Raw genomic sequence first — 72,089 nt, forward strand, 5'->3', positions numbered from 1 at the left:
AATTGTACGACATTAACTTTATTTTTCATAATTTTTCAAAATAATTTCTTCATCACATTATACACTACTCCATCCTTTGAAACCAGTCTTCAAAGAAACCATGTCATGTTTCCTTGAAGATCTGGGCACACTTGTTGTCCCAAGCTCTAGGAAGTCATTATCGCTCGTAAAATACCTCCGTTACAGTCTGTTCCTCACCTGGAGGAATAACTCGAACTCACATGAAGCGAAGTCAGAACTGTAGGGAGGGTGATGAGTTTTATTCCAGTGTTGGTCAAATACTCGGAGCAAACTTAGGAGCATTATCTTACTAAAGAAACGTTGTGTCCATCCTTGTGTATGGACGCAGCTTTTTGAGAGATTCGGTTGGTATTCCTCGGTGTACCATTTCCCTATAACTCTATCCTGAGTTTCCAACACAACTTGCTCTAAAACTCCTCTCACACTAAAAAATACGACCACTATTCTCTTTTTCACTGATCTGGATTTTCGTACAGCCACTGGTGGGAGGGTTTCCTCATCTTCGAACACCCACACTTTCCTTTAAGTCTTGATCGGGAAGCCGTAATAGTACAGCCAAGTTTCCAGTCACAATACTAATCACATAAGGAGATTTCCCTTTTTCAGACTTTTTCAGTTTTTCATAACATTATGTAACAGCAAATTCCATCTGATTTTCGATCAAGTTATACGGCACACAAAGCGTACCAAGCTTTCTAACTTCAACGTATCTCAAAGAATAGCACTGCTGTGCATTAGTACCCACGGAATACCTCTATCTGGTGAAAGTAATACGCCTTTCGTCTCAAGTATTTTTCGTACTGTAACAATGTTTCCCACAGACACAGACGAAGACGGTCGACCTGACCTTGGAGTATCCTCAAGGTCAATATTTCCTCTTTCAAACTCTTGATACCACCTAAATATTATTGTACGATGAGAACAATCCTTTCCAAGCACAAGAGTCATTTCTTCTAAACACTTATCAACACTTAAACCACGTTATAGGGAAAAATCGTCTTATATCTAGTTTTCGACCATGACGACATCACTACCTATTTTCATTAACGCAGCTAAAAAGTAAATGACAGTGAGATAGTGACTAGAATGAGTACAGTACAGCTTGAGGGACCTGTCTAAACTTACGCTAACTTGTAAGCATCTGTGTTGATCCGTTCCGTCGACTTGCAAAATATATATATATAAAATATGCCGCCGCCAAACCTCTGCAGTAGTTTTCCTATATTAAAATAAAGAAAAAGCTCCCGTAGATGTGGTACTGGAAATGCTTTGTTTTCCCCGCTATCCGCCATTTTATTTTTTTCACTAAATAATTTTTACTTCCAGCATGGTATGACTAATAACGATGAAATTTGGAATGGTACTTACTAAGATAAAGGTATATTTTTAGAAAACTAAACAACGATATTTAATAAATATTTCAAAATGGCAGCCATTTAACATTTTTTAATCCAAATAACGCAAAAAGATCATTTTTATTAAAAAAACCACAAGAGTAAAAAACGTTTTCTTTTTTAATTTTAAACAAACTAGCACACTTGGTTTTTTTCTTGCTTTATAAAATAACGAAGCTTTCTACTAAAAATGAATACATAATTTGAACAGAAAAGACAATAATAATTATCAATATGAAGTTTTGAAAGAAAAATATTTTGAAATATAAATGTTTTGAAAAATACATGAAACAACAAGCTCACAGTAGGCACCTAAAATGTCCACAATCAGAAATGAAAATGTAGTATTGACCTCCATTTGAGGTAATAAATGATACAACACGCATTTGCATTGACTGGCGTACTCGTTTAAAAATCCCAGATCCATTCCTTATGACCTTACATGATTCCGTAATTCATTAAGAAGAGACTCAACATCATTAATAGGCGCTTTTAAATCAAAGATTTCAAGTGTCCCACACTTAAAAATACACACATAAAAATCGATAGGATTCAAATCAGGCGATCTAGCCAGGATCTTCCGATCCAATTCTGTCCGTACGTAATGTTGAGTAGCTGCCTCACATGCAGTGTGTAGTGGCTGGTGCACACTACACACTGCACGTGAGGCAGTTATTTTTTCTTTCCAAGGACAAATCTTCCAAAAGTAGAGGGAGTTCATAATTATTACCATTTAGTGTTGGTGGCAGAAAGTGAGGACCCAACAAAATTTCCCCGAAGATGCCGATCCACACGTTCACCTTGAAGCGTTCCTGTTGATTTTCTTCAAATACGGCGTGAGGATTTTCATCCACCCACACACAATTGTTATGTTAGTTTGTACTGACACTTTTCATAAAGGTAGCTTCATCAATATATAACACTGAAGCAGTGAACATGGGATCGGCATTCTGCTGTTGATATACCACAGGCAAAAAATCACTTACCTGAAAAATTGCAGTCTGGATGGGTAATCTGCAGATGCAAATGCTTGAACTCGTATGCAGAATGGATACAACAACTGCTCGCACAGCACTCTCCACACTGTTGAATATCCTACTTGTAGCATATCTCCTTGCTGTCGAGTAATTACAAGTGGATCTTCTTCGACGCAACTTAAAATGTTTTTCTCTAGATCAACTGTTCTCGTTTGCCTTGTTCTTCCTCGGTCCTCTGATTTAATGAGCAGAGTTCCAGTATCAGAAAGCTTTCGAAAAATTGAAGCGAATGTGTGATGAATAGATTGTTGTCGGTTAGGAGATGCTTTCAAATACAACCGCGCTGCTTCCTTGCCACTACCATTGGCTCGTCCGTACATAACATAATATCTGTCTGCTCAATATAAGAATATCGAATCATTTTAAATAATATTAAAACGAACAAATTGTGTGAATTTAACAATGCAAATGTAAAAAATAACGACAGCTCTAAATAATCTTTCTTAAATATCAGCTGATTAATAAAACTTTGATTTTAATTCATCTCTTTATTTTTATTTTTATCGACAGATGATTGTAAAGTCATGAATGATGTTTTGTTGTGCGTTAGTTCGAAGATCCTGTTATGCAAATAATTATATACCAGTAACCAGTAAAGTTGGTAACTTTGTAACTTTATGAAGCTCTTGTGGTTTTTTAATAAAATTTATCGTTTTCGCATTATTTGGATTTAAACATTTTAAATGGCCACCATTTTTAAAAATATTATTAGATAAGGTTGTTTATTTTTCTAACAATAAGTTTTTATCTTAGTAAGTATCATGCCAAATTTCAACGTAATTAGTCAAACCATTCTGGAAATAAAAATCATTTAGTGAAAAAAACAAAATGGCTAGCGGGAAAACAAAGCATTTCCAGTGCCTTATTTATAGGAACTTCTTTCTTAGTTTTAATATAAGAAAACCACTGCAGAAGTTTGGTAATCTATATATATATATTGCATATTTTATATATATATATATATATATATATATATATGTTTTGTTACTGTTGATTTTGTAATAATTACATTTCCATTAAATATTAGAATTTTTTAACAAAACAATAAAGGTTACTTATTATCGCATTGATTTATTAGTACTGAATTGTTATATAGCAAAATGATAACCATTTTGCTATTAAGCCATTCTACTACTGGAATTAACTCCACGAAAAATTCAATTAAATTAGTTGGAAAACTTGACATAAAAATAATAACACTTTATTCTGTATTCCATGAATCTTTCCTCACGGTCAGTATCTCTTTGTAATTTCTCTGCATTCCTGATTTTTATTTTCACTAAGACCCACGTTCTCTTTTATTGTGTTTTTTATGTAGGTACATTTTTTAAGGGTAACCTTTTTTATAGATCTGTTCATATTAAAAAGAGAATAAAATTTTAAAATATTGTGACAAGGCCGGCCTGAGTAACGGTCCTACCAATTAAGAAGAAAGTAAGTAGAAAACATAATAATGGGAGAAATTCAGAAAGAGGCTAAAAGAAACCCTTTTAGTAACACATCTAAACAGATGGTGTGTTCAGTAAGAAGAGTTACCAGATCCAGGTTTGGAATCTCATGGAAAAATGTGAGCGCGAACGATCATTCTAACGCTCTGAGTTGGATCTGGTCCTGCTGGTAAAGAGGATAGGAACATAAATACTACGGGGAAGACGAGATAAAGTCAGTCTGCGTGATGTGAATTATCTACGAGGAGAGTCTGCAAGAGAGTACTACGATAGAGTTGTAAGCGAGGCGTTATGCAAGTCTGAACGAGAGCATTCTGCGAGGAGGTCAGTGAAGGAGTGAATTTCTAGGGAATTAAGTTCGATAAGATTAAGGTGACGTCAGAAGTAATTCCAGTACAGGAAAATAAGAAGTGGTTCGGTGAGTTACTGTTAGATTGTAAAGGAAAGAGATAACGTACTAAATTTCATTCATAAATTGTTAGGTAGTTTTATTTGTGAAGAGCAAAGGTATTTGCAGTTAATGAAATTTATACTTGTTTTATCTATTGTACTATTGTTGTTAATACAAGACTAGTTAAAAGTGTTAAGATTAGCGGTCATGCTAATGTCTTTTGTCAATGGGCCTGAATTCTGCGTTTCATTGTTTAATTACCTGTGAATAAATTCTTACGATTACTTTAAATTCTATTTTGTATGTAATCACTGTTGTTATTACCATTATTACTATTTTCATTATTATTGCTATTATTATTATTATTATTGTTGTTGTTGTTGAGGTTATGATTAATATGTTTATTATACACATTTATTGTTAATATTATTATTGTTTGCTGTTGTCATTATTATTCTGATTATTATTGTGAGTTATTTATTATTTTCGTTTATTATTGTTATTGTTATTATTATTATTATCATTATTGATTTGTTTTATTCTATTTATGTTCTTAAATTAATAAATTGTAACTACATAAACATTTTCAGTTGTCAATTGAGCGACAATGTAAAAATAAAAATATAAAAGCTGTTTCAACAAAATTATTCTAAAAAAAAATATATATATCTTTTTTATTGTTTATAAAATTAAAATTTTTTAAAGTCAGCACAAAATTAATGGTTAGTTACCTGTTTTAATTATAATTTGCTGTCGAATTCAAGAAGTTGAAGTTTAACGAAAAATTAGAAAATTATATCTTTTATATTTTATGACGGTTGTTTTTAATTTTATCTTTTGAATAATAATTTTTTGTAATATAAATCTGGCTGATTTTCTTTAATATTTTTTAATTAAAATAAAAATTACACAAAAGTCATATCTGTGTATACTTTTATATTTTTACGAATATTACAGTTTATTTTCTTGGAACAATTACGAAAATCTACTCTTCCAAAGAATGAGATAATTTAAGAATATATTAATCTAAAAGTGAAAGAATCTGAAAAATCTGAAAATTTCAAGAAAGGTAAGAAAAACAATTTAATTTTTTTTTAATATATGCACGAAGATTATCATTAACATGTATGCAGTAGCATGCAATGATAGTTATTTTCATTATATATTTATGCTGTGTGGGTGTGTGCGCGCGCGCGTGTACTATATAACTGTTTTAGTACGAGTAACACGCAATGATGTTATTTATAATTAATCAGTGTCGGAAGTGAAGTTTAAATTGGTTGACGGAATTTTCCCTCCAAATTCATCAAAAATTATGATTAAAAAATAATTTATAGGCTAAAAATACCCTGAACAGTGTAAGTAATTTATTTAAAAGCCTAAACCGTAGTAATTCATTAATTAAATATCAGTAAACGTAAAGGAAAATTTCATGAGATACATATAAAATAAAAATGTAACCTCATCAGTTTTTAATCTCGCTTAGATATCTTTTTAATTTAGTGACATTATCAATCTGTTACTAAAAGGTTTTCATAACGATGTAAATTCTATTTTTATGAAATGAAGGTCTGTAACAGACAGAGTAGTACAGAGGAGTAGTGGTTTTTCAATAAATCTTGTGGTTTACTTTAGAGCAACTAAAAATTTTGATTACCAGCTAACTCTGCAGTCATGGGTACTCAAATTTATTAGAGAAAGGTGGAACGTGAATAGAAAATCGAAAGACTAACTAAACTATTCCTTTACCATTGGCTAAAAATTTTTAAATTCTGACCTTATCAGCACGAAGCTTCTAATCACGGCTTTAAGGATCCTCCTCATGAAGTTTACAACATGCAACATGTGATAAGAGATTGCCTAATATTCATTTTTATTTTAAAAACAAACAGAAAATGTTTAACCTTTCGTTGAGATCTGTACGAGGGTAGATATTATGTCCATTTGTTTATATAAATGGCAACCAAACCATTCGACCTACGAATATTATATTTATTATTGACAGCCTAAACAATTTATTGGGGTTATGATACAAAAAAGAGAGAAATTTCAAAATTTCCTTATTTTCAAAATTGGAGTATGTAATCTGGATTAATTATAAAATTTTCAAAAGTAAAACATTATAAACGTCAGTACGCTGTCAAACGAATAATTTTAATCTCTCTATATAGAATAAGTAAAATATTATGCAGTTATTTCCAATTTTAAGCCTGCCGGAGACATAAATATGTCAACAAGCTTGAATCTCCTTCTATTTCATATACCGTTTGCTCTAAAACTCTGAAAATTCATAAAATAATATTCAAAAGAGAATATTCCTCTCACTATTATACATAACAATAGGAATTATTTGTAGATAACAGCTAAAAGTTTGTTTCTATTAAAGTTTTGTAACCATTTCGCAAGTTTTTTTTTTTTAAAAACAGATCAGCAATAGAATTATCTTAAATGCTTTACTATTTAAAAAAAAACTTGATGAAAAATTTTAGTTTTTATTCTAATCACTACATTAATTTAATTATAATGGATTTAAATCTATTACGATGTAAAAAAAAAATTATTTTGGGATTCATGTCAAGGTATAAATTTAATAATGGAAACGTTTTATACCTAAATTGAAAATGTTAGTTCTTATTTAATTTTAGCAATTCCGTGTTACTGTCTGACATTTTTCATAATTTAAACTTACCATCGATAAATAGTAAACCATGATTCGGTTGACGTTGAAGGAAATAAATTGTTATTATAATGAAATAATTTGACAGTGTAAGCTATCAAATTTTATAAAAATGTTTCCTGGAAACATCGAAACATTTCTAAACTTATTAGGATATCTTACAAAATATACCATTTTCGTGAATGTAATTAGCTAAAAAAAAACACTTCTTAAGTATTCATTCTCTAAAAAAATGTTTGAAATTCTAATAAAATTTACCGCAGAAATATTGATTAATACAAACACTCGACCTGATATTTGCCTTCATTTTTATCATAACTAGTTTTTCAAAACTCGCAAATATAAAACTCTTTGTTCTTTTTTTTGTTCCAAAACTAGGACATTTACAATCGGATCCTTAAGTGGAACCATAAATAAATCATTTGATAATAAGTACATGATAGGAAGTTCTTAAAGAACTTCCATAAAACTTCAGCCGTAATAAGTTATCAGTAAGCAATAATCTTAAAGTTCATTAGTAAAAAATACATCTGCCAACATTTCATAATCCATAAAAACAAACAATTAATAAATAAAAACCAATAAACAAATAAATAGTCAGTAAAAAAACAAACAAATAATAAGCTAGAAAAATATCAAATTAGAAAAAATAATATAGTTAATCAATTTTCACTGTGAATTTGCCGGTAACGGAATTTGTTTTGTCACATATTTGCTTGTAATTTAACCATAATTAAACAAATATATAAAAAAAAAACTGTATTTTTTTATAATATTAGAAGTGATATTCATTGTCTGATCACGAAAATATAACTTTATAATCATAGTAATTAGTAGGGTATTGTAATCGATCAGGATAGAGTATATTCTGATTTGTCAGAAATTAGTGAGGGGATTCATGGAAATATTTATACACAGTCAATTATTGGTTTTTAAATCTTTGATTTCATTGTCCATACCTATAAAATCTAATGATTATTGACAAAAATCTAGGACTGTTAACTGATTGAGATACAATATTTTCGATTTGTAAGAATCTTTAAATAGATGGTTGAAATAAATCTACGGTATAAGTTGAATTTTTATGTTTTATATTTGGTCAGATATATATAGTACTGTGATTGATAAAAATAAAACGATATTGTGAATGGTTGGAGTACGGTACAATCAGATTAGTGAAGACCACCTATGATTGATTGAAATTGAAGGAGGTTTAATGCATTAGCAATGGAATTATTTACCATAGTTGCTTGTACTTCATTCTGATTTTTTTAAATCAATCTGGTGCTATAAATGAATGTTATGGCTTATTATTGTAATCTACGAAATGACCCAACATTTGTTTTGGCAATCATTGTTTAAGTTAATAATTAAATATTAATGTGTTTTATGTTGACAGAAGAACAGTTAGTTTCTTCTCTTTCCGAGCGCGCCGTTTCTATATCGTTTCAAGATGGCTGGCAAAGGAAGACTTATTGTTGAACAGCGTGCAAAGTCGTTGTTTTGTAATGAAATTAAAAGCTTGATGCTTACACAAAGACGGTTTCGTGAACATTTTCAAACTTCGTGGTCGCCCTCATTTCGTACGTAGACTTTACGAAAAATTTAATACTGATGGTTTAGTATTTTGAGAGTAAGCCCGAACGGTCTGCCGATGTTCGTTCTCCACAGAATGTCAGAGTAGCGTTGCTGAGGAACCCGAGAAAATTAAAAAAAAAAGCAGCAACACAACTTGGGATTTCTAGGCGATCAATGTAGCAAATTTTAAAAAGTGATTTGCATTTGTATCCGTACAAAATAACAGTGTTGCTTAAATAACGGTTGACAACAAATATCAAAGAATGGCATTCGCTGAACGGGCTGTAAACTGAGACAGATTGTTGAATGATGTTTGGTTTTCAAATGACACATATTTTCACGTTGACGGGGTTGTAAATAAACAAAATAAGCGTTTTTGGGCTTCCAAAAATTTACACACGCTTCATAAAAAGGTGCATCCGCTCAAAAAATTACAGTACGGGCCGCTATCTCAAGTCACGGGGTAATAGGGCCATTCTTTTTTGAACAGACAGTGAACAGTGAACGTTATCTAAACAAGCTGCGTAATAATTTTGTTCTTCAGCTGCTTGCAAAAGGGTTTTGATTAGATAACGAATGGTTCATGCAAGATGGAACCAGACCGCACATGAAGTGTTTTATGCAAATGCCATTTCAAACCGATTTTCTCGTGTGGACAGAACTGGCCGCCGTACAGTCCTAATTTGAATCAGTGTAATTATATTCTTTGGGGATTTCCAAAGGAGAGGATTTTTCCTAAACGTCCTCGATTAGTTATGGAACTGCAAGTGCTGATCATTGAGGCGTGCAACGAGATAACAGAGGATATGTGTCGTCGAGTTATTAATAACATAGAAGTTTGTGTTGAAGAAGTTGCTAGACGTGATGGTGGTCATATTGAACATAAGATAAGAGAACATAATTTCCAGGTACACAGTAAACACGTTGTAGTTTACTTTTCTGTATTGAGATTTAAATAAATATTTTTTAACAAAACCATGGGTCATTTCGTGCGCCACCCTATTCAAATATATTGTGCATCCGGCTAGAGAGATGATGTGTCATCCGGCTAGACACAATGTCTCTGATGTGTTATAAGCATTAAAATTTACAATATTATAATATTGAAATTATATTTATTAATTACTTATACATTAACATTATGTATAATTATATTAATATTACATTAATTATTCAATTATTTTATTTTTAAATAAAAGGAAAATAAAAAACTGAGTAAAATATTAAAAAATGAAAAAAAAACAGGAGACAGTTTTAACTTTTTTCTTTTATTATTAAAAGATAATAAGAAACAAATTATTTTTTATCAAATTTTTGTAAACAGTTTTTTGTACGAAAGATAAAATTTAATACTGCGGTATTTAAATTATAAAATAATTATAAAAAGATGAAAGAGTAAACAAGAAATTCAACACCTCTAAAAAATGTAATACAAAGAATGGTAAGTCAGGAACTTGTTATTATTTATAAGAACAGTATGTGTTACTTTGAGTTGCAAATTTCGCCAAAGGAATTATTATAAAAGTTTTCAAGAGAATATCATTTCCTTCTGTTAGTAAGGGTCAGAAAACTAATAAAATTTTTCAACTGTGATGATGATGATGATGAAGATGGTAATAAATTCAATGATTTTTTTTTAACTTTATACACTTGTTTACTTGTAATATTAGATAATATGATTATAAAAACGATAAAAATTTTAATTAACCGAAAGAATTAGGAAAAAATTATCTTAAAATTATTGTAATTATTAATACATTAAAATTGTGTAATTAAATAAATAATAAATATGTTGCTTACGAAATTTCTGTATTAAAAGCATTAAAGAAAAACAATCTGAAAATGATGAGGCATAATACCGTATTAGTATAAATACAATCATGTTTTTTTTTTTTATCAGTATAATTTACTAGCTTTAATTCGTTCAAAGAATTAATAAACAGTGGCATACGAAAATCTTTAAAAGACTCAATTCCCTGGGTTTCGATTAGTATAAACTATACATTAAAACCTACATATAAATTTAAAAAAATATATAAACCCAACAAAGGGTTTGGTACATAACTGTTTGATTATTTATTCAAATTACATTAGTATACGTTATTATCCTTTTTTTTCAGAAAATTTATAAGATGTTAATTTATTTTAATTAAGGAGTTAATTCCTTAACATATTTGAACGATATTTATCTCTGAACGGACTTGATCTGAACTAACTACGAGTAAAAGTAAGATTGTATAATTAAAAATTAGCCTCATTTTTAGAAAAGTATAATTAATTATTGTTTAAGATTTTCTTTCACAGCACGCATATTAAAATTAATCAAAATAAATTTTTATTAAATGAATGAAGTGTTCCTAGAGGCAAACTTCTATTTACGTTTTGGTGTCTCCTGAACCGATTCTGCAATGTATACATATGTATATATGAATGTATAAGATTTTATCGTCCACTATATCAGAAGCAAATCTTAACTGTTCTGAGGAAATTTGGTGAGGAGATGAAAAACCTATTGGAAATAAAGCCCTATTTACTTTAAATCAGTTTACAGGAACCGAGTTAGAAGCAAAAAGCTGGGTTTTAAGTTTTCAAGGTTAACTAAAATCCGAAATCCGCCTTTCTGATGCACTTACTGCCACAGATTTATGAATCAGTTTTGAAGCCTGTTTGGACTTACGGGCTTGAATTGTAAGGTACAGCATGCAACTCAATTATTGACATGCTTGAACGCTACCAAACAAAAACATTGGAAAAATTCGAAACATACCCTGATGCATAAGCATAAGCCTCATAAATAATGATCTTTAGTTGCGAACCGTTCGGCAGGAATTCTCCTGGTCAACCTACGGTATCAAAATCGTTTGGATCGGAACCCGAATTATTTGGCGGTCAACTTATTGGATAACACGATCAGCGATTTAGAGGTAGACTGCCAAGAAACAATATTCTTGGTTTGCCTCATCGTTTCAATCAGGTGACTTTATGGTCTGGCTGTACGGAGTACTCTTCTATTTTATTTCATTCATTTCGTTGTTATCGTTAAGTCACCAGCCGCTGGGTCTGTAACTACTTAATGTTAGTTCAAATATAGATCTTATTTACTTACTGTTAAATTTTCTTGCTGAACAGATTGTAAAGTTGCTGGGTCGTTAAAATAAAAAAAAACTTAGTGCGACAAAGGTTTTTGGTTTCTGTTATCTATTTTGTTATATGTAATCTGTTAAAATGTGCTACTTTTCATTATAATATATATCTCTAATATTTCACTTTCAGCACGTTTTGAAAAAGTAACCAAAGCAGATGTTTTTAAGTATGTTTTTTAAAAAAAATTAAAAAAGCAGTGAATCATAAACAAACATTTATAATAATTATTGTCCGATTTTAACGATACTAAAACACAAAGCCTTATAATGAAGATATTAAAATAATTTTTTTTGCCACAATTTCATTAATTTTTTTAATATGAAAGATATTCGATAGTTACTGAATGTTCTTAACTGAATAAGCCTTAGGTTAAAATCAAATCGAAAAGAGATATATATTCGGAAAAAATAGGACCTACGTTATAAAACCAAGGTGCGTACAATTTCTAGATATCTCTATAATTCAGAAATTATATTTATTTTTCTTCCAACCAACTTAATGCAAGATATTAATTTAGTTCTTACCTTTGATTTCAAGTGATGTTACATGAAATTGACTAACTAAATGAAATTAACTTTTAATTTCCTGGTATCACAGCTCTATAGCTATGCTTCAAGAAGAAAAGTATGGTAATCAGTTAAAAAGCTGTGTTATTTTTGCGTTTCTCGACGTTTCATGACCCACGGTCCCCCCCCAAAAAAAAAAATTGGAGGTAATATTTTTACGCACATGTGTTGGAATGTCTGAAACTTAATAACTTTCGACTGGATAAACCGATTCTGTTATGATTTTACACAGAAATTTGTGTTTATAGGGTAATTTATTGGTATAAATTAGGGTCAATATTTCCAGGGGGTGAGGTAGATTGTTTACTGGAGTTAATTTTCTCAAAAGTTTGCAAATAAAACAACAGTAGTAGTATATGCATACGTGCTTATTTTACCACTTTTAAAAAATTTTGCCCCAAAATCCCCCATTTAAAAAAAAATCGAAAAAAGCTATCTTTTTTAATTTATATTTTTAAACGCTTTTTAAATAGCTTTTTAAGCATAGTCGTAGCGCAGGTGATCCAAAAAAATGCTTTTGAGGTAATATTGTGGGTGGGGGAGCCGATAAAATTTTAAAAATATCGAATTTTTTAAAACTTTTTTAATTTATATAAACCTTTAATCTTATCGAAAGTTTAAGTAATAAATTTTTGCAATAATAATAATATTAAATAAAATTTCATCATAATTCACCCCCCATCCAAAAACAGATTTTAGGTAACTTTTCATCGGTTATACTTTATCAGTGAAAATGTTTTTAGTTTTTTTCATTTATCATAGTGATCGTAGAAAGATAAAAAAATCTTAGAATGTGATTTTGAAGATGGGAAAGCAGAAAAAGATACCGATTTTTGAACTTTAAAAAAATCTTTTAGTTTACTTAGACATACAATGATAATTTTACTACAAAACTTCATCATAAATTTCCCCTCCTCACGAAATAAAAAGTAATCTAAGGTATTTTTTTCATGTATTATTATTTTTCCACTATTAAGAATAAATAACCACTGCCAAGAAAGTATTACAACTTTGTTGTCAGATTTTTTTCCTAAAATATTTTTGGTTTTCCATACGAAAATATAAGATAATTAAAACTAATACTATTATTCTAAATAGTTACTGCGTAGTTTTCAACTATTGATTTATATTACATTGTATTATTCGTTGATAATATTTGCTAACAATCAGAGCGAGGGTGAGAGAGAGAGATTGAGAGAGATTATACAGCAAATGAAATACATAAACTAATTGGATTTAATAATATTTATTCAAATCTTACTTACCTCTTACGACATAATTGAGTGGATAATTGTGTTCGGTTTCGTTAAGTGGGAGAGAAGATTGTAAAGGCCTTACCCTTGCCATTAGATCGATATAGAATTTAATCAATTAATACGAAGAACACAATCTGTCTGCATAATTTTGCGGCACAGATAGTATAATTTTATTATAACCCCTATATTCTATTAGCAATAAATTTTAATGAATATTTATATTATAGTACAATTTATTACGATACTTGCTAAATATACAAATACTGAGGCTCTATTTCCTACACATGATTCCTAATTAAACTTTCTTGTTGCTTGTTATATTCTATTTCTACTCGTTAAAAACACAACTCGTGTCACATAAACATGAATGCTATGTAACTTAGCAGTTGTAACGAAAAGGTGATTTTAAATTTAAAAGTTATCAATTCTATCTCTAAACTATCTCGGCTTTAAAATTTACCCTTTTCACTAAGGAATGTAAGTTAAAAAATATCTTTCCCACTACGATCTCTTTTTATAAAATAAATACAATTATTTTTTTTTTTAAATCTTCTAGATAAAATGATTAAACTTGAAATAAAACCGAGTTCAAAAAGAAATAAAATAAAATATACTACTTTATCAATTTTAGATTTAAACTATCATTTTATTTATAAAATGTTTTTAATAATAAATTTATTTAACACCGAATTCGGCGTCGATTAAACTACCAACTCACTAACTCTTAATTTGGTGCAATTTTTGAAGTTTATTTTCAATTTTTAAACGTTTATTACACTTTTCATATATTTAAAAAATATTGAATATTATTATAAGCTTTTATTTAACTTGCTTTAGTTATAATCAAATCTTGCAACTGTTATATCTTTTGATCTATCGTATGAAAATCAATGAAATTTGGTACACATATGCAACTTTGATGACAATACAATCCTACGGTGTTAGAATTTGCATACGACCCACCCACACACCCCTCCAACGAGCTACCCCTACGCTAAATTCATGCATGTTGCTTAAAATTTTCATTTCTCATGAACTATCGTATGAAAATGATTGAAATTTGGTACACATATGTAACTTCGATGTGTAAAAATAAATATTTTTTTTTTTTTTTTTTTTTTTTTTTTTTTTTTTTTTTTTTTTTTTAGTCTTTATAAACAAACAATAACATTCAGATATAAATACTATTAAAAATATTATTTGGATGTAAAAAGTTTATTGTTCATTAAGACTAAAAAGTAATTTTTTTATTTTGTTGTATTTTTTTTATATATTAAAAAAAATATAAAAATACGATGTATGAAAGAAACTATTCCCAAGAAACTCTAAGACGAGATGACCATGCACATTTGAAAAAATAAGAAAAATGATTAAGTACAGTAATATGGGTTTTCTGAAATTAAAGAATTCTTTTATTATAATAGATTTTCTAATTTGTTTCTTGGTACTTTACAGAATGACTTCAGACTATATATCATTACAATATATAAAATCTGATGTGGACACCACATGACTTCCTTATACGTCTATAAAATTATATATATATATATATATATACACACACATTTTTTAAAATGAAAAGTACATAAAATTTTATTTCATTAATAATTCCTGATATTTTTTCATATTTATTTTTTTTATTGTTATTATTGAATTATTATTTTATGTAAAACTTTTTTTACAATTAGAGGTTAATAATTATTAATAAATCAATATATTTAAATTAAAAAAACACAGACAAAAAAAAAGGAAATGAAGTCGTTTATGAACCTATGTGCCTTACCCTTCTAAGAACCAAAATTTCATTAATTAAAAGTTTATTTGGCTATAATTCTGGAACCAATGAAAATAAGTGCCACTTATGATATATCGTTGATAAGCTCTCAATAAAGGCTTATTACTTCAGTTAAAAAAAAAAAGTCCAGAATCCAAATTTTTTAATTTTGGGCTTCTTTCGACACTTTTGGTTAAATCGATTGCAATCAAAAGGGGAGGTGCACAACCAGATGTTACAACAGTCCTAAATCTAAAATTTCAACATCCGACGGCTAAACGTTTTTCAGTCATGTGAGATATATACGTACGTACCTACAGACGTCTCGCTGGAACTAGTCAAAATGGATTCAGGTATGGTCGAAATGCATATTTCCGTTGAATTCTGAAACCGAAATTTTTCGCGACTACAGTACTTCCTTGTACAAGGAAGTAAAAATCGAATGCTATTCAATGAACGTCAAAAAAATGAAAAAAAAATGAAAAGAGATTTTGAAATCGTTGATGAAAATAAATATAATTTTCCTTTACAATTGTGTTCCATGTGGGATATCTAAAAAATAAGTAAATGGGACTACCGGAGAAATTTTCCTCAAAAAGATTAAAAAAATAACTATTACGGTATTGTTAAACTTTCTTGGAAAACGGATTCCTAGCCTAAGAAATATAAAAATACTGGATGAATAAATTTAGTTCATTCTAATTATTTATCTTAATGAAAATTAAACTTCAACTTTATACTCAAAACCATTTTACAGATTTGAATATGTGTATAAAATTTAAATAAAAAACTTCAAAAATCCGGAGAAAATAAAAATGTCGATTAAAATTGTTCTTTTAATTTTCGAACCCCTTTAAGAAAATATAAGACAAATCTAAATATTTTTAGGTGCTGGAAAGTTATACTTGTAAAATTTTTATTAAATCTAACACCAGCCAACATATGACAATGATCCTTCCTTCTACACTCCCATCACTTTTGACACTTTTTGTCTTAACTTAATAACATAAATGTTCCATATGCAACAATCATCATAAATTTTAGATTTTTTGTTCCACTTAATTTTAATTATTGATGTAAATAGACATCAACACACAAATATAAAAACGATCTAACAGTTTTGTTTTTTCATTTCTCGACGTTTCGTGACGATCTGAGTCTAAAAAAAAAAAACAAAATGAAACAGCCATTTTTGAGATTTAATACGATTACACTATACTTTCCTATTGTTTCTCCAATATTATTGCCGAGAAAGTAAAAATAATCGAAATAAAGAACTAATTGCGTTTGAATCTACTGAAATAACTTTTCGTTGAATCTGTTGCTTTTTATTTTTGAATTTGTTCAAAAACAAGTTTAAATTGTCAACCCTATCATGATATATTGTAAAAGTTTATCTAAAACACTTCGTGACGGTGCTTTTGAAAATCTGACCTAAACTGAATCATTTAACGTATATTTTACTTGAAAATAAGTTAAGTAACTTCTGTAAAGTTTAAATAAAAAGGTGTTTAGCCTTACTTTGTATTAATGCCTTTGTATTAGCCACCAACCACACTAATACAAATTCTTAATAAAAGAATTGCATAACTGCTTAAAAGTAGTAGTAGATATGTAAAAATCGAAAACTGAAAATTATATAAAATAATAATTTTAAGTTCAGACGTTTTAAAAAATGTTACTTTTTGTGTATGATTTAAAAAAAAAATTAAATAAAAATTCCATTAATTTTAATCCATTTTTAGGTATAATACCCTCTAGGTTATCAATATTTCCCCTCCAAAATTAATATTTAATAGAATCAATGTTTGTAATGCACAAAATGCCACACACATCATTCTATAATTTTAGATCAAATGGTATTGGAGATGGAAAGCAAATAGATGCCGTATATAATAGTATTGCAAATAAAGTTTATCCAATTTTGAACTCATAGGCTCTACATATAGTAAACTGTTCTTTTAATCACAAAATTAAAAAAAAAGATTTTGAAAAATAGAATTAATGCTTTAACAGTTAATTTTATTAATATTTGTTACTTTTTTACAAAATTATCCCTAGGTTAAACGCAAATACCTAACAACTTTTAAATAACCAGTAACTAATTATTAACCTTTAATTTTAATAATATTATTTAAATTATTAACTTAATTTTAAATATGGGTCAATCTACAAGAAATACTATCGGTATAATAATAATCCATTCACAAGAAATATAAAAGGTAAGAACCTGCATCTTTTTAAAATAAGAAAAGAAATATAGATAGGCTAACAACGTAGAGACAACTACCGACCGAGCGTGTAATAAGCTATCTAGAACGTTGAATATGTATTATTTTTTACCTTAAGTTTATAAAACTATATTTCTTTAAAATAATGAATTAATAATTTTTTAAACAGATTTTTAAATCGTTCTAAAATTATAAACCCAGCGAAGTGAGATCCTATTTTAAATTGATTTACACCTCCTCTATTTGTGGCACAGTTACGGTCCAATAGGTTTTTCAATTTTCATGAAATTTGTATAAGGTAACTCGTTATGAAAGTGGATGACGTATGGTAAGGCTTTTTCATTGAATTTTCTGATCCAATATAGCGGCTGGTATCTCTCTTAGATGAAAAAGCATAGTAGAGAAGAAAGTTTTGCTATTAATCCACTGCTGGTAATAGTTCGAACACGTGATTTTCTCTCAACTCCTGACAGCACATACCTATAATATTTATATCTAGTTTGTCTGTTGTCTTAGCGGTTACACATAAGATTACTGACAGGTATATCTGCAAGTACGTGGTTTTTCGAACTATAAAAGGTATTCCAGATCTTGATTATAATTCTAGAATATAAAGTTCTAACATCTAGAATATCATCCTATACGTACTAATATAAGTACTCTCTTACATCATCAACAAATTAAATATATTGCGTTCGATAGAGAAGTATAGATCATGTTTCCCAACCTCCAAAGTAATGTTCAAAAGAACTGGAAAAATAACATCCATATCCTTACTTAAAACAAATTATTTTAAAATATTTAATTATATTATTAATAGTTTAATCAAAGAAAATATTAATTACTTTTAGTCTTATTTACGACAATTTTATTTGCGGCTTTTAAGAAAAGCCGCAAATAATAGCTTGATCTTGAAGTGTTCACATGTCTGCTATCTTGAATAAAATTTTACAATAGATAAAGTATATACATTACCAATCAATTGTTTTATTATTAAGATTAATCGTAAAATAGTTGCAAAAACTGAATTAAAAATGAAAAATTTCTCTTAATCTGATTTTCTTTCTTGGTTTGCTCTTTTTAATCTAACAGATAGTTTTTTTTTTGTTTACTTTATTTTTTTATATAAAAAGTATGTATTTAAAAAAATATATTATACTCATCTGAAATATTAATATAAATAGAAAAAATAATTAAAAAATTAATGTTTTTGATAAAAAAAGTTGTTATATATTCCTGGCATTTTTTTTATTTATTCTTACATAGTGGAAAAATAATGATACATGAAAAAAGTTTAAAAAATCTATATTTTTAAACTTTGATCGGCTCCCCCATTCAAACATTACCTCCAAAGTATTTGTTTTGGGTTTATGTTGACAAAATTTAAGAAAATTGTAAAGAAAATATCTATCTATCCCACCCATAGGAAATATTGACCCCAAATTTCTACCAATAAATTTCTCTACTTACACGAGTCTGTACAAAATTTCATCAAAATAGGTTTATCCAGTCAAAAGTTAATAAACATCAAACATACCAACACACGTATGAACGAATATTCCCAACTTTCCTTTTTGTTTTTTGGAGACCCTATATTATGAAACGTCGAGAAATGCAAAAACCCAAACCCCATTTTTTAACTGATTACCGTGCTTACCTTGTTACAGCATAGCTCTAGAGTTATGATCCCTGGAAAGCAAAAACCAAGAATAAACATTTATGTATTTTAAAATTCCAGGTAATCAAGTACTCAAGATCTGGTTGATGTTCGAATTGATAAGAATTGTTTATAAGTTTCATTTTAAGATGGCGATAAATAATAAAATAATAAAATATTTAAATCATCTATGAGCACGTTGAAATTTTCAATTAATTTTTTTTCTTATATCTTCTACTTAAGTTACCAGGAAGAAATTTATTACGGGAGCTACCCACTGGCAACTTTTTAAAAATTTATGCATTTTAATGAAATTAAGAGTTGATTGAATATGAAACAAACCAAGTAGATTAGAAAAACTATAAATGAGTAATTATTTGATTGATCGTAATACTTCCTCTATCTTTAATAAAGAATTAGTATAAAAGATTAAGTATAATTTTGATATTCGTTTTGAACTGTTAAAAATTTATATCAAGGTATTGTTATGAATATCAAGATATCGCTTCGTATACCAAAGAAAAAAACAAACACACAGTTGAACTGTACATTCTTTGATTGGAATAATTAAAAATGTTTAAATTTTTAACCGATTTCAAATATAAAGAAATCCTTAATTCCAGCCTTTCCCCCTTACCAATGAACGAGATATATTAACAAAATTAAAAAAAAAATTTATTGACTAAAAGGGGAAATTAATTCTTTGCATTTTAGCATCTTTATCAGTCTTTCTTAGAATGCATGTAAAACATCTCTTATGTACGAATATAAGTAGAACTAGTCAGAGTGACTTTCAAAAGATGATAATGTTCACTAAATAGCAAATTTCTGTGAAGAACTGAAAATCTGTATTTTTAGGTTTGGTATAACGATCCTGACCCCCGTAAGGGAAGATATCCTCACTCAACCCCTCTGTTCTTAGTTCTTAGGGCTTTACCGGAGGTCATCTTTGAAACCTCGGCTTTTGACATTTTCCAGTCCACGTCGGCCAGGATGCCACTGATGCGAATGACACGAGTGACATTCCCATAGCTGTATTACTATTTAATGAACTCAAAACAAAACATATCTCACTGAGTCTTAAGTAAGACTGAAAGGACTTAACTAAACAAAGAACTTGAACTACCTACCCGTAGAAGGTAAAAGTAAGTTCAACAAACAACACGAAACATAGAAATAATAATATTTTTATGTTACACAGAGCTATAACAACACAGTAACATTAAAACAAAACAAAAACAACAACAAAAATATAATTTATAATATAAAACGTAAAAAACAAAATACAAGAGAAATCCAAGCAGAGTTCTAGATCCTCTCAGCAATCCTTTACTTTGGCAACTAAATACTCTCCACTATTGGCCATTCGGCCTGGCTTCTCCAGTTCACACGGAGATTCAACGACCCGGTAAAATCAAGCCGACAGATGGTCTCCGTATGCATTAACTCGTATTTCGAGCATTCATAAAGAACGTGGTAGGTGTAGTTCAGTTACTCACACCGAGAACAGATCCCAGAATCTACCAGGCCGATTTTCTGCAGTCTGTCCCTAAAAGTCACATATTTATTAGAGTGCACCCAAGAGGCGTCCCGTAAATCAACAACATTTAGAGAAAGATCATGCGTATAACGCCCACTATCTGTCTCATCCCATCTGGCCTGCTACAAGGCATTGCCATGTTATTCAATTTCTCGAACTTTATCCTAAATCAACTCACCGGACTTAATAGCAACATACCGCAGCTGCTTCACAGACGCAATCAAATCTATCGGTTTCACGCCTGCAATCACCACGACTGCCTCCCGTGAAATAGTACGGTAATCACCCCTAACTTTTATATTTTTGCCTAAACAGGCGCCGCGTATAGCATAGTAGCCTCGCACACGCCTTTATACAGGATGCTTATGGTCTTAAAGTTAAGACCCAATCAGGATTGACCACACGTCAAATACCGAAGAAGGCATTGCAGTCCCTCTCCGCGACGTGTTGAAGGTTCTTAAATTGTAATTTCTCATCAAGAAACACTACGAGGTACTTTTGAACTTGAACATACGTTATACGTTGGCCTGCCATCAATAACGCCCATTGTTAGCATAAGCCACGATGCAACACCCGCTGAGCAACCTCAGCCGCACGAGAGAATCAAACTCCACGACCCACAATAATGGACCCAACACACTGCCCTGGGGACATCCTTTAGACAGCGTCTTGCCAACCTCATGCCTGCCCTTGCGGAGCAGCACATCCCGATGACTGAAGTACAACTCTCACTCTCACCCCAACCGACCGAACAAGAAGCTCCGCTGTTATTCCGCCGGTACCTTACCCCGACCTAAACTAGAGATAGCTTGACGCACCTCAGCCTCGGTCATCTCCAAGCACACTGCACCCCCGCCTAACTGAGCGACCTCTCGCCGCACCCGCAGATGGTATGCGGTCTCTCCAGCTTCCAGCAATTTGTTGCCTTGATAATAGCTATGCCAATTTCAAATATGATTTTATATTTCACTAGGTTATCACAACCTTTTTTTTTTTTTTGGTTATTGTACCTTACACATATACACCGATATGAATTTGAGTAGGTGTATTCAATATCTATTCACGACCAAATTAATCTATTTCAATGATTATTTCTTTTTGTATATTTTAGAGGAAATTCTTCAAGTGATTCTGCAGCAAATTTTTATCGGAAAACAGCTTTTTCAAAAGAAATCTACATGGTCATATAAAAAATTAGAAAATATGTTTTATTTGTTTTTAACGTTGCTGTTATTTGATTGTTGGTGTGCAAATACATCCTAATTTCATTCCAATTATCAAAATATTTTATCAGGGACAAAATAGTTGAAAACTTAGGGTAAATAATGGATAATTATTTCCCCATTTCAAATCGACGTAGTCCATGCACAGTAATACTCTCTTAACATAGTTTTGCTTTCCATTTATTTTCCTTTTTTCATTAAGAAAAGGTTTCTAGCCTTTTTATTTTTTCATATGGGATTTTTTTTTGTAGATTTACAAATACTTTTTAATTAAAAAGAGAATAATCTTTAAAGAATAATAATGTTAATTTAAAAAAAATTAAACTAAATTTTTTAAATAATACTGTTTAAATTATTCTTTGTTAAATTTCAAATTTTTGAAATTTTTAGTAACTTTTGTCTTAAAGTTTTGTCAGTAAGTTTTAGATAGTTTGGTGCTGACTATAGAAATCGTAGTTTACAAAATAATTCAAGAGTGATGTATTTTAATTTTTATAGATTTTATGAAGATGATCTTTTTGTTTATTAATTTTAAAGGTGAAAATAAGTTTCCATAATTTTAATGTTCCTTCATATTTTTGATGTGATGATAGCTACTAAAAACATTCATGATAATAATATTTAGTACTAATATAACGAATTACATTTGTATTTTGTTTAATATATATATATATATATATATATATATATATATATATATATATATATATATATATATGATATATATATATATACATTTAATTGTTGAAATTTTACAGTTTAATAAATTTTTATTTTATTTGTAGTAGATCGATTCCTGTCTGGGCTGTCTTTAAAATTACTTTAATACTTTTTTCTATATTCTTAAAATTCAATCAAAACCATTAACTGCTTTGTGCAGCAATAAAAACTCGTTCAAATTTTTTGCAACATAGAATTCTTTGTTGTTTCTGATAGATTCCATTATGACGTTTTTATATCTAATTGTGCGTTCAGATGGAAATTGTTTTACTGATTGCAGTTCTTTGTGCAAGTAACCAATATGAATTAGACAAAACAATCAATTTGAAATAATAATTTAACCTTTATTTCATTTTTCCTATTTTGTAATTTAAAGTACTCACTTGTAAATGTAATGAAATAGATTATAATTTTAAAAATGTATTTTTAAATGTATAATTTTTTTACAGTGATTGAACAATTCTATTTGCTAATTCATTTTTGTATTAAAGTTTATCATAAATATGGTTACATTAAAGAGTTAAAATGATAAACTTTAAAACATGAATGAATTAGCAAATAGAATTGTTCAATCATTGTAAAAAATTATCTCATTTGCGCTGTTGAACAATCATAATTGTGATTAGACAAAGGTAATTCAATTAAGATTAAAATATAAAAATAAAAAATAGAAAAAAATTGCTCAGTTCTACGTAAGAAAACTGTCTGTTTGTTTCCGACGTCCTGACTATATCGCAGTCAGAAACGCACTGATTTTTGTAGTAAAACCCATATATACGTTCGATTAACCGGTAGACTCTACATACACGCATAAAATTCCAACTCACTCACCATTGTGTCTCACTGCATAGAAGCGTATGAAAAACGATACACACTCAACATAACCTCAAATTGTTTTCGATTTTGAATTTAGCTAACTCAAGAACGACTCAACCAATTTCAACAAGTTTTCACATGCACTGCTTTAGATTCATTACTACAGCATACCTAATTTCCACCGAACTTGATCGGGTAGTTTTGATGATTTTTGAGTCACAAAACTTTACTCATAGGCTTATATATATATATATATATATATATATATATATATATATATATATACATATGCTTATATATGTATAAGGAAACCTCATTTTATATGAATGGTGTTTTCGTGCCAATCTTACCTCCAAATGTAAAGAAAATTCATTTTTACTCCCCACTCGCATCATGCAACCGAAAGTATTTATTCTAAAGTTTTCTTCAAAAAGTCGGTAAAAAGCAAAATAAATTTAAATTAACACATCATCAATCATAAAACCGCACGTATAAAATATAACAATAATGAAAATATAAAAGTATTTTTAAAATTAAAAAATCGATATTTGTATAAAAGAAAAAAATTATGAATTATTGTTTACACTTATACAGAAAACGCACTCTCGCAAGAAAATGAAGCTTATTGCCTTGTAAACAGCAATCTAAAAAAGTAGCTGGTATTCTATGCTATTACATGATCGTTATATGACATTTTCCTTTCCGTAACAGTAGATTTGCCAATTATTAAAATAATTTATCAAAAATAACCATCATCTCCGTATTAATAATAATTCATTTTTATTATTTTACGGATTTTTTTAAAACTGTTATAATATTTTTTTTTCAGTTTTAAAAAATAATCATACTTTATTGAAATGCTTGAAAATGGCTGATACTTGAATATTGTTAACTAATGATCAAATTAGTCTAGGAGAATAAGAAAATTTTAAGTATTTGATAAGTACATAATGTTTTTCTCAGGTTTATGCAGATTAAAAATTAGTTTTAAAAAACAGTCTTTTCTTTCATTTTTCTTTGGTCTTTTTGTAATACAAACTTCTGTAATGAAATGAATGTAATCTTTAATAGATTTATGTAGCATAAACTTATATAGGTTCATACAGAAAGAAAGTGGTAATAAAATGTCATAGTAGATTTATCACAGTCATTACAAAATAACATTCAAAACTAACCAGGAAAGATATAAAGCATCAAGTATAAGCAATGTAGTATAATATAATACCGCACAAGTTAGTATAATAAAGTATATTATAAAGTAGTATAGTAGTGAGTATAACTACTTTATAATATAATGTAGTATAAAGAACAGTGAACATACATACTAGTTCACGCTCTTTGAGAGAGTAAATGCAGAGATTTAATTCGTTCTTTTAATAGAAACTGAATGTATATGCTGATGTCAAGTGATTTTTGTCTAGAGTTAGTCGATAGTTGTCTAGAATCGTATATAGAGTAGAATAGAGAGTTATTCAGGTAGTATAATATCAATTTATGTTCATTGCTCAATACCAAAATTTAATAACGTTCTTTAAATAAAAACTGAATGTATGCGTTGAATAGTTAACTATAATTGAATTTGAAACTGTATATATTTATTTCAATTTTTTTTTTCTTTAGTTATTCGATTTCACATAAAAAAGGTACGGATAAGCAAGGGTAAATGTTGCGATGGAAGGAAATCTCGTATAATAGCAGATAAATGGAATTTTGATTGCAGAAAATAAGTTGATAAATAATCGGTAAAAAAAATTCATTTGGTAATGATTGACAAAATACGATGTCAGCCCTCTAAGCTTTACCTACCCTTTGTAACATGACAATCATTAATAATAGAAAAAAGCAACTCGGATTATTACTTATGGTGACTCAGGTGGTTTAAACGCAGCACAACTACTAGAAGGACTGAGATCGATAATAAAATAAAACAAATTAACGTCCTCCTTTTAAAGGGGAATGTAACATGTGTTTGTTTAAAAATTACATAATATCGAGAAAGTTAATTTGGGAATTAAACTAAGCAAAAATGTTCGTTAATACTGACACTTTTGTAATTTTAACGATAAATTTATATGTTAAGAAAGTATTGAAAATATCTTAATATCTTATATCTCCTTAAATGACGATAAAAGGATCAAATTAATTTTTCAAAATCAGGATATTTTACTTCAATTGATGTGTAAAACTGAACCTTTTCAGGAATGTTTAATACAAGTTTAGTAATTTTCTTTAATACTACTCCTAAGAGTGATTATCAAGATTAAATAAAATTGTATTTTACTTTTCTAGAACATAGCTAGAATACCTAAATTAAAGGGAAAAGTATGGTGAACGAATCAAAAATGGGGTATCGAGTGTTTTGCAAATTTTTACGTTTTAGGTTCCAACTAACTCATCTAATACAAAAAAAAACATATATGTGCGTACGTACGTACGTATGTGTTGCAATGCTTTTGGCCTTATATCTCAGGATTGACCGAACCGATTTTCTTCAAATCTGGCTCAAATATTTCTATATATGGAGCATTGATTACATTAATATTTTTTCAAAATTTAATAAGAGGTGGGGATACACGGAAAATAAAGAATTTAAATTTTCCTCAGAGACATTTAAGAAAAAACTTTGGCAAATTTGTTACCTACATCACATATATAAATAATAAAAAAAAATATTTTTCAAAAATCAACCATCTCTTAAAATTGAAATATGTACTTTACCTCCCTTCGGTTTTAATATTTAATTTTTTTTGTCTTTTATAGTTCATATATTTTGAGGCTATCAAAAAATGTCTACAATTTTTGAAAATTATAAACCGCCGACACAGAAACCTTTATTTTGAAAAAATTTACATTCTTGTTTTAACCTTTATTGTTAGAAACATGAGATTCAGCATACATAATAACTCTTAACATTCTATGAAAACACATCTTGTTTTTCCTTTGAAAAGAAGTGAAACTGGATAATAGATAAATTTCATATTTGCCGTTTTTTTTTTTTTTAAACATGTGTATATTTAAAACACAATACAATATTATAACCATGCTTTCCCTGAAAATTACGTTGAATTTTTAACACGGTGAATAGAAATTCATAATTCAAAACAAATAATAATAACAAAATTCTTGAAAAGGGTTTTCGTAATTCTTTTTAAACCATACTTATAAAAAAAAAAGATCTAGTATTTTGAGTTAACATACTAGTAGTGATGGAAACATTTCAATCAACGTGATTTAAATGATTTTTTAGAATCTCTGATTCTAAAAAGGATGACCAATTATTGCATTATCTTCCCAACTACACCGATATAGATTTTCACAGCTTTTCCAGTAAAAGTTTTATTTTATTTTTATAATAAAGGTTTAATTATAATTAACAAAGGAAATTTTCCCCAAACTTTTTTTAAATCTTGGGGTCCTCGTATAAATGGAACTATTTTATTGATTACCAAAATAAGATTTAACCATAAAAATTTCCAAATATGAAACAAATTTGTAGTTATTTTTGTTGGCTCCCTTACGTTGTGGGGACAATTTAGTAAAATATTTTTTTATAAAGAAATGATCCTTAAGAAAAAAGTTTTTTTTAAAAAACTATTTAACAATATTGAAAATATAATGTATAACTTTTATGATAGTAATGAAAAATATTGCTTCTTTGTTTTGGGTCTGGGGTATACTAAAGAGGACAAAGCTACTTAAATTTTAATTACCCTTAAAGTGAAAAGAAATTTAATAATACTACACAACATGATTTTTTTTATAAATAATATAATACTTTATAAAAAGTATTTTTCCATCAAAGAACATGTATTTCAGATAATCGTATTATAACTGTAAAGATGTATTATTAAGAAATATTAGAAAATTTGCCATCAGTAGTAATACATTTAATAATTTTTTAAGCAAAATAAACTTATTAAGAAACAACAATTTAAGCTGAATAATATATTACTGAAAAAACGATATTAAAAAAATAAAATGAGTAATAATTTTCTTTTGACAAGAGGTATTTCATTTTGATTTATTGAAAAGGTTGATTTAATGCTATTAATCTGTCTTGTAGACAATTCAACGTCTGCATACCACGACAAGATTGTTGCCACGAACACATTTTGAAGGGAAACAGCAATGATTCATTCTGACGCCTTTCAAACTCCTTTTACCAAGATATTACTTACATAGAGGAAATTTGTCCAAGAATACCTCTCTTGTTACACTACTTTACTAACTCTGCTTACAATTTATCAAATAGTTTGAAAGATATAATGTACAAATATAGATAAAATAAATAGTATCATATTTTAAAATATGTAATAAAACAAATTTGTATTTTTATTTGAAATCTTATTGGGGGGATCTTTGGTTAGAAGTAACTGGTGGAAATTGTAATTAAAATAAATATTCTCAATTTCATGAAATTAATATAAGTTCCCTTAATTAATGTATTTCTCATTTTGATGAAGTATTAATGTAAAAAATCATTAGCCATATCAATTGTTCTCGCTAATGCTCCATCACCCGCTTTTGAACCGCCAAAAACAATTAAAATATACTTTGTTTCAGTTTTTCTAAAAACTGTTTTTGTTTTGTATAATATAAAATAGATATTTCCCAATATCTTATAGTTTATCAATAAAATGGTTTTTAATAGCCTCATTAGGTGACTAATAATAATTCGAATAATGAACTTGTGTTTGGAATACAGTACGACAAATTTTATATTCTTTGTTGTTGGTGAATATTTTTATTTTTGTTGTAATACAGATATAAAGAAACTGGTGAAATATTGTATGACTTTCCTGGTTATTAACATAAACCGAATTATATTATATAAATTATATCACAATATTCCTTTACAAAATTTATAAAAATTAAAAGTGTTAGAGGCAAAAGCAGAACATATATTTTTAAAGGTGGGAAATAAATTTTAAGAAAACTTTTTCTTAACATATTAATATTCTTATATAAGTTAAGCTTAAACATATTTGCTTAAGTAAAGGTTTCTATAAATCTAGCGCTTCCTTCGATAAAGATTTAAAAAAAGAAAATTTTCTTTATTTTAGGTTGGAGTCTAGATTTAAAAAAAAATTAAATACGTATGAGGAATAAACTTTTAAAAGATTTATGAAAAATTTTTAAACCGAAAGATGATAGCGCAAAAGAGCAGAAAATTATATTTTGATTTTAAGAGTGAAGATTGAGTTTTTAAAAATATTTTGTATTATTTATGTATGCATTATAAGTAGTAAAGTAGCTTTAGTAAAGTTTTCTCAAAAACCTCTGAAGATAATCGAACTTTGCTTTTATAACATACCCCACTAACCAATTGAACGAAATTTTGAAAAAAAAAATTAATACGATCAATCCCCCGTATATAGAAATATTTTAGCCAAATTTAAAGAAAATTGGTTCGATCAATCCTGAGTGATAAGGCCAAAAGTAGTGTAAGATATACGTACGTAGATATATAAATACATATGTATTTGTTTGGTCCAGATGGACTAGTTGAACCTAAAAGGTAAAGATTTGTAATTTTTTCCTATTTTTGACGAGATCACAATTCTTTACCCTTTAATACAGTTATTCTAGCCGTATTCGCTGGGAAAGTTATTTATATATAAATATATAAAGTAGTAGTATAAGTGAAAATTTGACAATCATCTCGCAGATGTAAATCACAGATCCATCAGCATTAACATAAACCTTGATATTCTCCAGACAGACAAAAAGGACCACATCTTAACATTTGAACAGAATAAAATATAAATACATACAAAAATAGACAATGACATACCAAACAAACAGTCAAATTCAATTTTCACACCCAGATTTCAAGAATATTCCCAATATGTCTTTGTTTGATTAAAAATAAACCACCCCTGATGACGACAGTGTGAAAGTAACAGTTATCAAGGATAGTCGTAAAGACGACAAGAAAGCTTTTTAAATAAGTTTTTTAAAAACATTTGTACAAGATTTAGTTAGGTTAAATTAAATTTTATCCAATAATGTATCAAAGGATTAGCAGTTCTTGAATATATGATTATAATTTGAAAAAGCTAATTCTTTTAATTCAACTTTTTGAATTCGGAATTAAAAATAAATGCACACTTTACTAACCCTTAATTTGGTTTAATCAACTTTTATTATTTTAAAAAAATACTACTATTTTTATTTAAAATATGAATAGGCTTACAATGAACGTTGTCAATAAAACGCAGAGATGAAAAAAGTACATCTTGATAAAAATAAGAAAATGAATGGGAAGAAACAACATTATTTAACTACTACAAAGCGTAAGCTGTGGCTCTTTAAAATGTGTGAATCAATATTACTTTTTTACTCAAAAATTTTCAAAATTATTTTCTTTAACATGAATTTTCACACTACAATACATTGAACGACATCAGATTTTATATAAATACTATAATAGTTTAGTACTAAGTAATGAGGACAAAAAATGAAAATATGTATTCTTCTATACAGGCAGTATAAATTCTCGTTTAAAATATTTTCCAAGTTATGCAGAAGCATTTACAACAAAACCATCAGAGGAATTTCCTTTACAAAATAAAACAACAACCATCAAAATATATGCCCATTTTATCGTAAGATTTAACATACACAATAAAACGCTGGAGAAGTATTGTATGACTTTCCCGGCTACGCCGGTCAAGTAATGATTATTAAAAAAAGATTTAAGCATCAAAATTCCCAAATTTCAAATATTTATTTTTATTTTTGAGGCTTCCTGAATCTGTGGGAAAGTTCTGTATATAAGGAACCCTAAAAAAATTAAAAGAGAATTGCTTAAAGATATTGAAAATATAAAATATAACTTTTATGAAAGTAATGAAAAAAACTTGCTTTTCATTTTTGGTCTGCAATATAATATAGGTTTCAAAGCTACCTAAATTTTTGTAATTTTTTAGTGATGATGAAATATAAAAAAATAATTTAATAATTATTGAGAAATCTGGGGTAAAAGCAAAAAATTAGGGACGAAAAACATACTATTTCATGTTTGGCATAATATAACTTTCTTAAACAGATAAAAGTTTTACACAAAATTTGTGAACAACTTGATTCTGAATAAAATCCACAGAAAATAAATACAGATGTAAGAATTTTGATGTTTATTAAAAACAAAACATATAATGTGGCAGATTTTAACTAGTATTAAACGAAACAAAATTTTCAATATTACAAAACAAAAAAATTAAATATTTTAGAAAAATAACAATTACAAATGCAAACAATAAAACCAACTTAACAATTTAATAAACAGTTAAAAATACTTTTTTTCATATAATAATGATTTCAAGTGGTTCCACAGGAAGTAGTCCAGAGGGGATAAGTCAGGCGAACTACCCCAGATGCCTCAAAAACTACTAAAAATGCAATTGAATATACCTTTTTCAGTTTTTAATATCATATGAGACAACTAGATTTACCCCTTAATTTGGGTCCAAAAATTAAAAATCTGGCTTAATTTTATCGAAAGGAGTTGAAATCATGGTGAAATCTTTCGCCGACCTATACTCGTAACGAAGCGTTTCCAAACCTTTATTTATATGAATTCTTTATTTTTACCAGTACAACATGTCCTGAAAGTTTGTTATATTCTTTGTGAAACATCCTGTTTATTAATAATCCTTAGGAATTAACTGTACAAGGAAGTACTGTAATCGCGAAAAATTTCGGTTTTCAAATTTCAACGGAAATATCCATTTTGACCATCCTTGAATCCATTTTTACTAATTTCGGTGTAACATCTGTACGCACATCCCGTATGTACGTATCTTGCATAACTCAAAAACTATTGGCCGTAGGATGTTGAAATTTTGGATTTAGGACTGTTGTAAGATCTAGTTGTGCACCTCCCCTTTTGATTGCAATCAACTGAACCAAAGTTTCCAGAAAAGCCTAAAATAAAAAAAAAAATTGAATTTTTTACTTCTTCTTAATTGCAGTAATAAGTCCTCGTTGAGTGCTTTTCTAGATATATCATAAGTGGTACTTACTTATATTGGTTCCAGAGGTATAGCCAAATAAAATTTTAATTATTGAAATATTTGGTTCTTACAAGGGGAAGGCACGTCGCCGAGAATTCGACTTCATCTCCTATTTTTTAACTTTTATTTTAATTAAAATATATTGATTTCTTAATAATTATTACGTAAAAAAAATATTTACGATAAATAATAATTCAATAACAACAACAAAAAAATATATATGAACAAATATCGGAAGATATTAATAAAATTTTAGTTTTTTTAATTTAAAAACAAATGTGTGTATGTAATTTAATTATAAAAGACGTACTCGTACAAGGAAATCATGTGGTGACCAAATTTTTTCATCTTGGAAACCACTGAAAATTAATTCTAATTTTTATCAACAATTAAATGCGGTATTTATAAATATCTGATAAACATTTATAAAGTTTTTTCGCATTTTTTAGATCAGGAGATTTAAAAATTTTAAGATATGTTTAAAAAAAGCATTTGGAAGGGAATAAGAATTTGACTAATCTCTGTCATAAGAGTAAAATTTCATATGTGTAATGATTCATCATATTACAGATTTGTTTGAATTCCTTAATAATCAGTTTTACAATAAGTTGTTTTAAAAAGCCAGATAAATACTGTTTAGGTATTCTAAAGAATGAATTTTGTTGCATAAAGAACATCGTACACCAATGGGTAACGTTTGGTAAGTTGACCAGGAGAGAATTCTATTGTACACAAACGAAAACTTAGTAATCAGACTGTAGTAATAAAAAAATTATAATATCTTTTTATTCATATTAAGTATTAATTAATTTATTTACATGTCGATACATATCATCCTCATCTCATTATATCATGGGAGTTGCTTATTGAATTAATATTATATTATAATATATATATATATATTTATTGAAATAATATTTGTTAAAAGAAATAATATTCCTTTTGCTCTGTCGTTAACTGAAGTGTAAAAACGTCCGTTTCACTTTATTTGAGACGATGAAAAAAACATTTCACTATTTACTCAGCCCATTAAAATAATAAACTCTTATAAGTTTATATATGTTTGCTCTCCATGCACGTATATATTAAATTCTTCTCATTTTATTTTATTTTTTGTATGTAAATCTAGTACATGCCTTAAAACAACTTTTTTTTATAAATTAAATTAATTCCGTATTCAGAAGAAAATATTAGTTTATAGCGCAGTTGCTAAAAAGAAAAGATATATTAAGCATTTCTTAAAAGAATAGCATTTATGAAACTTATCTGTCATTATTATAATACTATTGTATAATAATATGTATAAACTTTATTTTTTTTTACTGACTGATCATTTCATAAATTACTAGTGTTAAATAATATTAAATTTTGATATAAATTTTAGATCAGTATCACAAATTTATAACTTACAAATTAAAAGATATATTCACCGGAACAATTTGATTTGATGACCTACATCATCTGATTTTAAAAACATTAACTAATAGTATAGGTTTGTACTGTAGTTGGCCAGTGGAACATAGAAATGATATAAGTAGTTCAAACCGTCAAGAGATTTTGTTCCACAACTTATGATATGAATACATTAGTCTGATTAAATGCCATTACAAAAAAACCCATAATTTAATTTATTTTATTAACTAGTTTGAAAAGTTTGAATCGGTTACATTTGGATTATAAAGTTGAAAGCTTACGATTAATTGTAGCACTGAGTTAGAACTTCATCGGTAAGAGGCGGCGAAGTCAAGGAACTACGTTTACAGTTCTAAACATGACCTAACCTAACAGTGAAATGAAAATGGGAGGAAAAATAGAATAAGCATGAAAACTTAGTTAGTTAAGCATGAATCTTAGTTAAATTAGATTAGTAATAAAGATACTTTCAAAAAATACACTGAATTTTGATAAGACAACATTTTTTCCATTTGATGAACCGCTGGACTCGAATATGTCACTATATTCATGTTTTGATGTACCTTTACGAATCGTGCCGCTAGATAGCAGTACTTGATAGTACTAGGTAGCGCAAAAAAACCTTTATAACGTATTCGAAATAATAAAATTTAAAAGAAAATATGCTACAGCTTGTTTTTAACAATAAATGCTGTTATGTAAATGAAAGTACTGATGATGAAACAATTTTTTTAATTCCCATCACTTCTTTAAAAAAAAATTATAATATTAGTTTACAAGAAATTATACTAGTTTTTTTTTAAAAAAGGAATATATAAAACAGAAATAAAACCGATTGGTAAAATCGAATTTAATGATAAAAATCGAGGGTTACACTTACAAAGTAATAAACGCAATATTACATCACGGATTTTTGATTCATAAAGGTCATTATACAAGCTTTATTAAAAAAGGAAAAATATGACTATCAACAAAAAAAATTGGCGGTTAAATTTAATTTGTTTATTCTAAGGCAATAAATTTTTATAATAAATCCATAAGATAACAATCAGTAATTCATATTCATAAAAAAATAAAAGCATATAACAAAACGCAATGATATAAAAAAACAAAAAAACAATGAAATTGTAAACCGCACGGTAAGAGACTCGCATTTCTTCCGGTCAAAAACAAATATTTCTGCAATATAAATAAAACGGTTTTTAAAAATTTATAGTGATATCAAAAAAGGTAAGACACTACATTTCTATTATCAAAATCTGTTATTAATTTATAATTTTCTTTAAAAAAAAAAAATATGTTAAATATATGTAAGAGACAGTAAATCCATATAATAAGTTCCATATAAGCAAAAAAAAAAAAAAAAAAAAAATTGTTACAAAACTCTTACCGGCTCCATTTTATTTATGAATCAACGAATAATCATAAGAATTGTATTATTTCTGTAAATGTGATATGTATTACATATAAATTGTCTATAACATGTATTGAAGTATTTTTTTTTAAAGAAAGTTCTAAATTAATAACAGATTTTGGTAATATAAATGTAGTGTCTTCCATTTTTTGATATCAGTATCGTTTTGTGAGAAACAGCTTTATTTATATTGCAGAAATATTATTTTTTTGAGTGGAAGAAATGATATTTGTGAGACTCTTACCGTACGGTTTACAATTTCATTGTAATTTTTTTGGATACATATTTAATAAATAAATAAGAAAATTTTCTTAATTTATTTTTAAATTGTGCACAATAACAATCTTACTTAAAAAATTAATTACTTTTATATTAATTTACTTTGTTTCCTGTTAAACTTGATGTCTATTCTTTAATAACCAGTTTAGTACCGTATTCTGTTCCAATATACGTAATTTTCTTGCCAATCTAATTAAATTGAGCAACCGTCTCTTGTCTAGCCAAATTCTTCAAAACATCTCTGAATATAGCTTTCTATTTAAGTCTCTTTTTACTTTTTTTTTTTAATTAGAATGTAGTTAATTAAGCACAACAAATGAGTTAACTCTTTTCATGTTACATTATCCAAAATAGTATAACATGAATTCAAAGAATTCCTAAGTCTCTGTTTCAATCTAATGCAACCAGCATAATAATTATATCAGGAGAAATATTGAATTACTCTGATTGTAAGGGGATTACTGAAAGTTTTATTCATCTTTTATCTGGGAAAGGAAAACGTTTTGATATGTTTAATATAAACTCTTTACATGAACTTACTGTAAGCGTTTATATATTTATAATCAGATTTATTCATTTTACATAAATTATTACACAGAAATAATTCATCAATAATCAGAAAAAATTCTCGAGCAGTTCTGAGCGAGATGACCAACTTTTCGTTATTTTATTTCTTTTCCTTTTGAAATAGTATAAACTCATTTTGATCTAAAATTTTACAAAAAAAAAAACCTTTAATTTATAAAAAAGTAGTTACACATCAAACGCACTACAATAAAAACTTAAGTACTTGGAAAAATATGTTATGTTTAACTCAACAACAGATCAATAAATACCACAGATAAAGAAACTTCAACATTCCAGCTTGCAGCAACATGACGAACGACTTTTCTAACTTGCCCACGTCGAATCTTTACGATCTTAAATTGAGTGAACTGAAGAACGACTCAACCAATCTTCATCAAATTTTCACATGCACAACTTTAATTATACTACTACAGCATATCAAAATTTCAATGAAATTGATCCAGCAGTTTTGGTGATTTTCAAACCATAAAATTGTATACATAGGCCTATAAATAAATAAATTCTTCGAGCTTTTACTCCAGGTGTTTGATGAGATATACGCTCAATATTTGCAGCTTTTTTTGTGTTTACAGTGTTTATTGTTCTTGTTTCGTTGTTATTTTCGTTAGTTAGCTGTTTTATATTACTGTTGGTTCGTTTCTGGTGTTACTTGTTCAATTTGTTGTTTATTTTATGTGACATTTTTATGTGACTTTGTGTTCTAATTACCCATTCCACTTTGAGGTTACTAGGGTTACCTAGCAACCGCAGGTAAATACCGCACTTCAGTTTTTCAAGAGTTATTTGGACTTTCTACTCAGTCATTTGACTTTATTATGTATTATGGACTGGAGATTATTTATTTGGTATTCTCCGCGGTAGCTTTATTTGTTCAGATGCATAAATTGCGTTTGGTTTGCAGTTATTTGTTTACCTAACATCAGCTGATCCTGTTTGTATTAACTTAGAAACTTTTTCTCGTTTTTGGCTTTGAATTTTAGCTGTTTTGTCCGACTGTGGTGGGTCACGGGAAGTCACCCAGCCTGCGGGCAAAGACTTTCTCGCCGCCATTGGCAGGCGGAAGACTAGTAGGAGAGATCGGCGGTCCGAGGGACACGTTCTGGTGACAATGTGAGCGACAACCCAAAGCCGCTGGGTGCAGAACCGAATTAGTTATTGGAGTCTCTTCGCATGCTGAACAGGAGAAGAAAAAACAGATATGTGATTCACTTGTTAAGGCGGCAGCGTAGGGAGGCTTCCTCCACGTCGACCGACAGTGCTGACAGTGTCGATTTTGACAGTGACGATTCTACTGGTGCTGGGAGTGGTTTTCTAACGTGATGGAGCCTGCCTTACTTCCCCTTGGCGAGTCAAGATGTTCGGGGTGCGAGGTGGCCGTTGGACAGGTCACTTGATATGAGAGGTCAGCCAATCGGGAAAGTACAGAAAAGAAAACGTACGCCTAGTGTGATGAAGAGAGGGGAAATGAGAATAGGGTGAACTAGTTAGACAATTCACGCTGATCGAATTGTTGGAGAGAGTTAGTGAGCACAAGGCGGTTGACAAACATACAAATAAAGAGATAAAACGCATCCAGATAGAGATGTCAGAGTTGGTCAGTAAGGTTGCTCGGCACAAGGTGATACTGAAAAGCGGGGCGCTATTCGAGCCGACAATGGAATCCGCCTCACGGCTGGCACCACAGACGATCTGCGGTGTTTGCGGAGCCAATACTCAGTCACGAGTTGACAGGGCTACACACCGTCAGGCAAGGGGGTGGTGATGAAACAATAAGAAAACTAGATGAGGAAGTCACCGATGAGGAGATTTCTGAACTGGTTACCACTCATTGGGTGGAAGGAGCGTTCCAGAAGGTAAGGAAGAGGGATAGCTTTTTCCTGGTAAAGGAGAAGGTAATGTGATTCTAGTTCACGATTTGTTTGCTGATATGGCTAGTTTTAAGGACAAGCTCTACAGGTGGGCTCCTGGTGTTAGGAGGCTAGCTGAACAAGGTAAGTTACAGTGTGGACACCTTCTGCTAGATGATCACGGAACCGGAAGCATTTTCGACCATGAAATAATTGAAATTACCGGCACAACTTGCACAATAGTTATAGAATCTACCAACGAAGAGGGCATGATTTCAAGCATATTCAAATGCATTCGTAAGCCCAGTGACATATGGACATTGATGCACCTTACGTGTTGCCTGGTGGGAGAACGGGTGTAATTTTGAGGAGACTATTTGAATGTGACGGGAGGAGAGTGGGCAAGGAAAGACAACTTTACCTAGCCGACACCACCTTGAAGCAAAAAGAGAAACGGTTTGATGAGACGACACGCACGGTGTACGTCAAGGCGAAAGGCAAAGCTTTGCCGCACTCTTCAAGGATGTCAAGGAAAGGGAATAAAGATGTTGCTGAAGTACTGTCTGTTAGGAAAGTTAGAGATAATGAAATACGCATACGGGTGAGAACGAAGGGTACAGAGGCGTTGAAGATTAATCAGAAATTGGGGGTTATTTTGGTCAAAGTTGTTGGAAGGCGGTCGCACCTGGTTTTTTCCATATAAAGGACCTGGAGAAGGGTATTACATCTGACGAAGTCGCTATGGCGTATGGGGACACTCAAATGCAACGTTTTTGGGGCGGTGGGTTGCAAGCTGGCTTCACTGAGAAGGATTCGGATTGGCTGGGTTAATTTTCGGGTGATTAAACGAGAAGATGAATTACGGTGCTATAAATGTGGTGAGGGTGGCGATAAGGTCTAGACCGCACCAAACTGTGCTTTTAATGTCACGGAGAGGACCACAAACGAGTAGAGTGTCCTCAACGGAACAGAAGCAAGGAAGACGAAGACTCATGAGTCAGGGGTAGTGGTGGCGGAAACAGAGAAGAAAGCTCGTCGAATTGATGCGTCTACTGCCCTTCATCGCAACCTGAAGTTGTGGTGTGCTGAGTGTCTGTTGGGGGGTGGTCTCTAGATTGGCGGGAGATATTAATGTAGTCAGCTGAACATGTCGCATTTTCAAGTGATAGATGGAGGAGTCTGAGAGCTCTGTTGAAGGCCTGAGATGATGTACAAAGTTGCAACATTGTTGGAATGATGTCCTCTCGAAGAACGATCGGCCGGAATTTCCGTGATAACCATGCTCCAACCCAAAACGGAAGAGGAGATGATCAGACATAATGAGAAGTTGCCGGCCACTGGGCCGACACAGACAGCTGGCGAGGAATGGTGGTAAGCGACAAGCCTCTGGGGGGTTGGACGGCAAAGGCTCCTCGGAGTCGTCGTCTATGGCCCTCTGGGGACGTCGTCGCCGCCGTTCTGAGTCGGCGCTAGCTGTGGCCAGGCGATTGCGTGGGGGCTGTGTACATGCCGTAGGGATTAGTACGGTTACGGTGCGTCAAGAGGGGGGGGGGTTAGCTGGTGCGAGCCCCGCACTGCCGTCAGAGCGGGCCTAGCGGCGGCTGGCAGAGCTTTTCCCTCCTCCTACGGAAAACAAAAAAATAAAATAAAAAAGAATAAATAAATAAATAAACAAACAAATAAATGAATGAATAAATATATATAGAACAACAATTTAATTAGATGGTATTTTCGTAGTACTCCTCATACCTCAAAATGTAAAAAAGATTCATTTTCCCCCCTAACCACAAACTCAAACCATGCGACTGAAAGTAATACCATATTTTTCTTCAAAAAGTCGGTAAAAAGAAGATATCTTGAAAATACTTAATATACGTAGAAATATTAGTATCCTGTAAGATATATTTTTTTCAAATTTCCGCTCTAATAAAAATAGGTAAAAGCTCATAGAATAGTTTAACCGTAAAGAGATTTTCATTGAAAAGTGGTGAGGAAAGCAATTTATTTTCATCTAACCTACATGTTAAAGAAGAATTTATAATCTATTTGTAATATATTTTTAAGAACGTGACAATATTTATTTATAATAATAAAAATAATAATAATAACTCTTAGTTTCATTACATAGCATATCATATGAAAAATGTATTTTTTTTCAAAATTAGAATGAATATTTTTTTAGAATAATCTTATATATAAAAAAATTTTCACATTACATAATCATAAGTTGTATCCAAAACAAAATGAATTCTAAAGATTTATGATCGATTTATCCAAATTAAATAACACTCGTTTTTTTTATTTATAAACATTTTTTATTATTATATTTTTATTATGAAATATATCTGTTTAAAATTAAATCATTCTATTTGATAACATATTTTATAGCTGAAAAAAAAATCGGTAAATGTTTCTTAATTCTTTGAATTCTATTAATTTCTGTGTCAAAATAATATCTTCGTGCTGACTTCTCGTTTAAACAAATGACAGAAAAGAATTTTCAGTGGTGACAAAACAGAAATTACATATGTTCTTTAATTTGATTGAATCTAATTGCTACTTATGATTTTCAAAAATACCAAAATTTTATTAATGTTGTGAAAAAATTTATTGTATTTGAAAATGGGCTAAGATTAGTCTTATACATATTTACTCTGCTTACCAAAGTACAAATTCGGCATAATTGTAAACATTATTTTAACTGGTTTTTCTGAGAGTAATATAAAATTATAGTTTTCATTGCTAGGGTAACGGTGATGAACAATTTGCAAAATGTTTCCCGATCGTACAGCTTTAGTAAAATTTTCTAAACTTGATTTACTGAACGTAAGAAGAGACAATACCTTATGAAAAAGTATATTTAGTGATTCCGTATTCAGAATCATTTGGTAAAATGTTGTAAATGGGGGAGAATCCTTGACAGTAAGCAAAGGGACCTTTTTATATTGAAAAAAAAAAAAAATCAAAACACATTTAATATAAAGAACATGTATAAAATTACATATAAAAGAAGGGCATAATAGGTTACAAAAAATTGTTTTTATTAAATTTTTACATTACGTAAATGCAAAAAGTACTATGAATATTAAAAACGGAATGAATAGAGTTAGAGTTAGTTCTCTGCCACGTAGTGGAAAACTTTATGAGAATAAAAATCTACACGATACTAAATGAAAACCTGAGTGGCAATCTAAACAAGAATATAAAATACATTTTATATTTAATAAATATCTTTACTTATCTCCGTCTATCTTCTTTCACCTCGTATAAAAGTTATTCATAATATTTAATAAATCTTTATTGGATTGGTATGAAAATTCCACATATATCAATACTTTTAATACAACATATTGTGTTATTAATAAAATTATTTATAAAAATAAATTCATATTTCCTGCTTACTAATATTATTTTCTCATTTTTCTCTAAATTGGAAACATTCACAGATATCTCTGCTTTATCACAACTCATATGGAGTACATAAATTCTTGATTAAAACATAATTATAAAATTAAAATATGAAGAAGCGTATTCATCATCTTAAGTTTGAATGAGAATTGTTCGGACTTTCATTTTACAAAGAAAATTTATATGGGCACCACATAACTTCCTTGTAGGCCTATTAAATTACATATACACATTTTTTTTTAAATGAAAAGTACATAAAATTTTATTTCATTAATAACTTTTGATATTTTTTCATATTTTTTTTTATCGTTATTATTAAATTATTATTTATCGTAAATTTTTTTTTACAATCAGAGGTTAATAATTATTAATAAATAAATACATTTAAATTTTAAAAAAATAGTAAAAAAAGGAGATGAAGAGGGATTCTCACCGATGTGCCTTCCCCTTGTAAGATCCAAATTTCCATTAATTAAAATTTTATTTGGCTATAACTCTGGAACCGGTGAAAACAAGTAGCACTTACGATATATAGTTGAAAAGCCCTCAATGAGGACTTTTGACTTCAATTAAGAAAAAGTCAAAAATCCTTTTTTGTTTGATTTTACGCCTTTTTTGGACACTTTTGGTTCAGTCGAATGCAATCAAAAAGGGAAGTGCACAACTACATGATAAAACAATCCTAAATCCGAAATTTCAACATCCTACGACTAATTCTTTTAGAGTTAGTCGATACATGCGTTCGCACATACGTACAGACGTCACGCCGAAACTAGTCAAAATGGATTCAGAGATGATCAAATGGATATTTCCGTTGAAATCTGACAACCGAAATTTTTCGCGATTACAGTACTTCCTCTACTTCGTACAAGGAAATGAAAATCATAAAAAAAGCAAAATTATATAAAATGCAAGATTCGTTCGTAGATCAATGCATGTAATCAGTCAAGATCTAATAGTATATTTAATGTGTAATTTACACAAATAAAATTTCACCGTATAAAAATTAATTACTCGAAAAACAGGAATGTTGCGTAAGTTACATTTGTATAGATGCATGTAGTTCTTACTGAGGTTACTGTTGTTAAAAAAATTATAAATTAATTTTAAATCATCAGAATCTTAAATATAGAGTTCAGAAGCAGAAATATAGTTCAGGAGCAGATTTACTCTGCACCTGAAATAGGTTTGGTTTGGTACTATTAATGAAATTATTTCTAACATTTATTAAATAGTACAAAAAATGTTCCCTAAAAAATGAAACCAACTTTATTACGCAATTTATCACATTACTTTGAAACCAAAACACAGTTTTTAAAAATATTTATTCTTTAATTTTATTTAGAAATAATCTTCAATCTTATCTAATCTAATCTAATCCAGAAGTAAGTTATAAAATAGTCAATGGTATGCAGACACAGTGATGTAACACTTAACCCCCAATAGACGCTAAATAAATTATAATGCTTGTTCTAACGCGTTACACTCTATAACTCTTATATTTATTTTTTAATAAAAACCTGAGAAACTCATTCATTTTTTGTTATTTCATCTTTTTTTTTAAAATAAGAAAGCATCTTTCAATTTCCTTGTGTTTGTATTTCATTCCATTCCAAAGTTACATTTCTTTGTGTAATGATGTTATAAAATCATTGAAAGTTTAAAAAGTCTTTTTTTTCTCTTTCAGCTAATAACCCTATCCTTCATCTTATTAAAAAGGAATAACAAAAAAAAAATGACACATAATAATCTTCATAATGCATTTGACAAATAACTGAAAATTTATCTTATAAATGCTTACTTAAAAAACGTTCCTTTTCTGGTTGACACAAAGTAAATTAATTTATATTAGATTGAAAATAAAACATTATAAAACAAAGTTAAATTGTATTGCTTAGTATAATTTTTTCAAAATATCATAATATTCTGAATGATTTATACACATAAATAACAAAACAAAAATTAACCACCTGAACGTTGAAATCATTCATCCCATTACATTCGGCATGAAATTAATTTTTATTTTGCCAGTAAAATTTGAATATTTTTACATTTTGAGTTATGTAAAATAACTTTTTAAAAAAATTTGTTAGAGTTTTTCAAAAAGTAAATGTAATGTTAAAAACTGGGATCTTTTTTTAAGTGACATAAGATTTATGTTATAATCTTTTATTCTTTTCATCAAAATATAGTGACTAATAATGAGAAAGATGTACTAAATTTACTGTTTTTAAAAAATTTGTCTTTAAAACTACAATAAAAAAATAATAATTGTACCAGTATCATCAACAGCGTTAATAATATTAATAAATTATTTTATTTAGTAATTACTTAATAATTCATTTACCACTAAAATTACTAAGATACCAGCGACCCAGTTAATAAGTATTGCATTAATTTTTAAAAACATCCCATTAAAGTTCTTTATAGTAAGCTTATACTATATTTTAATTAATAATTTATTTGATTTACTTAAAAATAAAATTAACTTATAGATCACAAAGAGGTAGGTACAAAATAAATTTAATATTTTTAATTAATGATGAACATGTAATTTAACATTTATTATTAAGTATTACCACATAAAATTTTAATGTAAAGAAACAAATATATATTTAAAACAGAAAATTTATTTCATTTCTTTCCATTTATTATTTTGATTTTAAAAAATGCTGGAAATTCAAAACATATTCTATATTATTCTGTAACAATTGCTGGAAATTTTAAACTGCAAATTTATAAGCTGGAAATTTTGAAATTCAATAAAAATATTTATTAAGACGAGTTTTTCGAAAACGGTATTCAAAGTTCTTCAAAAGAATTCAAAGGACATTAATTACTGTTAGCAACTTTACAGTTCAAAGATTGGTGGTAGTACGAATATTGTAGCTCCCAGTTATTTTTGAAATGACAGTCTTGAAATATATACATTCCTGTTGTCCGAAAAGAACTCCGAGGTTTCAAGAAACAATATAGTTTTTTTTTTTACAACACTAGTGTGTTTTATACGTAATAATAAAGCGAAAACGATTAGCTTTTGGTTTATACATTCTCCGTTAGATAGTAACTATGTTAGATTTTGCACAGGTCAAGTTGTTAGGAGCCCGGGATTCAGTACGATGGCGTCGTATCAAGAGAAATTATATTTCGTCTACTGATTTGCAGAGATAAAATCGATGATTGTCGTACAAAAAAATTATACCCGAGTTTATCGTAGAAATTCTCCGAGTGACAAAATCATACGTAAGTGGTGTGAATAGGTTTTGGAAACCGGAAGCGTCTTGAAAAGTCATTCACCGGTAAGGCTTAAAACAAGTGCGAAAACATAGAAATAAATTGACTGTCTTTCCAATGAAATCCAAAAAGTTAAGTTCGCGGTGTTAGTCGTCAACTAAACATTCCAAAAACTCTCTCCGTGATATTTTTCGCAAGCGATTAAAATTTTATGCTTATAAATTGCAGCTGCTCAATAAAATTAAACCTAACGACAAACCACAAGAGTTCAATTTGTAACGACCACGTTAGATTTCATTTCTGCAGATGAAAATCCTTAGGCAGAGAAGCTTCCATTACTTGGTTACCGCGAATTCCTGTTTTGACGCAGTTGGATTTCTTCTTTTAGGGCTACATAAAAGACAACGTATACCAAAAATAAAGTCACTCGACCACCTGCACTAAAAAATAATAGCAGCCGTGGAAGCGATTCCTGCGAAAACGCTCGCCAGAGTGAGGAATGAAAACCCCTCATTCCTCACTATGTTTTGATTTCTGGATGAGGACTTCTGGAATAAGGTTTAACTGTTTTGTAAACGGTGCTCATATTGAGTTACATTAAGAAGAAGTAAAAAAACAAAACCCATTAAACTTAGGACTTTCATCTAATAAAATACTTTTTTTTAATTCTTAAAGAAATAAAGAAATTTTAATTCAAAATCATTGAATTATTTTTCGGACACCTTGTGTATATGTACCTTGTATTATATAGTGTATATTTACATACACCGTATATATTTTTGCATTAAAATTAAAATAAAAAACTTTAATTTCCTTTTATGCTTGTTAATATATAATAATAATAATATAAAAAGGAAGAAATGTTGTCAATTAGGTGAAACGCCTTATTGACGGCGTTACAATTAAAAAAAGGAAAATAATATAATATAAATTTTTAAATAAAAAATGCATATTTATGTGTATTTATTTTATTTGTATTTTAGTACACGGCATAACATCTACGTTGGAGATATCAGGGCACTAAAAGCATTTAGCATTACGTAACAGTCATGCTATTGTATAACTAACGCCTTGTTTCAAACGGCTCTTGTTTCAAACTTACTGGTACGACATACGCCATCTGGAATTGCGTCATATTCTAATCATGATGTATGATAAATAAAGGAACTTGATAATAATAACATTCTTTTTATAATGCTAGTAAAAAAAAAAAATATTATAAACGCATGAGTTACCCTGTCCCTTCATACATTCTTAAATACAGTTGTTTTAAAGTTATTTCTTACTGGTACAGCCTTAAGAAATAGTGGTAAAATTCAAAAACTAAACGTGGTACAGTATTTTTATGCTAAACTTTCTAATACCAGTATTATTTTCTTTCTTTTGCATTAATCTAAAAGAAAAAGGTTTTCTCGCCTAAACTTTTTTTTAGGCAAAAAAACTAAAATAATAAACCCGATCAATTAAATTACAAGCACAATTTGAAAGAAATGTATTTATTTTATCGTAAATCATAATCCACATTTCTGCTACTTTGTCTTATATACAAATATATATATATATATATATATATATATATATACATATTCAGGATGTATCAGGAACTTTTTGCCGTAGTTTACTCATCAAAATAATGAAAAGGTTCATAAAACCATATGTCTGGAAACGGTCTGTTTTCAAGTTAAGGCTAGCAAAAGATTTTTCCCGGTTTATAGGTATAAAGGTGCTATACAAAAAGGTGCAAAAGGTGCAATGCTATACAAAAAACTGTACCGGCACCAGTTGGCGAGCAAATTTAATGGTTCTACATGTAATTTTAGATAAAAAATAGGGGTCTCAGAACTATATCTTCAGGTATCCAAGAAAATTGGTGTAAAACCCCCAAAAAGAGTCGAAAACTACAACAAAAAATTTGTAGGGAATATAATTATGAGAAATCTTATGTAATTAAAGTCGATAAAATTCAATTTTTTTAAAAACCATGTTTTTGTTGAAAGTCAATCATAAAAAAATTTAAAAATATTGCACTAGAAATAAGTAAAATTTTTTTCACTATCCGAATTAAATTATTATTTGTGTTTTACTATATTGTTTAGGCAGGTATCTACAGACACTTACCAAACTGAGAGAAAGAGAGTTATTCATAATTTAAGACGAGAAAATAGTAGTCGAGAAGAAATATGTATACGGCGAAGTCCATCAATAAGTATACAAAGATTATCAAAAAATTTACAAATCTCATGTTATCATATGTAGAACTTACGTCATGAAGGTTCATGACGTAATTTATATCATATAATCTTTAACATTAGAACATCTGGAAGAATGTGATTACGATCAAAGATCAATGAATATTGGAAATAATGCATTAACTACGAAAATACTTTTCACTGAATTTGATTTTGTTATAAAATCTTTTTTTTTAAAGTTTTCATATAAGATGAAACTAATTTTGCACAATAATTGCTATTTATAGAGTTTTGTTATAACATTATTTGACTTTAACGGCAAAATCTAAGCGAAATCTTTTGCTAGCCGTAACTTGAAAATAAAGTGTATTCAAACCTATGATTATATGAACTGTTTCACTATTTTTTTTTAACTTTAAATAAAGTACGGCAGAAACTTCCTAAAACATCTTTATATGGCGTGAGTTTCAAACTGAATATAGTTTTTTAAATTTATGTAATATTTCTCAAGTTCCACGTACACTGATTAATTATACATGATATGAAAGAGCAACTTAAACGGTTTTAGCTTGATGACGGCTTTAAAGAGTTGATGAGCTTGCTCATCAACTCTTTCCTGTATCTTCCGCTTGAAAGCGCTAGTAGTAAAGATGGCGACACCCCAACAGAAAGCGTTCTATGTTTTGAAGTTTGCAAAGTGTGAACTGTAATTACCGTTCAGCGTTCGTTCCGTTCAAAGTTTCGTTAATTTTCCCCCGAGCGATAATAACATTCGTAGATGGTATAAACAATTTGAAACCACTGGCTGAATTTGTAATTCAGAAGACAATTTTGAACGTGTACGAGACTGAATTAGCAATTCCAGCGACGTTTGTGTGGAGGATTTTAAGGAAACGCTTACAACTGCGTCCATATCGTTTATAGCTGATACAAGCTCTAAAGCCTACAGATTAAGTTTTGCTTGCTAGCTTCGCAAATGGAGTTATGCACAGTGACGATGAAACCTTTCTTTATCGTGTCATATTCAGTGACGAACCAACATATCATGTTAATGGGAAAGTAAACACTCATAATGTGCGTATCTGGGAATCAGAAAATCTTCACAATTGCAATGTGAACGAGACTCGCCAAATGTTTTTTGTACCGTATCCCGACGGCAAGTCTACGGGCCGTTCATTTTCGTGGAAGCAAGCGTGTCTGGAATGAACTATCTTGATATTTTACAACTACGGTTCTTTCCTCAACTTTAATACGAACCACAGAACTTTTTTTTGCAACAAGATGGTATTCCTTCTCAGTGGCATAATGATGTTCGTGATTGGTTGAATGAAATTCTCTTCAACTTCTGGATCGATCGCCAAAAATCAGGTGACGGACTTTGTTTCTACGTTCCCCGATCAGACCCCGTGCGATTTTTTCCTTTGGGGTTTATAAAGGATCAAGTGTATGTACTGCTGTATGTAATGCTGATAATTTAATTTCATGTAGAATTTATCTATGTAAGAAAAACTTATTAAATATTACATAACTTTGAAACTCCGATATTAATTTTGAAACACACAGTCTAATACCTAATCTAAATATCCAAATACATTTATATGTAGAGTGATATTAGAAAATGGAAACGGCTTCGTATCTAAATATTGGGAATACTAGGAGTTTAACAAGTACGGATCTACATACTCGTAGTTATAAAATTACTACTTAGTATTTGGACCTTTTGTCCGCCATCTTGGATCTGTCATATTGAATTAAACTTTTTTTTTAAATAATAAGGTGGACATGTGATAAGTGATTAATAATTATTAATAACTATTTGCAACTACCACAAATTAAATGACTAGATCAACTTATTTCTACCTCCTAGTATCCCTCAATTTTAAAATATAAAGCCGTTTCCATAATTTAATATCAACCTATAAAAAAAAATATATATATATATATATCCTCACGCCATGGAGGACGGCTGTTAAAACATTTGGAAAACTACTCGTGTAACCACATATAAATTAAAATAATGATCTCTAGTTAATTATTAGTCATCCTCGACTTTAATTTATTTCGGTGTATACATGGGGAACTAAAAGGATAATAAAAAAAAGTATAAGTATACATAATAAATATGTTTTAAATCAAACTTAAATAGAAACAATTATCATATTATTCTCGGGTTCTTGGAAAAAAAAAGTATATATATTTTCATTCTCGGAGATCTGTCTTCCAAAATAGTTTTCTCTTCAAGTAGAGTTATCTTGCTACATTTATAATTATTTATAAATCTTTTCTTGATTTGTAAGCGTACATTTTAAATTATGTATTCCACACGTACAATAAGTCTGTACGATTTCAGCAAATAAAAATTAAATTGTTTGAGGATAAAAACATAATTTTTTTATTGTTAACTATTACATAACATATCGCATCATTACAAGCATCAAAAAAAAAAAAAAACATTATTTAATTAAATATTTTTCAACAAAACCATTTCATGCTGTTTATATATTTTCCTTGTAAATGTATCTACAACGCTTTGAATCTATTATTTAAATTTATTTTAATGCCATGTAAAAGTTTATTAAAAAATTATATATAAATGTTTAGTGTTACACTGATAAATCCTTTTATGAGCACAGAGTCTATGAAAATCTATACAAGAATTTAAAATATTTCTAGGATTGTAATTAAGGAATACTTTAATGCAATATAAGCAAAATTCTTTCATGTATAATATCGACTCGTAAATACTCAGTGAATTCATAGTAACAATATTTAACTTTAAAAAAAGATTCCTTATATGAATTAATCCCTTATCCTATACCATTAAAAATAATAAAAAATAGTTATTTTCTCATTACGCAGGATCATTATGTACCGCTAACCAAGAAAACGACGACGATGGGAATTCACTTCAATGGATATTCATGGAATAAAATTTCGTGTTTAAATAATACTACAATTATTGATGTTCGACGTTCATAATTTAAGTTAACATTCTCCTATATTTTTTTCTAATACTAAAATAGATTTATAGTAAGTAATGAAATACAACAATCTTGAATGAAATATCATTTCTATAATGTTTTATTTGTTTAAATTGTTACTTTAAGAGAACAATGTTAAAATAAAGGAACTGCTTACTCGTTTAGCGATCTGTAAAGACTTTTAAGCTCTCTTGGGAAATCAACATCCATTGAAACCACTGTAGTGTATATATACAGTAGTATAATAGTGAAATGCTATGAGGAATTTTAGATTATGAAACAAATTAAGTTATACGATAAAGCAAATTTTGTAAACGTTCCAATATATACGTAAAATAATTGTATAAATTTGGTTGTGCGAAAATCATCTGGTTTTCACGGAACAGAATTCATACTTCTCCCTTAATAGGAGTATTATATTTCAATAATATACTCCCATAGCAACAAGTTATCACTAAACTTATTCTCTATTCGACTTTCGTTCCCATTTAACACCTTCAAAAACAAATGCTAGTGAAGTAACCTATATATATATATATATCAAATGTGTATGCGCAGGCCTATGCGTGGAAGCATATCCAGTCAAATAAATAAATGTTATTCAGTTTATTAAAAAACTGACAACAAAGTTGTTATACTTTCCTGGCATTGGTTATTTATTCTTATATAGTGGAAAAATAAGACAAATTTTAAAAAACTCGAAAAATCAATATTTTTAATCTTAGGAAGACATAAAATAAATCAGTTAAAAGATAAGCAATAAATAAAAAAAAACAATCTGTTTTGATTTTTGTGGAAGAGGGACAATCTGGGGACAAACGTTATTTAAAACTGAAATTTAAGCATATACACATGTATTGACCTTAATAAGTCAAGTTATTAAACGGGGGTTAAAACGGGGGGTTGAAAACTTTTGAGAAAATTGATCTTAAAGAAACTATCTACCCCACCTCCTGGAGAAATTGACCCCAAAAATTTACCAACAAGTTGCCCCATATACAAGAGTCTGTCCCAAATTTCATCAAAATCGGTTTATCCAGTCAGAAATTATTAAGCTTTAAACACGTCAACACACGTACATACATACGTTCGTACGTACGAACCTTACCATCCACTTATTTTGTTTTATGAGGTCCTTGGGTTATGAAACGTCGAGAAATGCAAAAAATTTCATTTTTTTAATGATTAACATACCATTACTTATCTAAAAGATAAGCAGTAAATAATTAATAATCTTTTTCAATGTTTGGAGAAGAAGGAGAATACCTCACTCTCTGGAGATATTGACCCCCAAATTTTTACCATAAAATTACCCAATATATCTCTGACCCAATTTCATCAAGATCCGCTTACCCAGTCAAAAGTTACTAAGTTTCAAATACGCCAACATACGTTCGTACGAACATTACCCCCTCCCACTTTTTTTGGTTTTTGGATTCCTGGTTCATGAAACATTGAGAAATTCAAAAATCTATACCCAGTTTTTTTGACTAAAATCCATATTTGACTTCTTGCAGCATATCTTTAGAGCTATGATGCAAGGAAAATAAAAGTTCAGTCAAAATATTGTATTATGAAATGAATTTTTTCTAATTTTCCGAGTAGGTTACATCCTGCCAAACTCAAGTCATTAAAAAAATAATGTTTAGTGATAATAAAATAAATAAGTATTGGAGAAACTTAAGAAAATAATAAAAACAAATGCAACAACGGACTAAAAATAAAACCATAAAAAATAGTACTTTTTACTTGCTTTATTTTAACTAACAATTTTTTTTTCAATTTTTATTCGGTTTTATTTTTCATGTTTGTCCTCAAATGTTGCATCCTTAATTTAACATACTTCCTGAAATTGAGTATTGATGAGATTTTGCACAGTTACTAAGGTCTGGTGACAATACAATATTCCACCATTTCTTTTTCAAACATTCCCCGTACGGAGATAAATGAAGGGTGGAAATTAAGGATACAGGTGTAATAATTTAACATATATGCTGTCAATATCTATTGATGAAATTTTGCATAGTTGCTAAGGTTGGGTGACGATACAATATTCCACCATTACCTTTGAAAATATCCCCTCGTAAGGGGGTAAATTTGTAAAATGTATATAAGCGACAAAAACAGTTTTGTTAATTTACAATTGTATTTCAACAATCAAAAACTTCACTATTTCGTTAGTTTATATAGTAAATGTTTGATTGAAAATTTGTTTGATATTTTATAAATATACTAGCTCTACCCGCCACGCTTCGCTGTGGCACATTGTGGTTGCAGGGATGAGAAATGAGAAACAAAACAAAGCATACGTTTCATAGAAGTTTAATTTTGCAATACTTGTGGATATACAATATTTTTGTTTTTCCACTGTCTGCGTAGATATAAAGGCTATCTGGTTTGCCGACTCGGGAACACGCAACATACAGTTGTCCATGTGAGAAGCAATCCGCATATAAATCTAAACCACACAATTCTAAAGATTGACCTTGAGCTTTATTGATTGTGATTGCAAATGCCAATCGAATTGGGAATTGCAATATTTTAAATTAAAATGGTGTATCGGTCGGGATTATGGGTATTCGAGGAATGAGGACATCTTCACCTTTGAAAGGCCCCGTTAAAATCTTTGCTTCCACTAAGTTATTCATCAATTTCTTAACTGCAAGTCGCGTGCCGTTGCAGAGTTTTGGCTGATTAATATTCCGCAACAGGATAATTGTCATTTTTTGATCGAACCGTTGCTAGAATCAAACTAAGGAGGAATGTTTTCCCAGTTCCTCCTGGCGCATCTAAGAAGAAGGTCCCCCCAACTGTGTCATTTATCATTTGCATTATGCGATCATAAATGCCTTTCTGTTCACGCGTTAATTTGGGAGTGTTTGATTGGACATATGACTGAAGATCACCAATGTTGTAACTCTGTTCACGGCGTAAATCCACATCAAATGAAGCATACGCAGCTCGGGTGGGTGCTGGCATTCCCAATTGACTAAGAACTTTATTCGCAATAGCTTCGTTATAAATGCCTTCTGTAAATTCAATGGTCATATTGGTATTTTCTAGGCGTACTCTATGCAAAATATCCTCAGCCATATGCGATCGATATCTTTCCCATAACTCTATGGGAGATGAAGGGAAACAAGCGGTCAATATAATTGCAAATAATGCGCAAATTTTGTTTGGATGTGCAGTGTTGCACGCGTCATTAATACATATATCCCACTGTTGGTCGTTTTCTAATAAATTCAGAGCTTGGTGAAAGGCGCAGCTCAATCACGACACGATCACACAAAAGTACCTCGATTAAAGTGAATATTTAATTCAGATTGTATAATAATCTGAATCAGATGCAAGTGGATACGTTTTTTTTTTTTTTGTTAATAAACAACGTAATTGGGAACAGGTATTGTTTTACATGTGACTGCGGTTGTCGTTAGCTAGTATGGCGAGTGTTCCCCTCGCTTTCGGCAGATGGCGCGTCACTGGTACACAGCTGATCATTAAAAAAACTGTTTTCTCGCGGTCACGGGTGTGTGACTGATGCGAAAATATTTGATGCGGGTTATATATCGTGCTAAAATTTGAGCTCAATCGGTGCAGAACATTTTGAGTTTTTGGAGTGTACACAAACGAACTTAACATTTTTATATATAAAGATTAGAAATTTCAATATATGACGTTATCTTTTGAAATCCAAATTAACCTACTAATTAAACTCAGTTATTTCAATATCGATTTCCAGAAATCAACTTAAAAATTAAAAACAAATAATTTGCTAATGTTAATGTTTAATTTTGCGCCGTCTTCAAAAAGACGTAATTTAAAGAGTTGTATATCACTTTAATTTAATTTTTAATACGTTTTTGAAATCGGTCATTTTATTTCTAATGTTTTTAGTTTTATTTAAAATATGTATAGGGAGCGATATAAAAAACTCAACTGGTATTAAAAAAAAAAAGGTGACATGAAAGATGAAAGCCGAGAAATCTGTACCTTGATAAAAATAAGAAAAGGACTCTAAAATAAAAGTATCATCAAACGTGGGCAAAGACTGCCTGTAATGGACTGAGGAGTTTTATTTCAAGTTTTCCGACCAATTATTTTTTTTTACGCGAAAGAGAAAAAGAAGCAACATATTAACACCAAGTATAAGAGGCTTTGTTGGTTGTTAGGTAGGAAATCGCACCTGTCGTCCAATAAACGTTTAATAAACAAGGTGATTCCAAAACTCGTTTAAACATATGGCATACAGCTATGGGGTACGACGTGCAAAAGTAACTTGAGATTATACAACGTTTTCAGAATAATTTGACGAGATTCTTTGTAGAAGCACCGTGATTCGCTCGGAATGAGGAAATTCCCGACTATCTTTGATTGGCTTATGTTCGTGACGAAATAAACGCTTCCGTTTAAGTTGCAGACAGCGATTAGAGAGTTATGTAAACTTTCTGGTAGTTAATCTCCTAGACGACAAGATAATGTCCGGCGGCTGAAACGTCAATACGTGCTGGACTTGGGGTATCTGAATGACATTTGAACTAGTTCAGTATCAAACATGTGATAAACGTCATTATTATGCCTTAGTGAGGAGCCTAGCGCCCTTCAATTTCTTTCCTTGAACTTGTTATGCTATTATTTTATTTATCTTAATCTATTGTTTAATAATGTTATGCATTCTTTTTTGGTTTGTTTTTTCAGTAGACTATTGTGATCTTTTGATTCTTTATGGCCCTAATTAGTGCAAGTATGTTTATTTATACAGATTTTTTATGAATATGTAGTTTAATTATACATATGGTTAATTATATAAGAACACTTCATTGAGGGTGTTAGCTGGAAACCTTTCTTCACGTCCTTTTTATAATGTAATCTACTCTTGTGGTTCCTTAATCGGAACCGATTGTAAATACGCTATTTGTGGTATAAAAAAAAAAGTATCGTGTGAAAATACATAGAAATAACTACAATATTATTTATGTAAAATTATATACAACGCTATAACATATCAGTAAAAAGAAAGAACGATGGAAAAAATCGAAGATATCTTTGTTGTTTATTTAGACTATGGTTATTACCTATCGTTTAAACATTTCTTTCAATGATTCTAAAAGTAAATTTATCTACAAAGAAAAAACCATTGAAATATATCTGGAAAAAAGATATACAAGTTGAATTCAAAACCTACTCTTTTTAACCTCTTCTTTTAAAAGGTTATCTAAATTTTAAACCGTGTAATAAAATATAATTAAAATGTGAAATCTCATAAAACGAAATTCGGTCGAATTACATTTTTCTAATAAGAATTTAGATTAACAAATCATTAATATTTTTAAAAGTCATCAAAACTCCACTAAAATGTTATAACATAATTAAATAGATGTAATTAACTTTTAAAAGTCGGTGATAAATTAGAAACGACTACCAACAACTTAGTGTTCTTTAATTGAGACCTAATCAAAAAAAGTCGGAAGTTAAGAGCTATCTCAAAAATTAGTATTTTTTAATTTTAAGTTCACTTTTAGGTGTCGGGTTTTTAAAGTTTACATCAATTTAATTTTCCAAACTCTATTTGGTTTCGTAAACATGTCCTTGCGATCAATTCTTTCTCAAAAAACCAAATAGGCAAATACTTAAATTTTTATACAAACAACAAAAAGGATGCAAAATAAATAAATTAAAAATACAAGAGTAAGTCTGTGGATCTCGTTCCTTTTATTTTTATACAAATTGATTCATATAAGACTTTTCTTTTTAAATAAAATATTTAAAAATCAATTTTGAACTTGTTTATTTTAACTTACATTTTTACTTTTACCAATCATTCCAATTAATTTTCTTAACATTTCATGAGAAAATTCACTGAATGAAGGAAAAATACCGAATTGTATTTATAAAGAATTTCAAACATAACGTTCGCGTAGTTCTGGGCAAGAAGATAGATTTTTCGTTTCTGAGGCCTTCACTATTTCGCAGTCAGAAACGTTCTGATTTTCAAACTACAACTCACGACATACGTTCAATTAACGAGTAGACCCTACATACAAACATCAAAGTTTCAACTCGCTCACATCTGTGACTCACTGTATAAACGCGAATGAAAAATACACTAATAAAAAGTCAACATGACATCAAATTGAGGTTATGTTGGCTGTCAACTTGAAATTGAGCGGCTGAAAAACGACTCCACGAATTTTCATCAACATTTCACACACACAACTTCAGATATACTACTTTCTTTTATTTATTTATTTTTTTTGAAAGGGCGAAAAAACGCTTTCGCGTTATCATTACTTAAAACTAATATCTCAGTCGTACACTTAAAATAAGAAATGTTTATTTTAAATAAACATTAACTGTTAATAAAACAGTTAATAATTATTTTTTCATTTAACATAAATAAAATTTAATGAAGTCTGAGAGGAGTGTAAAGGCTTCCTTTTCGAATAACAGAAATATTAAAGAACTTACATTAAAAAAATTAAAAACTCAAATTATAAGAAAACAAAACCAAAATTGCAAAGAAAATATTAACTTCTGTATAATACTCATCCGTCGGAGAAATAACAACACCTAGTCTAATAAATTTTTATCATTACCAAGGTTATAGCGAATGTTCATTGGTAATCTAAATTTGCGATGTAAGGCCGCATACATATGCAGTCTATAAGGATGTAGCGCACGGTGAAGCAGCAGTCGCATTGTATGCATAGTGGTGCATTTTCTTCTTGGTGTCATTTTCTTCTTAGCTTTCGTATATCCTAACCGCAATCGGCAGGGGACCACTTCTTCTCATCGAACGTTTCTGCAGAAAGAGTCCCACGGCAACACAGTATCTTTGACACGTCGAAGTATAGCATCGACCGTAGCAGTCCAGTCACCTTGCCACTTTGCACGAATAGTGTGTTTTACATTATTAATAAAGTCGGATGTAGTAACACGAGTAGTGAAGGACGGTTGACTACATGCATCATTAGCAGCAAAATTTGCACGTTCATTACCCGAAATTCCCACTAGGCTAGGGATCCAACAAAATCTCACTTGTGTGTTGCGGTGGTTCAACTCAGCGATTGTATTATAATACAATCGCATTATAATACAATTGTATTATAATACGCTAGGATGTTTAAAATACAAATTTTCTAAAGCTTGGGGAGCACTACAAGAGTCGCTGCAGATAAGGATATGGTCGTATTTTGGGTTAACAATATTTAAAGTTTTATTAATAGCGCGCAGTTCAAGAATAAAGACACTTGTAATATTAGGCAGACCAAACATATAGGTTCTGTCATTAAAACGTACTTCCCTTCAAAAATTCGGTAAAAAAAAATCTTCAAATAGTCTCTAATAATCGTTTAATTTTGGGATTCATAATTCTTCCATTCAAAATATGTGAAAAAATTTACTACATAGTCAAACTACCTCCAAAAAAAATTATCGAAGTAATTTATCCAAAGTTATATAATACATTTTTATTTTAAAAATACATTCGTGTGAATGGAGGACTCTTTCCTTTTAATCAAAATAATTTATTAAAACTTCTGAAATCTGGTATCTTTACGAAATACAAAAACTTCATTTTATACAAGAAATTTTAGGAAGGAAAGAGAATAATCCTGAAGTATATTTCTTCTAGATTAGTCATTGATAGATATTTTGAATTACATTATATAGTTGTTTTTCCTTCAAATCATCCCATTTATAGCACATATCTGAATTGTTATGGCATAATAATAAATAGCTTAATGTCATTTTTGTTTCCAAAATATTTTTACAAGAAACTTAAAAAAATAAAAATTATAGGAAAACTTAAGGTTAAAAATTAATATGTATTTTTGTTTTCAGAGAGCAGAAGACTTTGCTCATACCAATAAGTTTCTTTACGTTGTTTCTCTAAATATAAAATCGTGTAAATCGAACAGATATTTTCATACAGGCGTCGTTTGGTTCTTGTAAACATACCAAATTTTAAATAACTATTATAATTTTAAATTTCTTTAAAAACGATTAAAATACACTCAATATTTATCTATTCTTCAATAAATTATGATTTTTTTAAAGATAAGTATAACATTAAGTGTAGTTATTAAAGTGTTTTATTTTTAATTTGGCTCCGAATTGAAATAATCTAAAATTTAAAGTACTGAAAATTAAAAATTTAAAGTACTGAAAATTTAAAATTATTTTTTTTTAAATTTATAATCGTAGCAACAATTAATGTCATTAGCAACTTATTACTGAAATGTAACTATACCGGTAAATGAGTAATCTTGGACAAACTCAGGCCGACCATTCCCGAGAAATATGGTTAATTGAAACCCAGTCACCAATGAACACCGGATCTTGTATTCAAATCCGAATAAAAGCGACTACTTTTATTAGGGTTTGAACCTAAGAACTCTCGACTTCGAAATTAGCTGCTTTACGATGACGAGTTTACTACTAGACCAACTCGGTGGGTTAAATTTAAAGAATTAGTTGTCGTTATTACTGTGTTTTGAAGTCAAATCTGTTTTTATATTAACCTTATTTCATTTAATGAATTTTAAATAATTTAAATTATCAATAAATTAAATGGATTTGGTTTAAGCTTGATTTGGAAAAAGTGAAGGCAGTAGTTTGAATTGATGTATTGCAGAGGTATACAGGAAAATTCGTGTTTTATATTTAAATACATACTAAAAAAACTGTTTAATTATTTTTCTCAAAACATTTTCAGACTTAAAGACTTCTAGTATGTAGTTGTACATACGAATAAATGCCACATCCATAGAGGTTGGAGGTGTCATGACATGATTAAAGGTCATTAATGAAAATGAGATATAAACAATCATCCCGTACCAGGTTTATTAGAGATGGTAAAAAGAAAAGTAGTTCCTTAATTGCTTGCTTCCCTATCCCAGTATACAGTTACATCGTTAATACTACCGTTTAAGGGATATCCAGCCGTAAAATTTACTTATTCATTTAGTTCACCAAAGAAATTGACTATACAATAGGCATCATTGCTATGAAAGAAGTAATCTTGATTGGTACCTTTTCTAGGACAGGGGCTTTATATAAATTACAGTCATAAGCAAGTCTAAGACAGATTGTTAAAGCAATAAATTAATTACCCTTTTATGTTGTGAAACCAGTATATACACTTCAATTCAGCAGGAAAGTAGGTAATTATGTGATGTTATATCGATATCTTGATTGTCAGAGGTTCTTTTCCTTCTACGTTCTATTGCATTTAGGCTAAATATGTGCTGCTATTGTTATAATGTAGTTTATTATATATTTTATGCATTTCTTATAAAATATTTATATATAGGGGTTCTATACTCTGTTTAGAAAAGACTAACTACTGAAAATTTAATATGATTATAAAACAAAATAATATATTTTTATTGGTCATATTTCTACTAGACTTTCATGATGATGGGAAGTTATACGAGTATGTTATAACCTAATATAAAGAAATGGTTAAATTTATGCCCACCCTAACGTTTTAATGGTTCATAAATTACAATACACATTTAATAACTTCATTAATTAACGTAAACATCAACGAATAAATAGATATTTATTAATAACATATATTGAGAGTTTGCTTTGATTAATATATTCAAACTGTTCACTATCTGAATCATCCAGTGCTCTTCCTGGTAAAAGTACTTATCATTATCAGAAAGGAGATTTTAAATAATGACTGAAAAAATTTTACGTACGAAAATTATTTCAAATTTTATTGACTTTATTCTTGTTTCTGTGAAATGTTTCACCAAAATACATTCCTCAGTTAGTAAATTTAAAAAAAATACCATCCTCTAAGGCAGGTGGATTGAACGTCTGTTTGAAATTTTAAAAAATTCTATAAAATTATAAAAAAATTTCATTTTTTACCGACTATTCCAGGAAAATTATGGTATTACCCGATCGCATAGAGTGACTGGAGAGAGGGGAATGAATTTTTTACGTTTTGAAGTATGAGGATTACAAAAATACCATTCACTTAAAATATATACAATTTATATAATATATATATATATATATATATATATATATATATATATATATATATGAAATTTTTCGCTAACGTTTATCCCGTGGTATTAAATCATAAAAAAACAGTTATTGTCTTGCTAAATAAAAAATGAAATCTCCGTTTCCATTCAGAGTGAAAAATTAAACTCCGAATAAAAATTGTTTGAAATATTATTTTTGCCCGTTGAAATTATTTGCTAAAATGTATTGATAATATAAATTATATAGAACATTTTCACCTAACGGAGAACGAGTTTGACATTTGTCCCGTTAGTTTTTTTTTACGTTATGTGTTGCATCTGAGTGAGTAAATCTCAAAAGTATATTTTTTTAATGGTAAATATTTCACTTGTAGAAATAGCCGCCAAAATCAAAAACATTTCAAGTCTAAATTTGTACAGTTACGATATTAAACTGCAAAAAGTCGTAACTGTAATAACTGTAGGGTAATAATCGTTATCATAACTATAAAAAATCGTAACTATAAAAGAATACGTTTTATTTTCATATTATCTTTGCGTTCATACAAAACTGAAGCAAATTGAAGCGAACGTATACAGCGCTGTGGCTCAACCAACACAGCCACTGCCACTGTTACTGGCTGTAGCTGCCACCGGTTACTTGACTAAAAAGTGCAAAATAAAAAGATTGACCACTACGGGAAACTCAAGTAATCATACAGCGCGGGCGAAGCTGCGACAGGGAGCTAGTGTATATATAAAATAAGGCGATAGTAAAGTATGGAAACGGCTTCATATTTCAAAACTGAGGAGGTATTAACAACCGCGGATCTACAATGTTACGGAATTAATACTTTATGATGTGTTTTAAAATTTTAGCCGCCAGTATGGATCCGTCTAATTGAATCAATTTGGTTTTAATAGGAAGGTGGATATGTGATACATGATTTTAATAAAATATTTTACGAGAAAACGATGACGAAAATCGTTTCTCGATAAATTCCTTCGTTTTCAAATTATAAGAAATTATATATTCGCTATCTTAGATCGGCCAAATTGAGTCAAAACCTTTTTTTTAAACTGTCGCATATCCACCTTCCTATTTTGAAAAAAAATTATTCAGTATGACAGTTCCAAGATGGCGGAAAAAAATTTCAAACACACCTTAGAGTAGTAATTTTGGTATAGCTATGTAATTCTGCCAGGGATATGAACAAACAAAGAAGTTTCTTCTTTTTGATTTTTATTTAATTATTTCTAATTAATAAAATTATTATTTTCATTACAATTATTTTTATTATTCCGGAATATTATCACTTGTCTTTTTTATTTATACTTTTTTCTTCTAATGCTGCTCTAACCAAAGTTTCTCTTTTGTTTCCCTACATTCTTTCTCGTAAAATCTGAACTAGTCCTTCTTATTACCCGTGGAATAGGAAATATACCAACCCTGTTATGACTTATATATATAGTGTATAATTACATTATGATCTAAATAAAATATGTGCTTATTTATTTACCAGGAGACAAACTCTCTATCTATTAGTTAAATTTTCCTGGAAGGAATACTGGTTCAATAGTATAAAAATTACTTTTAATTAAACTAATCTTTTTTTTTTTTTTGTAGAATTACTACAATTTAATTAACAATTTTAAACGGCGCATTCATTCATAAAAAAAAATTATTAAAAAAAAAATATTCTAACTCAAACGAAGTTTGTTTAATTATAATAAAAGAAATGAATTTGCATAAAAATGATATTCACAATAATTCCCTATTATGAGGATGCAGATATATTTCATTGTTAGACAGAGGTTTTTTCTTTTTTTTTGAGCTAAGGTAAAGAGTACGAAAAAGTAATAGCTGTTTGCTTCACATAAAGAGCGATTAGTCACACAAACACACGCGCGCGCGCACACACATTCACATATACACATGTATGTGTCATGATACGTATGTTAATTTGAATGGGATGTTAAAATAGAACGAACCACGTATTAGAACTGGAAAGCAGACTGATGAAGCATTTAAGATGTACGAATTTCAAGTAACATAATTTACAATTCGTACGTACATCTGAGGCCAACAAAATTCCTCCTTTCTACCAATTTTAATACAGTATATCTAAAAGAAGTTAAACCTCTATTTCTTGAATTAATTTCATTTGAAATGCTAATTAAATAATTCATAAATGAACAAGATCTTTTCGAATATTAAATCAATATTTAATATTTATAAATCTTTACTTTTTTTATTTAATATTATTTTTAAATATTAGTAATAAGAAAACCATTTAATAAATGTTGTATAACTTTTCTTAAGAGAATAAGTAAGTATTATTTGCAATAAAAATTAATTATCACGCAGCCTGATCTTAAAATTGATTTTAATTTTCCAAACGACGAATCACATTATTACATAAATAAATTATACGTATTTTAATGTAAACTTTAAAAAATAATAATATCGACTTCATATACGAAAAAAATCTAAATCCTATTACCAATTTAATTAACTTTATTTTTAAAGTTTAATTAATTTATTAATTTTATTTTCAAGTTTTATTTTTTAAATCGGTTTTTAAAATTAAAATCAATATACTATTCTCAGAATAAAAATCTGATTTGGACACCACGTAACTTCCTTGTACGCCTATTAAATTATATAGACAATTTTTTTTTTTTTTTTTTTTATAGAAAAGAACATAAAATTTTATTTCATTATTAACTGATATTTTTTCATATTTTTATTTTATTTTATTGTTATTATTGAATTATTATTTATCGAAAGACTTTTTTTTACAATCAGACATTAATAATTATTAATAATGCAATATATTTAAATTAAAAAAAAGGAGATGAAATCTCTGATTCGAACGGATGGCCTTCCTCTTGTAAGATCCAAATATTTCATTAACTACAATTTTATTTGGCTATAACTCTGGAACCAATGAAAATAAGTACCACTTATGATATACCCTTGAAAATTTCTGAATGAGAAGGCTTACTATTGCAGTTAAGAAAAAGTTCAAAATCAATTTTTTGGGACATTTTGGGCTTTTTTGGACACTTTTGGTTTAGTCGAATGCAATAAAAAGAAGAGGTGCACAACTAGATGTTACAGCAGTCCTAAATCCAAAATTTCAACATCCTACGACTAATCGTTTTTTAATTATGCGAGATACATACGTTCGTATGTACGAACAGACGTCACGCCGAAACTAGTCATAATAGATTCAGGAATAATCATAATGGATATTCCCGTTGAAATCTGAAAACCGAGATTTTTCGCGATCACAATACTTCATTTACTTTATATAAGTAAAAATCAGATGCCCCCTAAAAAAAACATTCATTATTTTGTCGTCTTAAATTTAATAGAAATTGATTACAAAATAGAAGGATGGTGGGTAAAATTCAAGTATTTTTATTAAGAATACTTGCTGAACAAAGTGAGAATAAATTTAAAAAAAAATTTTTTTTGTCATGATGGACGATCGACTGGAAATAAATTCGGTTAAACGAATAGTTGATAATTTAGTGAGTCCAACACTGTAAATTTCTACTTCCAGTTTAACTAAATTTATTCTACGATCTCATAATCACTAATATTGAAATAAAAAATCTACTGAATGAAAATAAGTTTTTCCATTAATTTTATTTTTATTAAATTTATTAATAAAATGATACTATCATTTTGGTAATTACTTAAAATGGTAACATTAGTACACACATCACTTGGATAACGCTCATTAAATAAAATTACGTCACTCGATTTAACAATAGCCAACTTCACTATCGTTTACTTTTCACTTATCTAAGCTATCAATATATATCAATAACTACACATAAATAAGTATTACATATATATTCGTATACACAAACACACTCATACACACATGAAAATTCTGGAGAAAATCTCTAGATAAAATGTTAAATGTTCAGATATATCTTTTACCGTATGCAATAAAAGATAACTAAGGAAAGAATATGTCGGAGTTGACGTTTTATAGTACAAAATCGTATTATATACCAAATTAAATTCTTCACTTTTTTCATTTGTTTTTTTTTCAGAACTCAAAAAAAATATATTTACAATAACATAAGCAAAGCATACCATAAATTAAGTTCTTGTAAAGCTTTATTTGCAACATAGGAACCGTTATCATATATTGGAGACATTTGTTCTCATTATGTTGGACACAAATTACTTAGTTGTAGGTAAGTTTGCTGAAAAATTCAATTAAAATAAATTTTCTATATAATGTTCTATAACAGTCAAATCGAGGAAACCATTTTCTTGGAAGAAAGTATCAAAATTAGGTTATTTTGTCAAAAAATGGATACATAAGATATTATGGTAAAAGCGCAGTTAGATTATTACTTGTGCTGTATTAAAGAAAGTTGGAAATTTGTCAGCAGATAAATGATGATATCTCAGTGTACTGGTCTTCAGTGTTAAAATTTTATAATAATTTATTACACAGCTGATTTAGGAGGAAAGAAAAATAATTTGGGAACTGATTCTCGAGCTTGAAATAAAGAAAAATATTCATGCAATATAACCTTTGTTATTGAAACGCTTTGTTATTGAGTGACGGCTAAGGAAAAATTTCGCCCGGATTTCAGTTCTCCCGGTGAAATAATATCACACTGAAATTTTTTAGGTGTTATATAAGGTAACATTTATGGTCTTATTAGACTTTATTACATTAATTTTCTCATAATTAAATTTGTTATAATAAAATTTACGCATTTATTAGTCATCTAACAAAGTTATTGTAGTTCAAACTTTAAAAAAAGCTTATTTTTTGTCACCGAATTTTTCTGTTCTACTTTTAATATCATGGAAACTACGGAAAATACAGTTCTAGGACCTGTTTTATGAACTTTTTCATTTCAATAAACAAAAGAAACTTTCAAGTTTATCCCTTGTATAATGCTTTAAAACTTCAGTATGATCTCATCTTATCAGAGGAAGTGAAATCCAGACGAAATTTTTCGCTAATCGTAATTTGATAACAGAGCGTTTTCAGAAGTATGTTTGTACGAACCTTTTTCTTATTTCGTTCTAAATTATTTCCCTTTCCTCCTGAATCACTCTAAAAAAATTATTCTCCTGTTTGAGTAAAATTCTGAAATACGAAATCTATGGTGACCTATCTCATTGACCAATTGTAAAAGAAATTAAATGAGATCAATTGATCCATTTTAGAAATCTTCGTTACAATTTTTTCATAAAATTCAGTTTTCATACCAAGAAAAATGATACCTGAAGAAAAAACCAAAATATTATGCTTTTTATTTTCAACCGCTGATTGAAATAGTAACCAAAGTGACGTAATATGATGCAATTATGTAATTAGTACAAGAATGTGACTTTGAGTCTAGAAAATAAAATAAAAGGTAAGGTGTTTTGCCTCTTAGTGAGGGGTTTAATGAGACAAAACACTATAAAAAGCTACATTCCAAACATCATTAAATTATAAGAAGAAATTACCTAATCTTCGAGTAAAACCTCTTTTGAAGTAAAGGAACCATAAGGTCCGTAGCCTTCTGCCTCTCTGACTAAAATTAAACTACATCAAACCCAATAAACAGAAATCATAGTGCCAAATAACATCCATATTGGTCCACCCAGTATGGAGATATTAAGAAAATAAACCGGCCAACACACATAAATCCTTTCGGAATTTTATAATGATAAAATTGTATTTTTTTTCTGTTAAAGGATGTCATGAATCAACAACGTAAATATCAGAAAATATCCCAACGTGCAAAATTTGAGTCAATTAGAATACATTTGCATATATAGTATATATACGTAAATTACACAGCGTTGAAAAAACTTACTGCAGGACAGGAACACAATATAAAAAAGAACCATCCAAATCGATTAATCTAATAATAAGCTTTAACGTAAAAACATTTGTACTGTTCGAAAAGATATATCTTTATAATATTCAGATAAAACTAGTAGTCTGTTATATGGAAAGTAAGGTCAAATTACTTTTTTTATTTAAATTAGTTTTGTTTGATAAATAATTTATTTTTTATTTAAAATTACTTTCTTTTATATTTAAAATTCGTTTTCTTTGAACTAATGAGTGTCAAGGTGTAGAGTAGACGAAAGTATTAAAATCATCAGTTCGAATCATTTCTTTACTACACAATACCAATGGTGAGAACTTGTTTTAATTTAAATAAAAGTGATGTGAGCTACTGAACGAAAATAACAAATACGTCTTAAAAAAATTGGAAATTTTAGCAGAATAAAAAATTACATAATTGACATTACGATAAAAGTTACGTATATGGCAATGCAATTTTAAAGAGGATTAAATTCATTTTAACGCAGATGCAGAAATTTATTATAAAAATAATCAATGTGTATGTTTATATAAATATATTCGAATATGTAATAAGCAAATTATATAAAAAGACTTCGTTTTTATAAAACCTCTAGTTAAATTTATTTCGTATCTTCTACATGAATAATTTTTACTTCAGTATAAATCTCTTGCTCTAAAAAAAAATAATATTATAAAATTTTCATGGAAACTGTATACAAATATATATTATTCCTTTCCTAGAAGCAATGCGAGTATATCTTCTACACGGTGAATAACTTTAATTAGTTTTATTGAAGGAATTATTGCTGTTTTATGCGCACCTTTTATTATTATTATTATTATTATTATTATTATTATTATTATTAATATTTCAATAAATATGAATTTAAATCACTGGAATATGTATTTGAAAATATAAATAACGACTTTAAATTAAATAGTAGCTGATTCTTTTTTTCCTTTGTTTTTATAAATGATTTTTAAGCAAATTGTAATTTTTTTTAAATTGGTACTACAATGATCTTTTTATTTATTTACGTAAAATTGAATTTATTATTCTAGTTCCAAGCTGATTTTATCTAAATCTATTCTGCATTTTAAATATTCTCCGTAAATGCAATAAGATCGAGACAAACGAATTCCATTTTCTTCATCTTAAAAGTTTTTAATAAATATATCTTTTACTCAAATGAACTTCTTAAGGATAAAATCAATTTCAATAGTAGTTTCCTGAAATTAAGATGAAAATAACTTCGTTATGATGAATTATATATAAAAAATTAAAAGAAACAATTATGTAGAAAATCCTGATCAAACTTCGTGGATATTCAAAAGCTTCCTGTCTTATCCTGGTAATGCTACGGTAAAGATTCTCTAACTATGAACTTAAGATTATTGACGTCTTTTTAAAAATAATTATATGTGTTTATATTGTATAATAAATATTTTAGAATTTATATTACCGAATCAGCATTATTTAAGCTACGTTAGTTTATATTTTTAGCACAGTGTTGAAATTCTGATATTCATCGAACTGCTAGTTTATCCACGACTTAAAAAATACGAGGCGTGATAAAAAAGAACGAGTATTTTTATTTTTATCAAAAAGAATTTATTTATTCTGCTATGCTCATATTGTCCCCTTAAGTAGACCCCAGAGATGTGACACACTTCTGTCAGCGTTTCCTTTAATTCTCAAAACATTTTTGGAAAGCATTTTTTAGTATAGCCTTAAAACCACTTGCAATTTTTTTCTTTACTTTCATCTACCATATTCAAAATTCTCCCCTTACGCAGTGGGAATAGAAAAAAAATCCCTTTCGGCACGCCGGAATGTGGAAGTAGATTTCACCGGTGCTAAGTAAGGGGATAAAAAAGATTTTCACCTTCATTTAAGAAAAACTTCAAATTTACTCAATACGAAAATGGTTGCATGTGAAAAACGTTTCACATATTTAGCATACGATAAACCTCATTTTCTTACGATTCCAGCAAAACTTTAGTCATCCCTTGCCGTAAGGGTTGTCATATCAAAAATTGTTTTGGACAAAGCTTTAGGTAATGTTTAGACGATTAACGACTACTTCAAACCGATTCGATACCGTACCGATTAATGGAGATATGATTCTTTTTTGTCTTCAAAATCTAATTTTTTGAACTCCCTGGGCCAATGGTTGGTGGTATCAAATACGTTTACTTAGAAAGGTTTTAGGCCCTTATTCAAAGAATAGCAGGAACTTTAAAAAACTTCGATATTTTACTTAATAAGAAAGTTATAGCGATATTTTGTTTTTTCAAAAAGCCATTTTCACTCCCATAGACCAATTTTGGCCGTTAACGAACTCGACTGAGATTTTGAGACGAGTTATTTTTAAGGGGCAATTTGAAAGTGATTGACACAAAATTACGGCAGTTATCTTGTCCACAAGAAAGTGAAATATATATATATATATATATATATATGTATATATAAACTTTTGAGCTGACGGTGGTTTTGGGGTCTGGGGGATGTGAAACGCGAGGGTATGTAGAAATTTCCCGGAAGTCACATCATGGTACCCATTACAATAGGTAGCTTTCTTATGAAATCTACCTAAAATCGCGGGTGTCATGTTTGGAGAAGATGAAGGTTGCGGCATCAATACGGTGTTATTTTTGGATAAATAATCACAAATTATTAATGAAGAATGAGCTGGAGCGTTAACGTAAAGCCAAATTCAAGAAACTTTTGCCAATATTTGTGGTCATTTTCTTCGAATTTCTTCTATAAAATTGCTAAGTAATACCGTTTTTTGACTCTACAACCTTGCGGCAAGAATTTGTAATGGATGATATCATCGTAATCGAAAAAAATAGTAAGTAAAACCTTAATATTCGATCTCACAAGGCGTGACTTTTTTCGGTTTTGGTTATTCAAGAAGCTTCCACCCGGTTGACTGGACTTTCGTTTCAATATTATAATCGTATAAAAGTTTCATCATCTATTATGACACCTTTGAATAATTCTGAACCATCAACGATATCATCTAAGAATATTTTTGCGATGTTGGTTTTTGTTAAAAATGCAAAGATTTTGGGATAAATTTTGCTACTACACGTTTCAAACCCAAAATGTCCGTCAAAATCGTTTTATACAACTCATAAGAGATTCCCACTTCCTCAGGAAGTTTTCTAATAATGATTCAACAATTATTGATTGCAATGTCCTTTATTTTGTCGATATTTTTATCGGTTACCTAATTCAGGCCCTTTTATTGTCTTCAACGTCTTCAGGGAATTCTTGAAACCGTTTTACTACTCATAAACTTGGAATTGGAGTAAAGTCTTTGCCAAAACTCTTCTCTAACGTCTTCAACATTTCAGTGCACTTTATTTCATTTTTAACTCAAAACCTTAGGCAAATCTTTTGTTTCATCATTTTCAAACAAAATAGAAGTTCACTAGTAATAAAATACGTCCTAATTAATTGGCTGCCAAATTTGAACTACTTGTCTAACTTTGACTTTGACTTTTCCGTTTAGGCTCCGGAACCGCCGTAACGTATTACTTCAGAGGATGAATGAGGAAGTTACGTATGAATATAAATGTCTTGTACACTTGTTAGTTTTGTAAAGTCTCAGGCCAACCATTTCTTAGATGTATGATTAATTGGAACCCAACCAACAAAGAATACCGATATCCTATGACCTAATATTCAAATCCATATAAAAATAACTGCTTTACTAGGATTTGAATCTTAAACCCCCTAAATCTAATGGAACTAAAAATATTGATATACATTACAGACAGTTCTCCCATCGTGTGTAAAAAATTTAATTCAATCGAAAAGACATGACGCAAAGAATTAAAAATTTCCCTTATCTTATTTTATCACATCTCGTCTATCAATTGTTAATATCTAGACATAAAATCTTAATATCTAGATCACATGTATAGTAGTAAAGTTAATCTATTAAAATAAAACTGATTTTAGTGCCTTGTAACTTCTATTTAAGTTACATATTTTTTTTTTATATAATTCAAATTTTACTAAATTTCTTGTACCTATATTTATTTCTATACAGTTTTTCATTAACACTACCATCAGCAAGTATACGAACTTTAGAGATTATAAAAATGCATTCTAGTAGAAAAGTAAATAAAAAATTCTTATATATTACAGTACAATTACTTATTTAAAAATTACTGCTAAATTAGAATCAATTATATTCTGACTAATATTCGTATGTACAAATTAAATCTTTCATAATAGGATTAATGTGGGCAGGACATACTCTTCATGCAGTAAAATTGCAGATATGAGAAAAGTATTTTTTTTTTATACAAAATTAGTATATTTATTATACAGTTAGTTAAACTATACCAAATGTATGTTTTATGGTTAAAAAATTTTAATTCATTCTAATATTGGGTATCCTATAGAAACTGATACCGTGGGGAGATTTCCAGTCAACTGAAATGCCAAAAACACTACAGAATTTTGTATAATTTTTTTGCAATTTTTAAATATCATCTTGAGATTTTAATACTTTTGTACAATGGATACTATCAAAGAAACACTCTTTTCTGTTTGATAAAGAAAACAAACATACAAGGCTGCATATAAAATTTCATAATTGCAGTTCACAAATTTACAATACGATTGGCTGTTTATAGTTTTGTTTTTCATTAAACATTAATAATTTTTATTTAATCATTAACAGTCAATATTCCAACAAATAAATCGGCTGAAAAATTACACAGTTATTCAACTTTTTATATTGTTTTAAGTGTAATTCTGACTTTTTTTGTCTTGTTGATACAACAATTGATTCAACATAAAAATACGGTTTTCTAAAAGTAGTAATGACGGAACGAAAAATAAAAAATTAAAAGAAATTATAATAATCGTAAAGTTTTAAACCGTAGTCTAACAGTTTTGTGATTAAACTTTTAATTACAAAACTTCACTTTTCAACATCTTTATATAATATAGACATAAAAGATTAAAAACCAAACTTCCGCTTGAGTTTCAGATTTTTACTGTATTATCGTGTATTGACAGTATAACAGTCTACAATAAAATCACATGTCTACCACGCATATATCACTGAAAATTTATCAGTATTTACACATTATTACAATAAAACGGAATAATGTAACTACTATATATAATATTTAATACGGTTTTTATAAAATTCATAAAATTATAAAAATAGTCAAGTCCAACAATAAACCTATTGAATTATGTTATTTTTAAGAAATATCACATTATAAACAATTGTTAAAATGGTAGTAACCACAGCATATAAAAGGTATAACAATTATGCTTGTTTTGAAAAGTTGTTAAAAGGATCGCCGCAGGAGGTACGAGTAAAATAAAACAAAAATATAAACAAATCTATGGAAACAAACTCTTATAAACCGTAAGTAATAATAATAACGTTATTTATTCTATAACTAATATGAGGTCAGTAGGAGGCAAAAGACAGAGACGATTAGTTGTCTCATTCCTCTGTATTTGCGAGATTACTTTATCTTAAAATTCTGAAAATAATCATCATAATAGATAACAAAATACAATGATATGTATAACAAGATTTTAGTAAAATAGGTCGACTATCTTTTTTCATTTCTAATATAATATCTTTACTTCTTCGTCTTCTAGCGTATTAATTGTAATAATCATAAAATGTGTAAAAGTCTGACGATATAAAATAATAAAAATCTTATAATTTACACGTTAAATATTGTTCCTATTGTGCAGTAATTCTAATGTCAGAATTTCTCCCACCTATTTTTTTAATTTTACATTATTACTGGCGTTACACACACACACTTATATTTTTAGCTTAAATTATTTGTAGTTGTTTCTATTCTGTTTACTTTTAAATTTCCTTTATTTTTTATCTAATTAGGGTTAAATAATCTAAATATTTAAATAATTAGCTGGCATAATCAAGTGATTGCTCTAAAATCACTTGGTGGTCCATCATCACCTGATATGTGAAAAAAGTCACAAATGAAAAGGATATAATCCCAGTCTCAAAAAATTACAAAAAAAACCGTGCAAGATTTTCAAGAGAAAAAAGGTTTAAAGATGGTATTCCTTTGCCTTCTTCAATGAACGGATCACCGTATTTCTAATTTAATTTTTAGATAACATTTTAAGGCTTATTATGCAGCTACCGGATAGGAAATGGAGCATTATGGACATATCCACAGTCAATCTTCCTCTACACGAATTTCTCATCACAGCATGGATCAAAAAGAATTTCAGGAAAAAATCACTACAGCAAATAAGGAAAGGAAAGGATCAACGATAATAAAAGGAGTAGATGAGAAATAAATAAATAAATATACTCGTATATATATATATATATATATATATATATATATATATATATATATATATACACACACACACACACACACACACACACACACACACGAGAGAAACGGATAAACGGATAATTCCCATGTAGAGAGTAGCTATAGGGTTTCCTTCAGGTATCGGGAATACCGATAAAAATCCCTCGAGAGATCAAGAAATATTTAAAGAGGACAGAAGCATCACACTCAGTGGCAGCTCATAACTAAACTTACTGGGGCTGCTGGTCTATAAAATTATTTTCTGGCTTTTCCAGGCCATGGTTAAAGTTTTCTGTAAAATAAAAGAACCGAAAAAATGAATCCAATAGAATAACTGGAAGCAGGATAATAATCCAAGTCTACACTTTACCATATTCAAGAATATGTTACACGGTTCAAGAATTCGTTTTAACCAAATAAATAATATAATGTCAATATAGATAATATTTTTTAGTATTATTAGATCTTAACTTAATAAAATGTCTGCTTAAAAACATTATAGTCCATTGATGTTTAATTTAAATTTTTATTTACTCAGAAACAAATACATAATTCGTTTTTACTAATTACCTTCTCTTTCGCCCTTCCAGCATGTTTTTGGACAGATTTGGCAATCAAAGTAGTGATAGTAGTTTATCACTACTGATAAAAATTTAAACCACTTTCATATTCCATCCACCGACTATACTAGAAAAGGGAACGAACAAGGAACGTTCCTTACACACGCGGAGTAAAAAAAAACTACCTTCCACCAGCACACCAGGGTCGGAACTGCGGGAGCGACAGTGCTCTGTCCCTCGCAGCCACGCGTGCAGCGAGGCCTATGTGCGCATGCGTACAATAGCCAAACACCGCGCCGGTGGAACTGTGAAGCGCACAGTTCCACACAAAGATTTTTGTATCTTTGTCATAAACTGGGGGAGAGCTAGTGATATTAAGCTTAAGGATTATATATTGTACAAGTTCAAAGAAAGAATTAAAGAAAAAAGAACTCATTATATTAAATTTTATCGATAACATCAAGTGGAAATAGATCCTGGACTTCCACAATGCCTATAC

Source organism: Lycorma delicatula, chromosome 6 (assembly GCF_047948215.1).
Source record: "Lycorma delicatula isolate Av1 chromosome 6, ASM4794821v1, whole genome shotgun sequence".
Classification (NCBI taxonomy): domain Eukaryota; kingdom Metazoa; phylum Arthropoda; class Insecta; order Hemiptera; family Fulgoridae; genus Lycorma; species Lycorma delicatula.